At 38.9% G+C, this 60,948-nt stretch overlaps 1 long non-coding RNA gene across 1 annotated transcript; it reads left to right on the forward strand.

Annotated features, from left to right (window-relative positions):
• The first annotated feature begins 23,221 nt into the window (after nucleotides 1-23,221).
• On the forward strand, nucleotides 23,222-60,314 carry LOC137298041 (uncharacterized). Its single transcript, XR_010957711.1, has 3 exons — nucleotides 23,222-23,531; nucleotides 51,254-51,494; nucleotides 58,983-60,314. It is a non-coding gene; the product is annotated as an uncharacterized lncRNA (long non-coding RNA).
• The last annotated feature ends 634 nt before the right edge of the window (nucleotides 60,315-60,948 follow it).

Here is a 60,948-nt window from a genome sequence, read left to right on the forward strand (position 1 = left end):
TGGTCTGTATTCCTAGTGACTTGTCTACATACTTGTTTACGAAGCTATACGGATCACAACTTAAGATCGTTCACCAATTTTATCATTGTCACATAGACTGAGACGTAACTATGTCAAACAGCATTCTCCCCTTGTAACGTCATACATACACTGAGACGTAACTGTATCAAGTAACATTCTCCCCTTGTAACGTCATATACATACATTGAGACGTAACTGTATCAAGTAGCATTCTCTCCTTGTAACGTCACATACATACACTGAGACGTAACTGTATCAAGTAACATTCTTCCCTTGTAACGTCACATACATACACTGAGACGTAACTGTATCAAGTAACATTCTTCCCTTGTAACGTCACATACATACACTGAGACGTAACTGTATCAAGTAACATTCTTCCCTTGTAACGTCATATACATTCACTGAGACGTAACTGTATCAAGTAGCATTCTCCCCTTGTAACGTCACATACATACACTGAGACGTAACTGTATCAAGTAGCATTCTCTCCTTGTAACGTCATATACATACACTGAGACGTAACTATGTCAAACAGCATTCTCCCCTTGTAACGTCATATACATACACGGAGACATAACTGTATCAAATAGCATTCTCCCCTTGTAACGTCAAATACATACATTGAGACATAACTGTATCAAGTAGCATTCTCCCCTTGTAACGTCATATACATACACTGAGACGTAACTGTATCAAGTAACATTCTTCCCTTGTAACGTCATATACATACACTGGGACGTAACTGTATCAAGTAACATTCTCCTCTTGTAACGTCACATACATACACGGAGACGTAACTGTATCAAGTAACATTCTTCCCTTGTAACGTCACATACATACACTGAGACGTAACTGTATCAAGTAACATTCTTCCCTTGTAACGTCACATACATACATTGAGACGTAACTGTATCAAGTAGCATTCTCCCCTTGTAACGTCATATACATACACGGAGACGTAACTGTATCAAGTAGCATTCTCCCCTTGTAACGTCAAATACATACACTGCGACATAACTGTATCAAGTAGCATTCTCCCCTTGTAACGTCATATACATACACTGAGACGTAACTGTATCAAGTAGCATTCTCCCCTGGTAATGTCATATACATACACTGAGACGTACCTATACCAAACAGTGCTCCACTTGAACAGATATATCTAAATCTATAAAGCTTGCTGTGAAAGAAGGCATTCACGTGAAAACCGGATTTTAAGAACGAATTACAAATGCTACCTGAAGGATAGATGTCTCAAAACACTCACCGACCTCTGCAAAATGTGAGCTCCAAACAGTGTACCATTGCATTTTCCATGAGTAGTGTCTATGATCATTTGAGGAGATGGAAGATGATCCATCATTCAAACCCCTGCTAGGTTTAAGTGGGTAAAGGTAACCTCTGAACCCACATACGATTTTTGGATATCACAAAATATAGGCTGTCGTGACAAAAGCGATGGTATCTTTTAGACTGAAAGTTGAAAGAGTAAGTGAGTTTAGTGTTATGCAATTCGTAGCAGTATATTACAGCAGATGTGGGCATCACACATTTTACCAATGTGGAGAATCGACTCAGAATCTTCGGCTTGACGAGTGAAAGTTCAACCACGACGCTACCACACTGCCCCCTCAACGTTTTGACCATGTACCATGAGACCATATGGCATGCATTAGTTGTTTGCTGGAATCATAAGGGAACCAGTCTTGGGGGAGGATGTTTGAACCGACGTTGAACATAACAATTAAAAATGCAAGAAAAATAGACAACTGATTCCAGACAAGTGACATGGTCACGTGATAAAACCACTAGAACATTTGCACAAATGAAACAAGGCGAGTCCCATGTACATTTTGTCACTGACGTGTCAGTCAACTGATGACACTCATCCTGTCGTTACCGTTGCCAACGACGGTGACCTGTGCCACTTCAGAGTCAAATTGTGTCGGTAAGGGGAGTAATTCTGCTTGTGTAAAAACCATCGAAACATTTCGTGTCCTAACTTCACAGCAGACGTCTGAACATGGCCGTTGTGGCAATGCTAAAACGGCGAAATCTGGTAATTGTAAGGGGATGAAACATAATATGTTTCTTGAGTCAAGGAATGAGGAAGTTCCAGTTTGTACTCATTAAGTTTCACATGTAACCATGGCCAGCTGAACTATTTCTCTGGAGTAAAACCTCAAGAGAAAAAGGTCCCAGGTTACAACTCTTTCAGCAATCCATTTTTTGATGAAACAAGCTACTAACGGTGACTGAGTGGTGAAGAATGAAAATAAGTTCCCAGTTATGTCGGTCGATGCTCATTGTGCCAATGACAAGATTACCTTGATGCAGACATCTCATAGCTTGAATATTGCTAAATGAATGAAATAACAAATATAATTTTGCAAAGTCGACGTCGTTTCAAGTCAGGTACGTCATCAAAGAAATAAAGGTGGTGGGGTTGCCTAGTGGCCGCAGCGTTCACCGAAGACACGGGTTCGATACCCCACATGGATGCAATTTGTGAAACCCATTTCTGGTGCCTCCGCCATGATATTGCTAGAATAGTGCGGAAACCATATTCACTAATCAAACATATAGTGATGTTCTCGACACCAGAAATGCCTCATTTGTTGGAAGTACTTATATTCTATCTACGACTACAGAACCTCACTAATCATTGTGAATGATGGATATTATAATCCAATCTGCATGTCGTTCAAAAAGTCATCTGGATGAAATAAAGCGTAACCTGGTATCTCCATCACACTAGTTAAATACGAACACAGTTTAGTGAAGCTGCTAATAGAATAAATGTAAACAATGTTTCAGCAAAAATGACGACATTTCGTTCTGTTTGTGAATGGATGTTACTTTACCAAGTGATTAATGCATTTTCTCTCAAGCAGAGACAACTTGCCTTCCGAACCAAATATGCTTACTCACCTTGTAGACAGCATGTAACAGATGGTATTATCGTAGCGACTGATTTGAAGTACTTTATTCACTCACGAAGAAGGTTTTCCTCAACATTTAAAGGTCAGAGAGCTACTGTGACATGCTCTCAAGACACGTAGAAGGGACTGATGGGAAGCTCAAGAAGCAAGAAGATTCTCTCAAGTCCCTCACACAAGCCATTCCGTCGCTCGATTTGGTCTGGCAGTGACACATCTAAGCAGAACTGAGAAACAAATATGAATGTGAATATAATACATACTGCCCATCATAGACATTTTTCATGCCAGAAATGTTCTGAGCAAGTGCGTTAGTTGCCATTATACCAGTAATATCACGGCATATGTTGTCATTATACCAGTAATATCACGGTGTACATTGTCATTATACCAGTAATATCACGGCATATGTTGCCATTATACCAGTTATATCATGGCATATGTTGTCATTATACTAGTAATATCCCGGCACACCAGCTGAAGGGGGAAGACCCATAGTGCTGGAAGTTTCGTACGTTCACCACTTAGATTCAAGATCATGTGCATGGTGTTGACCAACAACAATAGGATTCTGCCCTTCCCAAGGGACACAATTCAGTAGCACCAGCCGCGGCACCAGCACCCATGACACGTGGAAGTCGCGGTGGCTGAGCGGGTTAGGCGGCTGACTTTGAGTGCTGACTGTGAGGGTGTGGATTCGAATCCCGGATGGGACTCAACTAAAAAAAGTACTATAATTTGTGCTTTTCTAAGAAAGTGTAATGCCAAATGTAACATATGTTTTATTTGACGACTTTCTCCATGGCATTGTGTGATCATAACCAAGAAGGACCCTCTGCATGGGACCATTGAAATTCCAACATCGCCAATGAAATTCTGTCAGACATCGAGAGAGAGAGAGAGAGAGAGAGAGAGAGAGAGAGAGAGAGAGGGAGGTAGAGAGATATATATTCCAGGAATCAATCAAGCGTACACCACATTAGCACGACAAAGTCATTCATAGTTGCTAACTGACATTGTTATTGCATGATTTCTAAACATTTAACGTATTAAAGTTATCATGTATACATTCCGGATTCCATTCATAAACTGTGACAAAAGTAACACAAGTAAACAACACAAATAACAGTGGCAGAAATCTGCCAGACAGCTAATACGGGCGATATTTAACTTTTTTTTATATCATTTTGTCTTGTCTTTTGAAAGGTTCACAATATGCTTAATGTCTAACGACTCACTGATGACATAAATATTATGAATGCTCAACTGTTGCGTGTACCAAACTTCCCTAATTAGTTCATTTTCAACAGGTTAATAATCTCTGCATGTTTGTTCCACAAAGTCAAGGTAAATATCACAGTTCTCAGATTTCTTACGACAGGATAATATGTTTGTCACTAATCAAATCCACTAGTTAAGATAGCCCACAGTGAACACTTGGAAAAGATAACTGTATCACACCACAGTGCCTATTAATGTGATTGATTACAACTCATATAGCACTCTAAGGTCTGAATACTTTCGTCTTGTCCTTTGTTTTCATACACGTGAAGCCCGTGAAGGTGATCAAAAGATACTATTTGTCTCCAGTGTTGTTAGTCTGAGTTCTGTTTGGCCATCTCCAGTGTCATGTTGAGGTCATTACATGGCAGCTGCTATGTTCAGGTCACACTATTTACTTTTGGCGTTGATTGTAATTAGTCAGTAGGAAAACATTACGGGTCTCGCTTTCGATCGCGTCATGTGATACATTTGAATACTCTGTTTTGTAGATGAAGGGTTTGTGTGTGTGTGTGTGCGTGCGTGCGTGCGTCCGTGCGTGCGTGCGTGTGTGTGTGCGTGCGTGCGTGCGTGCGTGTGTGTGTATGAAACACTAGCCGGATTCCATCTGAGTGGGTGTTCCAGAAGCCCACATTCTGACTACCGTTTGACTGAAGAAAATATAACTATTCTTAAGCGCAGTTCAAGCTGCTAATGACAAACAACAAACAGTGGGACAAACAGGTACACGGTGCCATACATTTGATGCTAGTTTCCAGGTATTTTAATGTTTTTGTCTTTCAGACCAAGGTTCAGGGTCTCAGGTGTCTCCAGATTTGTAAATGTTTGGCGACAGATGGTTTCCTCAAGCTAACTTGCAAACAAAGTCCTTCAAAAAATCATCTAATGAAAATACATACCAACTTTTTACCATGCCGTAGTTCATTACGTGTAACTGTTATGACACTAGAGAGGCAATGGATACTTAACCTTCTGTTAATACTTCGCTCTGCAAAACAATTCACGCAGATGGATTTCCATGACCTTAGACTCAAAGGGAACGTGTAATAAATAATGGCTGGACACGGCTTAGCGGATCATGAACGATGGAAAATATGTTTAAACTCGACGTAAAGGGCATGCTGTAATATTTACCTGTATCTTTTGATATGTCCCGGAAGAATGTTGTGCAGAAAATAACGGCCTCATAACAATGCTAACGATCGCCATTTAAAGTAAGTGCCCATAAAGGAACGTTCTGTCCCCTGATATGTGGAGTGACATTTGCATCTAACGCCCAATATAGAAACTCGATTGTAAATTCTTCTTTTAAATATAGGAGTAGCTGATCCTGTTCGACATTTTTTTGTTTTTGCCTTCTGTACATCTAATAAAGTGATACATATAAACATATAACCGGCGATCAAAGGATGATATATGCACTGGCGTGGTTGCACCAAATAATGCTTGAGTTGAGCAGATATTTTCACTAGATCCAAATGTGTAAAGTTGCTTGGCAACAAGAACGCATTCACCTGAAAATTGGAATGTAAGAATTACAAACATACTAAAAAACTAGAAAACTGTGAGATCCAAACATTTCACCATTGCATTCTTCTGGACATTGTCTGAGATCAGAGGAGCAGAAGACGAAGGTTCATCTCTAAAAACCTTGCCAGTTATAAAGATGTGTAATAAGGTGTTTAGTGTCAACAACACCACTGAACGAATTATAAAGGAAATACCTTTAGAAGCACTGCTTACGCTACCACCACCCACCCATCCCCACCCCCACCACATCGATATATATTTTCGTTACAAGGTTGGATATATTTCCTTCACAACCATTAGCAAAAGTACTAATAATTTTATGATCTAAACATCTTTATACAAATTAAATATCCTTAATGTGCTCAACTGTTCGGGGTGGTATATGCGTTGTCGTCCAAGGCATGGTTTATAACTGTGTTAGACTGGTCTCTGAAATATGTTGGGCTCATGACTCACTTTACACAATGATGGTAATCATCGAACCACTGGGAAGATGTGCAAGAATCATGATTGGTACAGTGTCACATTGGCTATTGTCGAATGTTACGATGCGCACCTTTTGAGTAATTTGTGCATATCCTACTTGACGCATTGCCATCCTATGAAAACCACTAATAGTTGCCATGTAAATGTTACAATCAGTCATTTTTTAAAAAGAACACCATTTTAAAGAATTTAATTCTTCTTGCATGGTGAATTTTAGATTTACAAGACGGTTCTTTTCATTTTCAAAAACGAACTCAACATCTTTTACAACTCACAAAAGTGTTTAAAATACATTTATGGTCCAAGGGATATGCACAGGGACTCGAGTTGGGTCTTTCTTGTAATGTGTTATTGATTTACACAACTATTGTTCAGATTATAATATGCTTCTAGTAACATACGTATTTATGGATCAATGGAAGAACTACGCATGTCGCAAACACACACCTGCAACATACAATTTCCTCTTGATTCTGTATAACAGTTTATCTTGATGTGACTGATAAACTGAAAATATTGTGCTTGTCTGGACAGTGTTTACGTTCAACACACCAACAGCTGCTGCCGGACATGGAACCGTGACTTGAGCAATAACAACCCCGCAAAACTTGCTTGTTTTACATGCAGCTCGCCACACGCCCACAACTTCATGGTGAACTTTCAGTTAAAATTATGGCACTGGTTGATTGATTTATTAGCCTTAAATGAGATGTTAATATGTAATGAAAGATTATTAAATGAATTCTGGAAGAATCGGGGCGTATGTGCACGATAACAAAAGGAAGTAATTGTACATCGGGCGCCCACTCACGGCCATTAATCAATCAATACAGTGCTAATCTCTTGCGTGTGTGTAACTGGTCTTGTGTCCCTTCGTTGATTACACAAGTCAGTCACTTAAGCTCATGGTGATCAACACATCCTTGAACAAAAACGCATTTTGTCCATTTCTGACATTCGGGGATATTATTCTTATTGGATATATGAATCTAATTTCTCGTGTAACTGTGTTCTTGCAGGTCTTTTGGATATGCTATACACGGACACGCCTCGTTATTCATGGTAGTGGGCGTCGAGTGCGGATGTTATAAATAAACTTTATAAATTGGAACGAGCGAGCGAGCGAGCGAGCGAGCGAGCGAGCGAACTAACTAACTAACTAACTAACTAACTAACTAACTAACTAACTAACTAACTAACTAACTAACTAACTAACTAACTAACTAACTAACTAACTAACTAACTAACTAAATAAATAAATAAGTAAATAAATAAATTTTGTCAGAATACGTCATTTTGCTTTTTTTGATGCTTTTTTGTCCTCATTTGCCTCGAATAATCTATCTGCTTCATGACATTTTCTGCAGTTCTCACTTGAAATGCCTTAAACACCCCGACATGGATCAGTATGTTTGAAGTATATAAGTAAGTAAAATTTTTATTTACGTGTTACGTAGTATACAGACATGCAAAAAACGACACCTTAAAGTATATAGCACCCGTCCAGTACGGCCTATGAGAAAACACGAGATGTCAGCAAATTAGATCGGATAAGAATGAAGTAATAGCAATTGTAGTATATTTAAAAAGTGGGTGTATCTTAAGTATCTGTATGGGGTACCCGGCAAAACAAAAGAAAAAAACCCCCAAAAAAACCATTTTATACATAGCAGTAAGAACTGCGTCTAGGGGCACAGCTAAACTTTCATAAAGATTGTATTTCTTCTGTGAAGAGATTTCCTAAGGAAGAAATGTCATTCCTATAGAAACTCATGTCGTAGATGGGAATGACATTAACACTCGATTACCAAGTGTATCTCTTTAAATCATGAGCGTGAACGCTAGCAGCTTGTTCCATGATGCCACTTTCATGAAATCTGCCGTTTACAATGTCACAGTACAGCGGGCACTGAAATGATGTTAGCAAGAGTTTAGTGTGTTGGTCAACGGACACTACTTGTTGAACCTAATTACAAGGAAACCTGTTTTGCATTGATTCTTTCGCAAGCGACAGCATATCAAAGGAATATGAAATGACAATTGGCTTAAAATAGAAATAATTCTGCAGTATTTCTTTGGCGGTGTCGTGTTAAACCAACAGGAAAACGTTTGAATATTACACAATATGTTCTCTCATTATAGGCTTGTGAAAAGAGGATTTAGGTAATTAGGCGACATGAGATGTTTGTTATGTGCTTGCCGTACGCTAACGTGGACATAAAGATCCTTTACGCTTGACATCAAGTACATGTGTACTAGTTCATTTGCAAGTCAAAATGTAATTATTATAATCTGTTTGATAATATCTTATACAAACTGAACTACATTGTAGGAAAAAACAATTTCACACCCTCTCCAGTTTCCGGCGTCAAATTGTTATGTACAATCAACATGAAATTAACACGTCGACAAAATTTGACATATTATTCCAATTTTCGAGACGACAGGACACCCCCAGGATGTAAGCATAACTAATACCCTGCTCTTATACCAATCATCGACGTTTTCAGAGCACGTTTAACAGGGCTTTAACGTTATAGTCTGAAGTAGATTAACCCACTATGTACCAGTGTATCAAACATGTTTGATGTTTTCTCTGAAAAGATATGACCGAACCTCCAATAGAATTGTTCCCCTAAGGTTTAATATTTCCCAATATACATGTAATTCTGTGGGATAGGGTTGTAAATTTTCTCTGTGTTTCTCAAAAGATGCTGTGTGTTTTGTGTTACGAAAACTGTCCAAGCTACACTATTCTGCAAGCTGACGATAAGAGATACATTAAAGCACCAAATGTTTTGTATCTGTATACAATTAAACACCCTTGAACAGCGGGCTGTAAATGTTTCGAGTTGTCTACTTTCAACACAACCGGGAAATGATGACAGCACGATGAATACACTGGGATGTCGGAACAAGCGACATATCGACATGAGAGGCTTTGGCTCAAAAGCGTTTGCCACTGTCTCCGACCTTAACTGGCGCGAGTAGAAAATAGTTCAGTATCTGTGAACATGACACGGACAGGGCAGGTTGATAACAAACACCTCATTTGGGGATCCGGACGATTTTCAATGGAGATATGAATCCAGGACACGTTCCAAATGTTTCTAGTGCGGAAGCAATTTACTGGAACAAGAACTGTGCCCTTGTCGTGTTAGTTATCCGATGGGCCACCTGCCATAAAACACCAGTACTAAGGTGATCGTAAGTCATTATAGAGTTGAGGTTAGCCTTAGTAGAGGTTGCTTCGTGAAAAGCTTGAGACAGGAGTTCATGGCCATTGCTCAAGGGCGATTAGGTGATCGAGCAGACATTTGACTAAGAGCTGGCGACGTTTTGGGGTTAAGAAACCACTTGTTGAACAATTTTCGGGCGTATAATTTGTTGTCAAACATAACTGTTGTTTTAGGAAAAAGCCAACCGTTCTTGTACAGCTCCAGTTCGTTCATACATACATACATACATACATACATACATACATACATACATACATACATACATACATACATACATACATACATACATACATTTTATTACAACATAAAACACCTTCAGTTGACAACAGCAAAATCTGATATGTCTCATTTGACATCCTTTCATGTTTCTTAATCAGTCTATCCCAAAACAAATATCGACGGTGAAACCTCATGCTTTTAGTTACCTCATCACTAATTCTACAAATTGAGACATCGATTACATTAAAAAAGACAGCGTGATACTGACATGGACGGGCCTAGATAACAGACAAATTAGAACCCCTCCCCCATTCACTCTATTTACATGTAGTTAATACTGCAGTAGGAGTAACAACACATAGCATAACCTTATAAGAAGTAATTGGTTATTGAACATCTTACATTTTTTGTTTGACGTCAAGACAAGATATATTTGGTAACGTCGCCATTACTTATCATGTCATGTGTTTTTCATTTATTAGCAAATGTGAAACATTTCAATAATTAATGATTGCTTCTAGTGTTCACATAATGTCTTTGAAATTACAAAAACAAGAATGACTGTTATGCTTTGACCAAGATACTTTGTCTTATGAGTTTATAGCCATGTTTGTCTTATGAATCGACAAAAACGTATGAGTTATCATAGATGAATGCGAACACCATAGAATAATAATCTATTTAATGTTGACATTAGGTCAGATTCAAAATGTGAATGTGATGATTTGCGTGAAAATCTGTATCACTTCATTGTTTCCTTTTTAATGAACACAAAACGAAAATATTTTACCTTCTAAAATTACAAGTGTATGATGCATTAAATTTAAATATCATGAAATGGCAGCAAAAAATCATGCACTAAATCATGCAACATATTAACGCTGTTCAGCAGTACGTCTGAAATAGCAGGCGTGTTTCTCCGAAATATGACAGAAGCGAGGAACATAATGCGCATGCGCAGTAAAGGTCCGCTGATGTAAAAGTGTTGAAGTTTCATAGTTTAAATCGTAACCGTTTTTACTGTTTCGGGAGCGAGGTGTTATGTAAAGTACATGTTGCTATTTTGACGATTCATATGGGCTTTTCTGCGTTTTTCTGCACAGTGGGAAAACTTTTTTTGGTAGTCCTCTGTAAGTGACCCAGTGATCAGTTGTGATGTTCAAGACAGATTTGTGGTCTCTTGATAAATCGCAAACGCGTGTGATCACTAATGGGATGCTTATATAAGTGGATTCGCCTTGGAAAATGTCCAATTAATATTTTGAAAACACATTAGTAATGACAGCATGGACAGTAATTTAGTAAAATATACAAATTGGCTATATTTACGATTTGTGAAGGGCATTTAAAGTAATCGTGCTAAACGAATGACTGCGAATGTTGTCACCGAAATGCAGATCTTTTGCAAAAATTAAACTATAAAGTGCTTTATGTGCGTCATGCAGTTTCGTCGTGATGAGGGTTCGAAGTCATTAATGACAAAGATATCCCTTTGGAAACGGTTGATTTTCAAATTCCGTAATACAAACTAAGGGAACATAACGTTCAGCACGCCATCGCCTTTGTCTCCATGGTATTTCACAGCGCCGACACCGTGGAACGCCGTCATCAGAAACCTTTAACTTACTTTAAAGTTTCATCGTATATCGGCATACATCCTGAGCTTTTAATCGCGTGTACCTCTATCAGCAAAGCGACTGAAACAACAGAAAACCAGGATTCGTCAAGAAAGTTGTCATGGTAATTGTATCTATAGATTGTATCCAAATCCGTCAGTTTCAGTTTCGACACCATCAATCTGTATCAATATGGCAATATCATTTTGGCAACACTGATAACGGTTTACCAAGCAATATCTCACTGATTCCAGGATGAACATTGCCGGTGCAGTCCATGATGTTTCTTTGTTTGCAGGTCATGCAATCATGTAAAGAATGACATACGTGGTTTGATTCCATGGGTTTGTGTAATGGACAAATGCTTTACATGACAATAAAAGCAACAAAAGCATGTCCCTGTTCACTAAGAGTCCACTGCACCATTAAATTTGTATCATAAGCACGGTTGTGTTTATCAGTCACTGTCACATAATACTGACACCAGGGATTCCAAAGAAATCGAGAGCAAACCCAACTCCCGACACAACGGCAAGTCTACCTGAGCATGAATGGCATAGGGCATATGGTACATGTCGTAATATGTAACATCTGGTAGCGTTTTCATTACTGTCGCATCAAATCTGGCTTTGTCCTCAAGTGGCAAATGAAACTTCTTGAAAGTTTACAGCTTACGGTGAATGTCGTAACCTTGATCAGAGAGCATTTGAACACGATCCGTTTGACGAGCTGTGAAATCTTCACAGAAACAGCATGATCGATTGTACCTCAAATGCTTTGCAAAGTAGGCACCAGAGACGTTAGACACCAAAGCCATACTTTGGGACTGGAATTTGTTAAGGTTGAATCCTTTCTAACTGTTAGTATTGCAAACATATCCATCATTATAATTACACAGAGAACATAACTGATTCCACTTTAGCAGATGTTAACATTCCTAAAAAGACTTCTGTTAAACCTTGACAATATCTTCTCTGCAACTTCCAGCAGGCTTGCTGCAGTTATGCGCTTTTAAGGATTTTTTATGGCGTCATTCTGATCTGCTCCATTCTCCTTTTTGTATGGATGAAGCTGTACATTTCCTGCAAGAGCAAGTTGCTGCTCTGATATAACTATCCCCTCTCAGGACGTTGATGTATTATGCAATTGAAAGTTGGAATGCCTTTGGGGTATTCATGCTCATATCTTTGTCAGGAAAGACAGAACATCTACGCATTGAAAGAACATACGCGAATCTCTGTAAAAATATCATGATATCAGAAGTCACTGCATGCAATGGATCTTTCTCGAAATTAGTCGTATAATATATTTATATAGGGCAACAAAGTTACATTACATATGGGTCAGCAAAGTTACAACAGGTATTTGAGGGTTTTTTGTATGAAAGAACAATCGTGGGTTAATGATCTTTATAACCCTCAAGATATATTTGCCGAATTTTGATTGTTTAATAACCAAAGCATACGAAACAGTTTAGGCGGATTTGCCTGGATGTATGAACCGTACAACCCGTCAAATCTGTCGGGTGACACAGTACACACGTGGTACGAAGGACCTTTACCTTAGGTGGAAAGTGGCTGCCGTACGGCTGATCGCTTCAAAAGCTTAGGGCTGACGTATACAATTATGAGTGTAAACAGAGTAATAAAATTGTTGCCATAGTTTCTTATTTTTTTGTGTCAATATATGTATTATAAATGTTTCTGTATTTCACTTGCTGTGAAACAATACCTCAAATTTGATAATTTTTTTTGGTCATAAACAAAGCCATCGCGATGTATCTCCCTATATCATGATATCATGATATCATGATATAACGTTTATATAACGTTTTGCGTTTCATTATGTCCATGGTTTAATGTTGTTCTTTGTATTTAAATCAAAAGATCTTAAGGTAGTGTGAGATCATTGTAAATTCTGTATTTCCTGGGGCCTCTTCTCAATATATACGGAAATTGCTAGGGTCTTACAGTCTCGTACATCAGTTCAAAACACCGTGTAACAAATAGTATACCAGCATATTTTAGGCCTGTCACTAAGAATGTATACTCATTTACATGCATCGCAAAGAATATCGATATGGGATATATCTGCCATAACGCTTCCTCAAATTTTAGACTAATTAGAGTTTTGTGTTGATTCACATCCGGGATTCGAACCCATAATCCCAGAGTGGAAGTGCCTGCTTACCAGTACACAACGTCAGCGATGTCATTCCCTCAGGCACCACGACATTCTACATCATATACGTGCACCTGTCTGACAAGAGCATTGCACTTCTTACGTCGCTGTCAACATGGGTCCTCGTTCAGCATCATCGTGGTTAAAAGGTGTTATTAAAAGGACGGTTTATTTTCTGTTGATTGAAAAACGTTATCGCGACAGAGATGAGCGGTGCCAGGAGAGCATAAACACTGGTTCAAAACTCAGATTTGCTTTGATCATGATTCTTAGTTTGCTTTTCCTCATGAGTTGTAAGTTCTGCAACAAATATGTATTTTCCACCACGGTAAGCGATAAAGACTTTACAGAGGAAATAAATAACAATTAACAGAGAACAACATCAGCGTTCAGTTAAGCGCAATGATGTATCGCAGCTTCATTCATCCTATTATCGACTAATGAAAAAACATCAGTTAAACCACTTGCTTTGTTAGCCATTTAATCACCTGTAATTTATTCTTTTGCACATTATGCAAACCCTAACCTAATTTCGATTTGTAAATTTAATATCCCACCTCGCAAATCCCACGACATTGGTGTAAATTAAGCTAAGAGCATGTTACACAAAAACGTGGACATTATGTAATACGGTGCGTGTATGTGATGGCCGATGGTTCTCCAAACAGCCAATTTGGATCTAACTGCTACGCAATTGTGCAGTGTCCATATTATTTGATACACCCTTATGTTTGCAAACATTGTCCTGTACATTAGTGTTACTTTTAACTATCACCGAGGGACGATCTCGAGACTAATGTTCCCCATGTGTATAAATCGAAGATTTCTGTTTGGCATAAGTTGAAATACATCATGACTGATTGGTACCATAACATATTCCCATAGCGTGTTTAACATGGTTGTAGTCTGCATCTCGGGTTCAGGTACCTGACGATTTTAATTGCCATATACAGAAGCAAACAAAGTCGGTCTTGTCATACAAAGTTAATATCATCAACGCCGTATAATCTAATTTTGATGTGATGACCTCACATGTGTTATATGGTTGTGTCTGGTAGATTAAACATAGTTAATGCGTGTCTCAGCTACATACACGTACATGTAATATTGGCCTGTTATACATCACATATACATATAGACAACTCCTTGAAAAAATATGATCGATCCATATCAGATTTCCATACATATAGTCTGCGTTACTGTCGACTCAAGGGTGTCGTTTCACCTGATATCTTCATATCATATATAAGACTTTATCAAATCATATCAATGTGTTACATATATGCAGTGGGTAGATTCAACACGTCAAATTTACGACGGCACTTGCTGTCACATTTAAAAACTTTGAATGTGAAAAGGAAACGCTAATCCATCCGGAGCTTGATGTACGTCTACTGACTTAACAATGTTTATTCATTCCAAGTCTAAATCCATATGTCCCATTATATCAAGAATTTACTCAGTATTGTCTTAAGGAGACTTCTCCACAAAGTACATGTTTCAATACGTAGACATATTATGATGAATAAGTTGTCGGAAATACAAACATGACACATTATATAAATATGACATATTTTTATGACGCTTTCTCGATTCAACAACAACAAAAAACCTTCCATCATGGACATCATCTACGGCGATCATACACGTTGTATTACTCTTGTCGATACAACTCTGTTGTATTTGGATGGCACGTGAGAATTTACTGTAACAGCTCATACGAGGAATTAGAACAAGAATTAACCCACAAATTGATCTGGAATTGGATCTTTAAATTCGAAGCCAATGCGTAAGTAGATGCTCATGCTGTTGTTCATTGGGTCATTTGGTCCAGACCCTACCATATACCTTTGATATCGCTGAGTCCTGCATCAAAGAACAAACCAACCAACCAACCATCCAACCAAATTAAACTGAGACATTTCGTTCTGGTCTTGTTATACATTTGATGAACGGAAATGAAGTAATTGCTTGCCGAGCATTGTACCACAGGAACTTAATACAGCAGTTTCTGTGAATGACTACAGTCATTTCCGACAATTGACCTCCGTATATTGGATCTGTCATATATTGATAAACGGTGACTATTGTTCTCCCCTCACATTTTGTATTACACGTCTGTGGTAAAGGGGGAAATTCGTTTGAAGTCAATAGCCTTACATCTATATCAATTTAGAGGTCAGGATTCCTTTTACCTGAAAGGGAGTGCTTGATCCGTGCTATAGACCTGCCAGTACAAATCGGCGTCCAACGCAATTGACGATGATTGCAATTAGTCCTCGGGCAGTTGCCAGGGGAATTGGGAGATTGCTGCAGACGCGCTACAGACATTATTACGACCGTATTACTATTGCATTAACTCGTCTATGTAAAGAAGTCCAGATCTTAACTGCAGGGCAAAAGAAATATCCACACGTTCGATCGTGAGTGGAAACGAATAATACAAAAAATGGTTATCCGTTGGTAATGTATTTCATTCGGGTATCAAATTTCGAGGGCCATGGGTTTGGAATGCCTCGGCGCCACTTTTCTGCGAATTTAACAGTTTGATAACGTTTATAATGTTTGTGTCAAGCCACATTTAACGTGTACGTTCCTATGGTCCGGCAGTTTATTATAACAAGCAGTTTCTGAATACTTTCTGAAACATGCAGTTGGATGAAGTTTGATGTTTAGGCTTGTAATTTTTGATACAGCGTAGATATTCTTCAGTGCCTTGGTATCACAATTCTTGGAAATACAGCATATGGCATGACATTCTGATGCTGTTTCTAACGAATGCTCCCTTTATGTCGAGCGAACGGCAGTTTCAGAATATGTTGTCTGCATTTCAAAACATGTCAGGTACAATTAAACAAAATTTGTTGATTCCAACAATTGTTGATTTCATACAACTCCTGTTCAATGTTGTTCAAAGTTGTTTGATCAATGTTACAATTTCTAGAGCTGAATTTACGCTTTCCAAACGTTTTATCGGGGACACGATGAGATCATTTGGTGTACAGTATTAGATATAAAAATGAGGTCCGATGCAAGTCTTTATTGTACCACGTGTTTTCTGCATTTTTAGGTCTTTGGGTGCTGGGCAAAATACGCTGAATACCTGAGCCTAGATTTTCGAAGCTCTCTTAGTGCTAAGATAGTCGTAAGTCAGTATTAAATCTGTACCCTGACCTGGTGTTATCATCATGTGACACATCTCTATGTCCGCACATTCGATGCATATCCTAAGCAGTAATGCTTTTGAATATGGACTATAACTGAGTAATAATGCGGGCGTTTTGACAATTTGTCACATAGTATTTGTTTGACGATTTGTTTATTTGCTTCTTATTTCGGAGTATGAACTCAGCAACGGCACTGAACTTTGAGTTAAATATATTTAAACAACTCGAGTCCTTCTGCAATCACATTTAGCAGATGTGAAAATTACCGCTTTTGGCCTTATTCTGCGATCAGATGACTTTGTGTCATTAATTAAAGACCCGTAGGAAGGACTCTTGGTTACACTTTTGGCAGTTCGCAGAGTATTTCCGACATAGCAATTATATGTTATGTTTGTGCTATAAATGATAATAACCATTCACTGATGCCCTTTCGCGGCTTCAGATTGGAGACACGCGTGTCCATTTGCATACAAGAAACGGCCATGGAAGTTCGTGTGTGGCTTCTTGATGTCACATGATTGTTATTCTGCACGACCTCATGATACATTGTAGCGTTGGTGACCTTGCACGTTTCAGGGAGCATTTACCACAATCGTGTTATTAACTTTCAAAATATATGTAATATCTACAGCATTGAGTACTCGTACGTTATCTGTTCATGTGGTTTACTTGCCTGGCCGTTGAGTGTGTGTGTGTGTGTGTGTGTGTGTGTGTGTGTGTGTGTGTGTGTGTGTGTTTGTACACATATTCTGAAATCATACAATCCAAATTTATTATCAACCTGTGCGAAGCAGCTGTAATATTCCTGATGCGGAGTAAAGCGTTGTTCGTGTATTCATTATCGCCATAATAAGACATTTGCTTCTATTTACAGGAACATTCCAGAACTGCTCCTTTTCACACGAAATGTCCAACTGTGAGTGTTGGACTCAAATGACGTTATACCTGTAAACGTTTTTTAACCTAACGAACGAGCACATAAAATAGCTTGTGTCACAGTAAGCTGTGCGATTGCAGATTTATAATTTTGTCTGTCGCCTAATAGAGATGTAGTTGTCAGTCAAAACAAGTACTTAATTTTGATTGTCGTTATCTTCACCAGACGAATGAGAATTGAAAACCAGTAATGAATCTGCTACTACAACCCGGTATTTTGTAAGATGGAACTATTACGCATAACTTCTAGGCATGACAAATTAGATGATGAACTCAACATCACATTAAAGATCACTCCTATCACATGAAAACAGTAAAAAGCTTTCAATCTGACGCGTACTAGCTTTAAAACAGGACAACAACTTGAAATCACTCTAAACCAGATTGGGGTATTATTTTGACAGATATGGAAAAATGGAATGTATTTGTAATCGACTATGCCTACGGTGCCATAAAGAGCGACATTGCGTGTGCATGACGTTACTATGGTAACTGTCGGGAAACCCATGGCGCTCCGTTGCGTTGAAGAGGCAGGGCGCGGCAGATTTCAGAATTGTTCCCACTCAAGAATAATGCTGTTTTGTTAATATAGGAACCTGAACAACTTCGAGATGATCTTGATAGTTATTTTATTCTGAGACCATGCTATTTTGAAATGGGTTTTGTTGATGTGTACATACTTATATGACATGTATCTCTTTGGAGATTGTTGGTAACTATGGTGTTTCATTCAATCATTTCGTCTTCTTTTCTCGTTACAGCTCTTGAACATATATGCCTTGCTGTGATCTTGTTTGGTGTTTGGTGAAATGAGAATAAATGGCAACTTTACACGTTTTTACATGAAAGAAAATGTTTTAATTGAAGGCACCAAGCCATTAGGGATGTTCATACTCGTATCCGTGTCAAATGAAAACAAAACCCCCAGCTCTTGTAATGGCATAGTAAACGCTATGCGTAATGCGGTAATGTAAAATTTCTTCAGTATTTGTGAACAGATAGCAAATGTCTGATTGCAACAAACACATTTGGGATTTTACATGAGCGCTGACTGGTTCGGCATGGACTTGAAAGCAGGTACATGATAATATGGAACAGTTTGCGTTTGAACTACAGGGACCAGCGTTACTTAGGCGGATGATATACGTTTCAAGCCTCTTTGGACTAATTCCATCGACTTCGTCATAAATCACCGGTTGTGTTGCCCAAGGACTGTCTGAAAAGGAGGACGAGACCGTTTCCATTTCTACCAGCGGCACTGTAGGTAGCGCAGCTGTTAATTGTCTCTAATTCATGACTTTGACTTCTTCAGGATATTTACAAAATTTGCCCACGTCAACTATCTGAACAATTAAGGGCAGGGCATGCTTACCCTTTCGCCAGCACCTGGTGTGTAATCTGTCCACATAACATACATGGCAGTTGTGCACTTTAAGGTGAATGTAATTGGATTTGTGACTGGCTGTGACGGTATGCATAACTGTATGGAGATGTGATATATATTCCTTGCATAGATTTAATGGAATTTGTGGGTAGAACTATTCCCATGTGGTTATGCTTGTGAACGTTGACTGAAATGGATCAGTAACTCAGGCACTGTGTCAAGATAACCAGACAACTTAAGTTGTTGTGCATACATCACTGTCTCCATGTTCCTCACTGTCTGAAGGAATGTCCGTGATAACATTCTTTATCGATGTCTGATACGTTCAACTTACCATTAACTCACACCCCAAACGTACGGTAGTCTTACAAACGTGGTTTATACACTCAAAGCGGAGCCAAAATGAAGCATCTTGATATTTTGCTGAATATATAGGTAACCCGTCATTGTAAGGAAAATTACAGAAGTAGATATACCTTACCATTTTCAATGAATATCATTCCTGGGCCTAGTGAGCGAGTGAGTGAGTTTAATTTTACGCCGCACTCAGCAATGTTCCAGCTATGTGGCGGCGGTCTGTATATAATCGAGTCTGCACCAAACAATCCATGGATCAACAGCATCGCGATCGATCTTCGCACTTGGGAACCGATGTCATGTGCCAACCAAGTCAGTGAGCCTGACCACCCGATCCCGTTAGTCGCCTTTTACGACAAGCATAGTCGCCTTTTATGGCAAGCCTGGGTTGCTGAAGGCCTATTCTACCCCGGACCTCCACGGGTTTTCACGGGCCTAGATTTTCGAACCTCTCGTAGCGCTACGATATTCGTAAGTGACATACATTAACATTAACGTGCGGCTATCTTAGTGCTAAGAGAACATCGAAAATCTAGGCCCTGATTGTTACATATCATTCTGTTCTCAGGTGTGTTATTCATTTAAGATATACGACATTAATTTAGTTAGCTAAAGGCCACATGCAACCAAAAGTCAAACATAATTAAAACACAATTATCACTTATTCATGACATATAATATACATTGCTGCTTGTGCAAAAACAAATATTATACAATCGCGATTCAAAAGTGCAGTATTTTGTACTTGGGCTTACTTCCCTCGAAACGAAGCCCTCGGGAGACCGAACCCAGTCATAGCGGTTGGGTGTTCACTCAGGTGTAACGACGGCTTCTGATTGGCTGATTCATTTGCTGATACGCTGATACGTTGTGTGCTCAGAAAGGTGATCTGTTTCTTGGACATTTTAGAAGTATGACTAGTCACAAGAAAGTAAGATTATGGATAACAACTTCTTTTATTGTACTTGACGCGTTGTGTCAGTATGGATTCATATACCGTTGTCAAATCCTATACACTAGAAGAACTTGTTATCCATAAAGAATGTGTATAGAGATGTTGGGTTTTGTAAATACATGTTCTCTGAATTTGCGTTCGATCCAATCAAAAATCATCTCAGTAGTGATGCGTGGCTGGAAACTCTCATTCGTTCAAGTACAAAGCAGGACTTGAAACTGACAAGAGTCACCAGTTTCCGTCAGGTCCAGTCATCCCAGAAAAATGGATGTGTAGTTTGTTTGCAATCCACAGACATAAACACATGTCATCTGTACAAGTATCACACCTGCCTAGTTGCATAATCTGGCAGGGACAGGATTCGGGTCCACGAGTCATAAATCAATTTATTTTGTTTTTGGCGTATAGCCTGATAGGTGTTAGGTTCAAATTGCATGTGGTCAATGAATGAAGCTGTGTACTGCATATTGTCTTTAGCAGACATATAGGTGTCCATAAGCCAAACACTGAGCTTTCTCTGTGACAGAGGCTGCTTTTCACAATTAGCATGTTTGTTTTATGTAACGAGTAGATTATTTACTTGTTTCTGTACACAACCAAGATTAGACTACAGGTTTCACGTTCCGCGAACCTATTCACTGCGCATGCGTAATGGGCGCAGCGCAGCACAGCTGTTGAAACCACTTTTTTCACCCAGCGCTAGGCGAAATTTAGTGAACTTAGTTTGGTGTCTCTTTGTGTGTTGTTTCGTGTTCGTCATGTGACATCCCGTTGCTATCAATCACATATCCGGCTGTGTTTGTCATCTTGGTTTGTTTATTGTATAATTACACTGTCTGACCTATGATTTCGTTGACATGTCATCGTTTTTGCTCTATACCAGAGCTCAGATATTGATTATGTAACACTTTGGAGTCATCTCTGATATTTTGATATTTGTAACAAATGTCCCTTGATTTGTATCATTTGTCACTGGTTTAGTATGTGTTTATTGTCCTTTGGCATAGCAACGTCTCGTTCGATTCCCCAGAGATGAAAGATCATCGATAAAATGTTACAACCTATACAACGTTATGGAAAAACGAAGCAAACGTCGAAGGAGCTCTAACCTAGTAGTTTCTGCCATTAACTCATCCCACTATGCAAGTCCAGGTTAGAATCGGCCTGTACCCTGGTGTGCCTTGATCTTCAGCAAATGTTGCGTGTCCACTGTGAAAATCCTAGTGAACTGGTCATATGAAACCCTTTATACAGGGACTGGGTATTCAGGCTTCAATACGTAGTTGACCTATGTCATGCTATCCCTATTGAAAAGATGCTCATGATGTCAATCACTGTTTTGTATGAGTGCCGTCATGTAGTTCTTACAAACAAACAACATTAGGCACTGCTTATTAGTAATGCTTGTTGTTTGACGATACGTACATTGATACGTTTGACGATTGTTCATTAATACAGAGAGAGGGTCCAATTAACACATGTACCAGTGAATAGTCAATTTAACTTTACTTGACTCTACCCACTGGTGATGACATACGCTGACTTACAGCGACAGCTGGTTACTGATTGGTGCGATTCATAAACACACGGTCATGATGCAGTTCGGAATGTTAAATCGATTGAAATGGAACGTACTTTGTGGCTGTGTTTATCACCAATATCAGCTGCAAGAATGCCTTGACACATACACGCTGCAATTATCTCAATGGATCTTTATGTGTGGTGCAGTACCAGCGGAACTTTTACTTCTTACAATGCCACACAGTTTCCCAATAACTATGTCAGTTTGCCATTACTTTAAATAAATGCTGCAAAACGTGAATACTGCTTCATCTGTCTACTAAGGCTTCTTAGTGGCTAGAGGCTTGTAGCTCTTGGTCTTGATCGCACTGATATAGCTAAATAATGGAAGTCCGTAAACAATCGAGTCTGAACCAGACAGTCCAGGGATCAACGCCATGAGCATCGATCTGGCCAACTGTGGTTACGGTGACATGGGTCAACCATGTCTTACCAATCGATATCGTTAATCTCTCCATACGACAAGCATTTGTTACTGAAAATCAGTTCTAACCTGGATCTTCACGGGAAAAATGAGACGTGGTCACTTTCGTAGTCGGTGTATGAAAATTGTGTACTATGTCTTCGTTGATACTGACATGAACAAGATCTTGAGATCATTTGGAACTTGCTTGTGAGCGATATTGATCAAACATCTCTGAAGCTTTCTGCTCATGGTAACAAACGTTTGGTCAGTATTCTTTGCTAATTAATTCGATTAGGAATATAAAAGTTATTTTAATTGCATATTTCACAAATAGTTGACTTACAAGTATACTGTTTTGTATCGAAAAACACTAGCAACAATATTACTGAAGATAATGGACGGGCAAAAGGGGTGGAGGGGTAGCCTATTGGTTAAAACGTCCGCTCGTCACTCTAGGTACAATGTTTGAAACCATTTCTGATGTACCCCGTCCCGATTTAGCTATGATATTTAAAAAAGCGGCGTAAAACAATGCTCACTCATTGACAAGATCAGGAAAAAAATACTCCATTCTTGATGACATTGTATAGTTAGTCTTTTCACCTGCGTATACCTATTACTGGGAAAATGTACCCTATTTGAGAAAGACGAGTTCAATATGGATTAAACATCATCCAGTAGACCAAAAACAAAGATCACGCTAGTACTCTTCACTTTCGGTGTATTACTAACAATGAGGAAACCCAATACATTATCCGATATGAATTGGACCATCTGTCAAACACACACACACACACTACTCATTAAGTGAGTCCCTCATACTTCGACCAACCCATTTGCAATGAGAGATGTCAGCTATCGCGCCCTTATTGACAGATCGTAAAGAAAACAGTGTCTAAAACATAAACCATTCCTCATGTGACTCTCCCACTGACCTCTGGTGGGTGCCCTGCTCGGGTATTGGTTTACCCGACTGAGAGTCAACTGTCACGTGACTGCTGGCTTTCGTCAAATCAATTCCTAAGACCGGAGATACCAGGGAGTGTTGCGGAGTTTATCACAAGAGTGTGGGCTTACTCTAGGTGGGTGTGGGAGAGCGAGAGAGAAGCACAATCAGCAACAAGCGAGAGAGACTGGCTATAAATTATTAAGTCGATCGTGGCAACAGCACAACTCATAGCAGGAGCGACAGTCCTACTCTTAACAGGAAGGAGCTCTACACGCGTAAAGGTAGGAGTACCAAACTTCTTTGGCTGATTTTTTTCTCCTAAAAGCCAAACAGATTAAAACTTGGTACATCTTCGCTTCACCATTACCTAATTTTTTTCAGTCAAGCGAAACAGCGTTGCTCAGGTGAAAAAAACTATGCCGTCGTGTTTTCAATTCTAATTTTGCAGTAGTAGACTCAATGGCGCATGCTGCTTTTAAAATTATATTTACTTGATGTTTTTTTGCGTTATCGTAACGCTATGATTAAAATAATGTTACGACAAATCACATAGACGTGTTCTCAGGGCGTTTGGAATAACAGCTACTTGCACTTAGCACAGAGAGACGCTAAAGTATCTATGTATGCGAGTTATGGATTCCAATGAGGTGCACTTAATTTTTTCAAAACGTCGTTTCCTGTATCTGTCTCAAAATCGCCTCTTCGAGTGCAGTTTCGTAATTATTTTGAATAATTGTCGGCGTGCAAACATTGAAATTTTGTCTGAAGATTACAAAAATTACATTTTACTCCAGGTGCTTGAATATTGTCAAACATTTTCTGCACATTCGTTTCGTCTCAGTGGAGTGATAGTTTGGGTACACTTGTACTGAGTAGACATGTTTTCTTTAAAGTAATTATATATAAAAGGGAAGAACAAAAGGGCCCTTTATTACGAAAACCACATAATGTCAATACAATTCCTTTCCGCTGATCCTTCTATCATTTTTGTTCATGTGTATTCAATTGTAATGATGTAGATGTATAAAAATGGTATCATTGGATGTAAACTTGCTCTTCAAATAGGCAGGAATACAAGATAAGAACCGTTCTATTTTTCATTTCTCCAGGCACTTAATGTGTTAGCCATGTGTTATTTGGAAAGTGAAAGTGAAATAGTTTCGTTTAGTATTTGGTTGTGGGCGTGTTGGTCTACCGTGAAATGTCAGCGTCTATAAAGACGTCACCGAAAGGTTACAGTTCCGTCAGGTAGGACAGGCACATGACACGAGCGTTCTTAGGAATCATGCAGCTGCCAGAAGTATCATGATACCTGTATAATGTAGCCTTGCACTCTTACAATGTGTTAGGAATGTTGGAGTAACTTGTGACCGTTCTCATTGAACTTTAATACAATGGTACGTTTTTTTAATGCCTGGCGTCAGAGAATTTCCAATAATGTATTAATATAAACGTTTCATTGACATTATGTCGAACTATCAGTTTTAAAAATATGATTACAACGTTTTCATAACGTAAATGATAACCCCCTTTACTTCCTCTTGATTGATGTCAGATATCCATTCTAAACGTCAATGCGCGATAACGGTAATGAATCTCAAATATCTGTCAGAACAGATTCCATAATTCGTAAAGGGGAGCACATTTGTCAGAGTTTTATCGGAGATGAGTGATGACACGTGTTAAGAGTAAGGATCTTTTGCTCAGACGGGACTTATGTTAGGTAACTCCATGAGAAATGGTATGCCGTGTCCAGTGACTCATTCTGAATGTCCACCACAATATATTTGTAACGACACCTGGTACCAATTATCATGAAGCTGAGCTGTTAACAACTTGTCTTTCCAGTGTTGATTTCATAACCTGAAGCTGTAGCATGTAGCTCGAATAAAGGGACATTTCAGTATCAAAGTATTGAAACGATCGTTCTTACAAACACTTTCGTACGGAGACAGTCACCATTAATATTTCTATACAAGACATGGGGTAAGGTTTTATAGTTACCACAAATGCAACGCTTCCATTTTCCATTAGCATGTACGTGAGCTAAGACAAATTGGGAACAGGTGTCCGATTCGAGAACTCGTGTAACTATTACCTTTCTTTAACCATGACTATTGATTCATAATGCTGAAGATGTTCACACAGATATGCTTCAAATTCACTTCGGACAATATATTCAGACACCAAGGCACCACTTCAATACCAGTGTATTCAAATATGCATGTACGTTGGAACGTGGCAAAAATAATACATCGTATGAACAGCAAAGGCACCCGAAAGACAAAACAAATCAATGTTTCATATGAAATGTACAAAGATATTTTGGATCTGAAAGCTAAGGTGCAGGTAGAACAGAAACAACAGCAGCATTGGCTGACAGCTAGAGCTGTTTTATCCGATTATTGCTGGCACTATGGGAATTGGGATGTTGGAGGTAAATTTTGTGCAATGGGGATTTGGCTATTTAGTGTCTGCTTTGCACAGTGGAGTTGGGATATTCGAAGGATGTTTTGTGCAGTGGCAATTGTGGTGTTCCATGTATTGCTCAATTGGAGTTGGGATAGTCGATGTATCTTTTGTTGAATTGAGATTTGGAAATTCAGTGTATGTTTTGCACAGTGGGGTTGGGATATTTGAGGTATGTTTTTGCCAATGGGAATTAGGATGTTCAGTGTATGTTTTGTGCAGTGGGTATTGGGATATTCGATGCATGTTTTGTGCAATGGAGGTTTGAAAAGTTAGTGTATGTTTTGTTCAGTGGGGACTGGGATATTCTATAGGCAGCTTGGGACTGTTGAAGTACTCCCCAATTGTCTAAACACGTTTCTTTTGTACATTATGTGTGGTAGTTGGTCTGTTGGAATAGGCTGGGTTTGTTTGGCTCCGATTCTGTTATTTACAGAACGACGCCATATAGAAAGGAACATTGTTCCAGCGTCCAACAATAAACATACTCCCTGATAGTTCTATACTAACAAAGTGTTTATGAGAGATAGAGCAAGAACACAATTAGAAGTACAATAATGACCTGAATATATAGTGTCCAATTTTCAGTAATCATTCTTGTAGTTCATAATAGGCAGCTATTCTAAGCTGTCATTAGATTTCCAATAAGTCCCCTGAAGTATGTATGTATTAGTACTGACATTTTCCAACATATCCAACAGTAGCCATAAAAGGGAACGAACGAAAATACAAAGGCATCTAAATAAAACATTCATATGATGTCATTGTTTCAAAAATACTCTTGTTGTACTGCCTTTATCTCACATCATTGCTTAGTACAGCCCACTCTCGTTAAAGTCTTTATTGTTTCTAATGAATTGCGAATAATCCCGTGGGAGCTTATACCGGTGTGCCAGCCTTTGAAATACATCAAAGCAATCTCATTTACTCAAATGATGTTTCATCAACAACACGTTTCATTGTAGAAACACCGTGGACGTTGCATTTTGGGCGCATCAGTGACATGGTGCGTGAATTCCATATTTCGAGTATATTGACCATCACTTCCTTGTTTTGAATTATACCATACATTCCCGTGTTTGTTGACCATCAATTCCTTATTTTGAGTTATACAACATATTCTCGAGTTGTTTGAGGCGAACAGTTGCCTTGCCTACGCGTGTGGTAATGGCCAAGTCCGCGAGCTTGACCACCCGATCCCGTTAGTCGCTTCTTACGAAAAGCAGAGTGAAGGCCAGTATGCTCACATGGACCTGCACGGGTAAGACATAATTAAGTCTAATACTGTACCATCAGATAATGAAAATTGTGTTTGGCGATGATAGTGTTATTGGAACATATTTATTACGATAGGCTTTATAACTGACATATTTCGAGTGCAGGCGAGTGCATTAGTAGTTTCATAAATCAGTAAGCTATTTCTAATTTACACGTGACCACGAACACGATCTCATGGGCGGAACCAGAGGAGGGTGCAGGCGGTTCGGCATACTTACCCCCTCATTTTTCCTTTGCCTTGTGAACACGACTTATGACCACATTGAATGAAGACGGGACCACAGGGTTCGAACCCCTTGAAACCTCGCACCCCACCCCACGGTCCCTTTCAAAATTCCTGGATCCGTTCATGGATCTAATCAATCTGCTGATGTCCAGGAGAAACAGAGTTTTCATTTCCTCATATCGACATCAGGTAGACACCTTTGTTCACGGTACTTGCTGAGATGTTGAATTGACTCGGCCTTCGATTATGTACTGTACGTGTCTGTATAACATCCGGAGTTGATTACGATCATTAGACAGTTCACCGCTCACTCAGTCTCGCAGTACCTCAAGCAGTACCTCACTCACTCACGACGTACCGCACTCAGTACCTCACGAAGTAATTTGGTCTGTTAGTCACTCACTCACTCTCTAAGTCAGTCTCTCAATCGGTCACACAGTCACTCAATTAGAGAAGCAATACTTCATGTAGAGCCTCACTCAGTAACTCAGTCACTCAAACACGCAGTCACCCACTCATTATAGGACTACACTTCGTGCAATGTAGCAGAAACATGTGCAACGCTCTCCTACTACCAGCACAACTACTACAACTACTGCCATAACCACTACTATCAATACTACCACTACCACTAACACTAACACTAACACTAACACTAACACTAACACTAACACTACCACTAACACTACCACTACTGCGGCTGAAGAGAGCGGCCAGTGATAGCTGCTCAACATAAATATCAGTAAGACTGTTCCTTTAAGAGAGAGTATCGAATCGATCCTAGACCGAGCCTATCTGATCTTGAAATCTCACGAGAACATGTTTCCAGTCATGGAACCATTTTAAGTCTCTTTAAACAACATGGGTTAGTCCAAATGCAATCGTATCTGTCATCACTGAATTCCCTGGGAGCTCCTGATGAATACAACCCTGTCTGTCGATTGATAAGGGCTTCTTGTCATTTATGCTGATAATACAAGAAATTCCACCGAAAATAATAAAAGCATTTTGGTGTGTATGTTACATATATATAGTCAAGACAGTCAGTAGACTTAGTTATAGCAATATTCCAGCAAAAGTAGTGCAGTATTCTGTCAAAAGAACAGAAACGTGTGCAATTACAGTACGAACGGACGAATGCATATAATTCCACTTCTTTACCAAACACTCATAATACATCAGTCAGAGTACAAACGCCGACCATCAGAATATGTAATTCTTTTCGTGTCTTGGATTTCAAACATATCAAATCTTTATCAAAATAGAAAACAATACTAAAATGGTATTTAATGTTCCTCCTGGGATTCCAATGTAAAATCTTCGGTTACACTCCTCAAATACCATTCCTGTATTACCATAAAGAATATTCTATCCCTCTCTTGGCATCAGACTTCTTGCATTCGTTTGTAAGCGTGTCTTGTTGCATCCAAAGTCAACTTATACCACCACTCGCATGTGATACCCACATGACACATACTTCACAAATGACCTTTTTTACAATAATAAGGAACATGAAAGAACACGACATTTGATTGGTCATTGATTGTCCAAATGATAACCCGGTTTTCAAACTAATGTTTGGGGGCACAACGTACCAAATGTCATAACAATACACCCATCCTGAATCTTATGGGGTGTGTAAAACATAAAGTACTACTTACCCTAGTCAAAAGAGTACCTGCCAATAGCTTGTGAAATACATATGAGGATCCTGGACACAGTGTTATGGTTTGTTACACATGAGTCCTTTCCCATGTCCTGTAAAGTTCATTTAGGACCTCCGCTGGTGCTTCTGATGAATAACGGTCAGGTAGAGGAGATCTCGTCTTGTCGAAGGAAAAGGCAGCGGGACAGGGGATTGATCTCATTGACGCATCCAACAGTAAGGGGCAAAATGAAAGAGTGGTCGGCACGGTTTTAATTAAGTGTGTGAGAGACATGTTCATGAAACACTCCTGACATAGAGAGAACACTGTGAAACCGACATAAGACCGGACAAGTACGCGCGGACATGTCCTTTGGCTTGTCATCAAGTCAGCATTTCTCTAACGTCAGTGTTCACGCTGACATACACGTGTGAGAACATCTCATCAGTAACAAAAACACATGTTAAGTAGGATTAAGGTAAAATACACTTTAATTGTACTGTACATAACGCTTATAAATCGGCCCCTGCTATCTGTCGCGATGCAAGTTAATAATAGCCTGACACATGATCTAAGTGTGATGCCGTTAGGAAGTTTACTTTCCGCAGACAGCATAAGTTCGACACGATGTCATATGTTTTTTAAATTAAGAATAAATAGAATATGCAATTGGCAAAACAGAAACTTTTTGTCATCGATTATGTTTTTCATCTAACTTACCATCTGAAGCTCCACACGCTACACGATTACGTCCGAGACAACCTGACAAATGGTAACCTGCGTTCCGCCTTCCATGTATTATCGGTACACGTATATGTTATGATGATTCACTTTCATTACTATTGACTGTTGATTTATTGATACACGTATCTGAAATGTATTTGCTTTCACGCAATTTTCACGTTTTGCTTGTTTGATCCAGTTAACAGGACGTCTCGCTATCCGGACGATTTTCGAGTGAAGCCAAAACGTCCGGATAAACGGGGTTCGACTGTATTCATTTTCACCCCATTTCCCCACGCTACGTGTGAAGGAAGACTTTATTGATATAAAATATTGTAATTGTTCCATGTTTATGTAGATAATGGACACGAGTGCTAGATGTGCTGTGGATATTTTTCAAGTTTCGGGTGATTGTCTTTGGCATTAGGCTTAGATGCAGCTCCTAGATAGGAACGTCTATACACATCGAAGAACTGGTCTTCAGTTTTTGGTTTAGGCGGCAAGTTATGAGATTGGGTTAGATTCACTGAGTTGGTTGTTGAAAGATATCATATACCATTTGTTTATGATGTAGGTCATTAAAGACTCCCTGACATAGCTGTATATTGCTGACTGCAAATAGCACAGACCCGAAAGACCCAAACTGCTAATACCAAACTCCAAATCCTAAATAACCCATGAAGACCTGTCTTGAGCAACCTATGCTAGTGACAGGCGACATCGGGATCTGGTGGTCAGGCTCACTGACTTGGATGACCCATGTCACTGTGTCTCATTTTCGTAGCTCGATGTTCATGCTGTTGATCACTGGTTTGACTGGTCCAGACTGGATATTTACAGACTGCCACCACAGATACGAAATAGTTTTTCGTTAAACTACTAAGCAATCAACCAACGCACAAAAACTCCAATTAGAATGAAATTAAAATGAAAAAAAAAACAACAACCCGTCAACCACACAAAAGACGAAAGAGTCCCACTGTACATTTTCAGATTTGGAAATGCGTCATGAACTATCTTAGCTGAAACGACGTGAAGGATATGTGGTTTGAGAACACCGTCAGCCTATACCACTTGTAACCTGGCGGAAAGTAATAGTTTGGAATTTGCTATGGATTGAGAATATTGGCATGCAATACTTCCAGCATATACCTTAAATTAAGTGGACAAGCATCCACTCCTCCATGGTAAGTGTGGGCATTAACTCCCATCGCGTGTAATTCTGAGAATAGTTCCCAGATTACATCCCCTTACAGAGCACTTAAGGAGAGAATATTTGCGATTGCAGTAGTGCTTTGTTCCTTCTATGGCTTGTTTATACGTGATATGGTGTATCTTAATAGCAAACGAATTACGTGCGCTGAAAGGAGATGGTAAAACCAAGGAATAACATACATGACTCGACAACCTGTGCACGCTATATGTGAAACGAATACATGCACTTGTATCGGGAGTGTCAAAGCGTGTTTTTACTGACTCCTGCGCATTACATTCCATTAGCAGCGGTTAAAACTTCTCGGCTGCCTGAAACACTGACTCCGTGATCGAATCAGTCAAACAAGACCCCAAAACAGATTTAAAAACAAATAATCACCAAAAAAGCAGCAACCCCCCGCCCTAAAAAATAACAAAGCACACAAAAAAAAACTCCGAAAAAAACCAAACAATCAAAACAACAACAAAAAATAGCCAAAACAATAAAACAAAACCAAAACCTAAACACAAAAAACCACAAAACAAAATAAAAAAAACATAAAACCAAAAAGACAAACCAAAACCCGAAAACAACAACCCGAAAGACAAAAAAAAAAAAAAAACACATAGAGAGTGCACATATAAATATGTTCCGTATGTTTGTACATTGTATGTTGATCCACGCTGCACCACTCAGCAACATTCTAGCATATGGAGACGGTCTGTAAATATTCGAGCCTGGACCAGACCATCCAGCGATCAACGGCTTGGACATCGAGCTGCCCAGTGGGATGCGATGACTAGAGCCAGCCGAGTCGGCGAGCCCGGCCACCTCGTTTGCCACCTCTTACGATCGCGACAGGCATGGGTTGCTGGAGGCCAAGTCTAACCTGGGTTTTCACGGTTTTATTCTATTACGATTGTGCTCGAATATACTGTGCATCGGACCATGCAGTTACTATTTAGATAACACAACCTATTTTTGCTATAGATATGTGGTGAAGAACATAACCGCCATCAAATGGATATCTTTCAAAATAAACGAATACATAATTTCTCTAATAACGTTAGAGTGAGTGAGCTTAGTTTTATGCCGCTTTTAAACAAATTCCAGCAATATCACGACGGAGGACAACAGACATGGGTTTCACACATTGCACCCATGTGTGGAATCGAACCCGGGTCTTCGGAGTAAGGAGCAAGCACCTTAACTACTAGGCTACCCCACCGTCCGAAAAACGTTAGACATAACTCTTGGATAATATTTTCCATTGCATATCTATAATTCGGTTATTCAAACATTTCTGTCCTCCACATATACAATATCGTCATATATCATCTCCTGTATAAGGGGTGGTGGTGTGGCCTGCTGGAGACGCGGGTTCCATCCCCATAATGTGTAAACCCATCGCTGGAGTTCCCGCCGTGATACTGCTGGAATACTGCTTAGAGAGGCGTAAAACCATACTCACTAACTCTCCTGCACAAACCACTTGATGGCAGCAGTAGCAGATTTATCACCTCGAAGAAAGAAATGGAACCACCCGTTAAATCCCCTATGTTTAGAATGTCGGGTAATCGACGTGACTTTTCACGCTCTAACCACTCTACGCCACATTCACTGTACGGTCAGGACTGCATGATGAGAATACGATCTGACGGGACTGGGGATGCAGTGTGTATGATTGAAATGTCAATTATACAAATATTGAACAAATCACACTGAGCGGTTGTTAAAAGCCCATTAAAGTTCATACCAGCTTTCCCGCTCAGTCGAGGCTTGTCAAACAATATGTAGCGATTATATCCGGTGTGTTCATCTCGGAAACCCTATCCCACGTGCGTGTTATATTGTGCCATAATGTGTTTGTATTCTTAATGATGTGATGACATTTCACATAAGTTGATAAAAACATGAGATTTATCGTAAATTGCTGTGGCATGTGATTCAAGCAATGTACACAGTAAAGATTGCTGCAAAAATCTTTGTAATTGCCTTTGTTCGTGTGACAAGCATGTGACTTGGTATCCATAGAAGAAAAGTTCAGTTGGTACCTACGGATTAAGCGGTGACATAACTATTATGATACGCAAAAGGGTAAACGTGACTGCAAAATATATTAATCTGACCTGTTTGTCTGAAATCGATGTGATAAACTGTTTGGTTCCTCCATCCACATAGGTTGAAATTTTGTGGAAATGCTTCAAAGCTTTTCGTGACTGTACAATCGGGCATGCTGTTTCTAAGTTGATTTTAAAGACAATCCAGGAAGATTCCATACAGTCTTACTCTAGACGTTGTTGAAACAAGGTCACAAGATTCAAGTATCATCATTTCCCAAAGTTTGATGGTGGGCGTGTGGAGAACCTTTCTAAATTTGTCCAAGCAAATTCCGTACAATCGTTTTTGGTTCAGCACTACACTCAATACACGCAATATCCCAGGTATATGACGGCAGTCTGAAAACGAACGGGTCTAGACCAGGCAATCCAGTGATCAACACCATGAGCACTGATCTACGCAATATGGATACGATAACATGTGTTTATCAAGTCAAATCAGCCTGACCACCCGATCTCTTTAGCCGCCTCTTACGACAAGTGTGATATATTGAAGATCAAGTCGAACTCGGATCTTCACGGCTCTCCGTATTTGGCTTGAGGCATATGTTTCTGAATTATTTTCCATGTAGACAATTAACGTACGCCATTATGAGTGGCGCCAGTGAGGCAATATATTTGCATGGTCACTTATTAGCGGAAAGCAAAGACAGTGCCTCGTTACATTATAAAGTTATTCCCGCACACGTGCTGATAGTACGGTCGGAATAATAGAATCAACAAATGTCCCATTGGTGTGGACAGGGATTGTCGCTTATGTTATTTTGTACGCCATCAAAAATAATGGTCCAGGTTCTCAATGAAGCTGATACTGATATACCAGAACTCTTCGAATTTGCCGATTTTAATATGTACAAAACGACAGTTGGCCGACAAATATTTTAAGGTATTGAAAATGTAAAATATCAGTTCACGTTTAAATGTGGATTGTTCAGATTCGATTGTTTATAAGCAATATCGTACAGCTGTAACACTAAAACAAGTACGAGTGTACATACTCATGATATAGTACCTCGACCTGCTTAATGCATTATGTTTATTAACGGTGTGTAAAGGGTTTAGTCGTCTGTGACCCGTGAAGGTCCTGGGGTAGAATAGGCCTTCAGCAACCAATGCTTGCCATAAAAGGCCACTCAGCTTGTCGTAAGAGGCGACTAACGGGATCGGGTGGTCAGGTTCGCTGACTTGGTTGACACATGTCATCGGTTCCCAAATGCGCATATCGATGCTCATGTTGTTGATCACTGGGTTGTCTTGGTCCAGACTCGATTATTTACAGACCATATAGCTGGAATATTGCTGAGTGCGGCGTAAAACTAAACTCACTCACTCACTCACTTTAGTCGTCTCTGTTTGCCATCATAGCATATGTAAAGTCAGTCTTTGGATATGTGTTTAAAAGGAACGTGCACACTTCAGAGGATGGATACCGTGGTTTGTGCGCATATCGTAGGCGACGGGATGTGGCAGTAGGCACGGATATTTATGTTGCGCAGTTATTGCCTTTTTCTTGCTTCTAATCATACTTCATGATATTTGGGCCACACAAGCATTTATCCTGAGGTAAACCTGGGCAAGAATTATTTCCCCTGAAGACATTTAATTTGGAGATGATGCTGATACCCTCTTGCAACACATTTTCATATATTTTGAGCATTAACCTAATGTGAATTTACTGTATAAAAATTCATGTTATAAAAAATCTTTTACCGATGAATCAGTTTTTTAATGTGTTATTACATACGGTAATTGATGTGTGGAATCCTACATACTGCCTTGACATATTGATTTTCCTGCTCTATTCTATATCAGTACTGAAATATCTTTATACAAAAACATATATTGAATAACGAGAGTAAACAATTTACTTTTGAGAGAACGTTTATTGATATATCACTTTTTACAGACGCTGCCACGAGAGGGCGCCACGTGCAAAACAAGTGACATTGTGTCTTCTTGTTTTTGTTTCATTATTACATTCGAGACACATTTTCCTACAAAATGATACCAAATTTAGCAATTTCTCGACATTTTGATATTTTGTATCCACCCTTCTTAATTGCTTTCTGACGCAGAGAACATGGTTCGGTCACTGTTCCAAGTCATACTTAAGTTTTCTGACCCGAGATGTAAGTGTATGGACGTTTGAGAATTAAATATATTCTTAAAATATCCTTTCCCCGTCAAAATAGCAAATGGTGGCTATCTTGGTAACAACTGATTGAAGTCCACCATAGCTGTGTACTGTCACTGGATTGTCTGGTCCAGACTCTATTACTTTACACATCGCCGCCATAAAGCTGGAACCTTGCCTACTGTTATGAACAGTATGTGATAAAGGGCAATTTTCTTTTAGATTCCTCATTTTCCAGACTAATAGACGCTTAGGTGTCATTTGCAATAATGTAACTGAATCCACATGTGATCTGAGCACTGGTGAATAGCAATATGTGACACTTCCTGGTACAAAATTCTGATGTCTCGTTACTGGTGATGTCGATCAGATGTTGCGACTGTGAGGGACTTCAAGGACATGAAGGACATTTAAACATATTGGAACAAACGTAATTATTTCTCGAACAATACTTTTACCAAATGTGACCGTTGGGTCAAGTAGCTTGTGATTCTTTTGTACAAAAAATTCATCTGTTAAGGTTGCATTTACATTGAAAACACGTTTCATTGTTCATAAAATTATATTTAAAAGAACGACAGATTGCCTTTCCAAAATATTGAACTAAGCTAAACTATGTGTTGACCTAGTTGTGTTGAACTCACGTTGATGTTGACACTTTCATCAAGTACGTATGTCGGCTGTGAAGAGCAGTCCTGGAGGACAACCGATGACGCATGATCCCTACCATATCAGAGCTATACTAACGTAAATACTGAGGTATCGTGTCGACGCATATGACCTATGCATTAATAGCATGTTTACATTTAACTTACAACCATTTATTTCTGATAACGCCATTCCGGGTCTGTTGACACGACACTTCCAAATCGCAACATAACATGGCGAATAGCGAAAAAGCATCATTCGATGTTATCTGTTGAAATAACAAACAGTGGGAAGGGTAAGTAAACATGAAACTATCGTGAGCGTTGAAAAGGCACTGCATAGCATCAAGATGTAACTGGTGTGTCATGATAGACTTCAGCTTAAAATTTCACTTACTGAATGGTATACAGAATGCTGTTACAAAAGTCGAAACATACGCATAGATTGAACCCGGAGCAAGTGACAAAGAGAATATTCTTTTACACCGATTATTTGACAACTCTATGTTGACGGCATTTGTCGATTTCAGTCTTGTACAGGTAGACCTTTGATAGATTACTGACTTTTATCATCCACTGATTGAATTGAATTCCAGGCGAAACATGGGGAAATTGCGCTCATTCGACTCATTCGACAAACGCGTGGTGCCAGACACAAATGTTCATGAAAATCAGGATGTGATAAAGTTAATTATGGACTTGAAAGATAGAAGAGTTCTCCATAATCTCAAAGACCATCCTGTCATTTCATATGAATGTGTACAAAATATTAAAAAAAAATATCTAGCAAGTTGTGATGACACAGAGTGAAAAACAAACAACCAACATATTGGAAAATTCAAAATAGCAAGGAAATGCATTGGGCAGCATTTTTGTAACTCATGCGTCAAATCTGTTAATGTCCTCCGAATATTAATGTCTACCATAAACCGTTTTCTAAGAATAAGAATAAGTCATTTAATGTTGTAATACTGATCAAATACTTTCAAGCAAGAAGTGTATGACGTCATAATAACAAACGTCACAATATGTACCAGAACTGTCAACAGAACATGTAACATTTTTGCAATATGAAACAGAACAGAGGTTATTCATTTACTTTAACACACCAAACCCATCCCATCTTACATAATGGTATCGAACTGCACCGTGTACATAACGTAACGTTGTTTGGGTTGGACGTCAAACGTGGTCTCAACACTGGAAACAAATGATCACAAAAGACGTACATTTGAAATAAGTCGTATTATACCCACATGTGTGATTTAACCTGTAACTATCACACCCCCACGCCTTGCACTCAATATTGACAGTGGGAGTCCTTGGTAATGTAACCTAATTTGTAGTGGGACTCGTGTTTAACAGCACGTCATCAGAACGCTTTGGACAAATATGCCCATATTTGGCCTTATGTTGATCTAAAAGAAGATTGTGATGTCGGTGCGTGAAATTTCATAACGTTTGACACCAGTGGCCTGTAAAGGTGAACGACTGGCCTGTCCGATCTCATCGGATGATATTTGTCTGCGACAGCGTTACCAGGTTAGTCTTTTTGCCAATCCTCCTCAACAGTTTTTAACTTAATGCAGATATGAGTCCAGTAATACAATTTGTCTTCATTAATATTGCCAGCATTCGTAACAGCTATGGGGCAGCATTGCGGTAGAAGCGGTCGCTCGTCACGCCGGCGGCACGGGTTCGATTCTCCACACGGGTACATTGTGTGAGACCCACTTCTTGTGTCGCCCGAAACTCACTCGCTCACTTGCTATGAGCACAGCTGGGACACCACATGCACTCTAATGAAACACATGTTACAGGATCAAGCCAGAAACTATACAACATATGAATATGGAAATACGAATGAGGGGATTACGAAAACGCCATAATTAATTGAAAAACAAACAAATCCACCATTTTTATCATGACGTTAACGTCACGCTGGAAATACGGCCTTCCTTCAGTTACAGTCCTTTAACGCTGTATAACTATATTATGGACCAGATTATTGAACGATAAAAATTGTATAATTCAAGTAGTGAGTAGGTAAAGGTCAATTTTGTAAGCTTTACATGAGTCGAAGCAGGAGGTTTGTACAAGCCTTCCCTTGAGATTAACGCTGCGATCTCGATTCTCAGTCAATCTCTTAATCTTCGTAGCAGTTGTTTGGAACCAGGAACCACCCATCAAAACCAAATTAATCTAGCCTTAAATCCAAATAATTCTCTAATGGATGACAAATGACTCCCACATTCATGTTGCCTATTATTTGGATTTGACCAGCTTTCTGGCAAGCCTGCACGGCCCACCAGCGACGGCCTGGCTGCTATTTTAGCGTTCAATGCTCCGCCACATGCAATCCTCAGTGATTAAGTGTGGCATTCTGGATTAGACGTTGATTTCTCCTGTTTTGTATTCAATTCACTAGAACAGGTTGTAAAATGGCGACACACGACTTCCTCAGACGGTCGGTTTTATGGCCATAATTGGTAATAAATTGGCATTTCTCTGGCTTTTATTCTTTCATAAAGCTACAATCACCAGGACGATCGGAAAAGTGATATTATTATCTGTCTGAAAGAAAACTAATAACTTTGTAATCTGATTAAATATTGGAATATCATATTATTAACATACAAAAGAATGAGTGATTAAGCGTGCCCCAGAAATACAAATATCCTAAAATTATTTCCATAATTTGTATTTAAAAGCAAATTGGTTGACCGTATTTCTCTTTGTCATGCAATGATTACATGATAAACACTGAGCGCTGTGACATAAAAATGCGTCAGATTGCTCACAAAATAATTATGCATTTGATTTTGATAAATTTGAATGATGAATCCCTTTTCGTGAGAATCTAATATAAACACAACTTCTAAAAACCCTTCAAGGAACATTCATTCTGAAAACGAAAATTGGTATTGCTTAACATAAGCGCCAATACCACCATTAATGAAACCTTATGTACATAAGATTGGTAGGTTATGGAAACCTCTCTTTATAATGTAACAACGGACAGAATTTACAAAAGAAAAATCTACACTGAACATTCTGCTAAAATTTTGTATCCAAATCTGAATGACAGTTCATGAGCTGAGGTTTCCGTGTTTGACTATGACTTAAATGATACTGAACGTTCCAGTGCGGAACACAAGTGTGTCAAATATATACACATGAAATATTCAATACGGGTTCTTTGAAATTATGCACTTATCTACAAGAATCATGACGAGGAAAGGGAACTGAATATCGACTCTTTAATAGTATTCTATGCAAGGCGCCGAATCGGAAAGCGATCATATGTTAAACAATCACAGCATCATCTTCGCACTGTGGTAGGAGAGCGTTGGACATTCGGTCGTCAAGGGAGTTGCAGCCAGAAAAGAATGTTTCTTTGGTTGTATATTTCATCATCGTATCTTCAATCTTTTCTTCAAAATTTGTGGTGGTGTGATTTGTGTCCATAGCAGCAATCAGCAGCATCTCGAGTATTGATCATATCTAATACCCAAATCCTGGATTTAGCCAAGCAAACATGCCTGAAAGCATGTGCAACGATCTAGGACAATGGGGCAGGATGGAAATCAATCAAATGACAATGTCCTCGACACCCTATCCCCCGTATGATACATTTAATAAGGAATGATAAGATGATTTATCTGTGCATACTCCCACCAAGGCTCTCCCAAAACAACGCTACTACAGAACTGTTCAAAGGGACGTTAAGCCAAGTTCACAGATTCTATCCATTATGCTGACTCTTTCGGACGCTCTTGTTATGAACATGGATTAATATCCCTACATTGTCCAGTGTTGTACTATTACGAAGCCTCAACCCGTGTCCTTGAACATCATTAATAAGAACGTGACACTTGGAATATGACTGCGTTAATCTCCATACATCCATCCACAAATGGGAAATACAGTTATCGTATGTCAGGGCACATCATCATCCCAAACGAGCTCTTATTCTGAAGATTAACGGTATCTCATAAAGGACACCATTTCTTCTCCAGTATCAAGTGCGACCAAGCCTACAATAATATGGCAGTTCCATGGGGCTGAATTTCCGTTGTTGTTTATCATTATATGAAACATTTGCATACATTTATTATGAGCAAATGTCCAGCTGAGTCGGCAATATTTCCATTATCCGGTCACTCTTGGCATCAAGGTGTACCATGGAATAGTACTTGAATCCTAATGAAATTCTGTCTCAGGGCGAGTTGATAAATGTGTTTGGATCAGAAAGGGAAGGAAGGAAGGAGTAAATGACGAATGGGGTAAAATCTGTCTATGACTCTATGAAGACAGGCAAAAATACTTGTAAATGTCAATGGATCTGTATTATTCGGCCTGAATGAAAAGAAACATCAAACATACCTCGTACAAATCAATTTTTACAGCAACGAACTTCGACAAGGCTGCTCCCTGAATGCTTTGGATAGCAGGCTTCAAAGTTTCTGCCTGCAAACCCATTCGCTTACTGCCTTAGGTAGAGACAATCATATACTTTATGCAATCACTGTATAAAGGTCACATGCCCATAATAGGAAAACGATTAGTTGAAATAAGAGCACATAAAAGGGACAGGTTAATGTTTTCACAATTGCCACTTAAGTGTCAGTAACAATGAAATGCAAATCATTATAGTAACCGCATTCACTCACTGACAAATATACCAATGTAGGGGATATTCCAGTTTACGCGTAGTGCCAATGCATGTGAGAAATGTATATCGATACAGCATCCCTTATCTAAAGAGGCGACTATTGGGATCAGGCTCGCCGCCTTAGTTGACGCATGTCGTTGTATCTTCAGTGGAAGTCAGGGTGGCTGAATGGGTTAGACGGGTCTCTTTGTGTGCTGGCTATTACACACCTACCTCTGAGGGTGTGGGTTAGAATAATACTAGAATCGTTACTTTTTTTAGAAGGTGTAAGTCCACATATAACATGTGTTGTATCCCAATTGGATGTTAGATCGAAGCAAATGGATTGTCGAGTCCAGGTTATATTGTCTACTGTCAGAGGTAAAAGAACTGGGTTAAACAACACACAAACCTAAGCGATTGGGATGACAGCAGTTCTTGTGTCTAGATGTAAGACAATGTCATCAACGCGTATGCCCTAGTGGCCAAGCACAATATTAGCATTGAGATGATGTGACTATATTATCATAGTTAAAATAGGAAGGTAATTATGCAGCCCATATCTGTGCCTGAAGGGCATGAAACATGTGGACATGCAATATCAAAGGAGCTAGTTAACATAGGAAAATAATAATAAATGTTCTAAAGTTCTAGTTCTAAAGTAATACGAAAAGTGACTAAAATGTATGCAGCATCCTAATTGAAATGCATCAGCGATGTACATTTTATAAGATATACATCCCCCTCTTCTCGTTATATCCATGGTCCACATTCTGTGCTTCGTTGAGGCTGTTGACAAGGCAACTGGTTTTGATTACAGAAAATGCGTAACGAAATATTCTAAATAATTTAAACACAGTGCATGTGAGACATGCTTTAAATTCGACATTAGAAAGACTGGGTTTAACGTCTACCTCGGCAGACATTTTCTCCGTTGTGAGCCATTATTATCTCCAGAAATAAAACATCCGCTGCACTACTTTCATTGACCACTTGCCACGTATTTGAATTAGGTCTTATCAGACACCGACTGGTACACCTGCTCATTGAACTTGAGACCTGCTGAACTTTAAAAAAACTCTTCGTAGAGAATTTTCTGGATAGAGTACTACTTCCTTGATTGCATTTTCTGAAACCGTGCCCTCGACCTTTAGTCATCACAACTTTCCTGGAGGTACTCTGAATACTGGAATTTGCCAATTATTTCTATCAACAGTCAGTGAACGACCTTGTGGAATGTAGATTTTCTCTAACCTAATCCAATAATCTAAAAAGGAAAAATGAATCTGAACCATTTTAATACTGACTAAATGTATATCTACATGTATTCATCGACAAAACAGTATGAAGATCTCGACCGGTTTGCCCAGTTAAATAGTTATGAGAAAAAACAGAACCTAATTGAAAATGATAACAAATATCCTTTCTGAAGAGGCACGGGACCGTCTTGTCTTTAAATGATGTTAGAAACCATATTTCAACACTATAGTTGAGTAGTATGAGTCATAGTATAACGTTGGCTAAAAAGGGTACACTTAAAACTGGAAATGACGAAAACAATAATAACATTATCAAAACTTTCTGATCAGCGAATATTCAAGCTGGAAAAACTGGGATGCAAGCCTCACTTACAATACCACATCCGTTTAATATATACATTAATGTCACCGAAACATGTTTCCGTTGCCCGACAGTTTATGATGACATAATTGTACAATGTTGTGTTGGGTCCAACGCATCCTTTGGACACATGGGCCTCAAGCCATCATTAACCTGATATCTAACCCATTCCATCCTTGATGCATATCCGACGTCAGGCAGTATGCCACTTAATAACTCCGTCCTATCTTGTTCCAACATCAGGAATTGTAATACAGTACCAATTACTCAAGATAGCGTGTCAAACGCGCCCGATTAAGAAGGTACCTTTCAGTAATAGCACTCTGTCGACCTTTTCCGTTGCAGGATCGAAGTGATCACTGGTCAGCTTGGCGAATGCAAAAGACACTAGACACAAATGACCAACATCTCATTTGGGTCCATTCGTCATTTACACAATACATCTGGTAGTAATTCAGTAGTAATTGGGGATTTCACACAAAACAACATCGCAACCAGTCACTGGGGATTAGGTTCGTGCATCATCATGGTCAATCTACATCCATTCTTTTCTGTTACTGATGTATGAGATTTAGCATTGAAATTAGCTGGAATGGGCACGATTGATCGTAAATTTTATTTTGTACTTGAACCTAGTAACTCTAGTCCCTGTAATGCAATTTTAGCTGATGGGACAATAGAGTTATTTCGAAATAGACATTCATTCAGCTGCATTTAAATCTTATCATTAAAACTTTCTTTAACTGGAATTATAGACGTTCGGGTACAATGCTGCTGACGAAAAGAATCCGAATTTAACAAAATAAAAGAAGTTGTTGTCCATAACTGTTTTAATATCATTGTCATTATTGAGAGACTAATTAAATGTGATAATCGGGAACTGCTTGTTGTGAACCTATGTCTGTCACTAACTTTGTGATAACGAGTATTAGCCTTCTGAGTGTGCAATTAGTAGGGCCGTAAAGGATGTGCTTTTAAAGTTCAGTTGTAGCAACATCGCAATTACGATACACGACCAGGCGGATGTCTGGCTCGCAATACCATCCGAGTTCAAGACGTTCAAAGCCTGTTATACTGCTTTAGATCGGCCATCTAGATTTCGAAACTCATTTTCAGTTGAAACTCTTTTGTCTGAAATCTCTTTAGTTACTATGAAGTCTTGTACTGGAAATTGTGTTTCACATTTCCTTTGTTAGGATGGACCTTGAAAGGGTGAAGTGTATGAATAATAGGTAATCAGTGCGCGTTGTCAAAAGAACTTGTATGCTGAATTGTCTAAAATTAGATATGTTGATCAGTATGTTGATGTAGAAGCATGCCCGAAAAACAGTAGTTCTTATTTCCCCTCATCCACTGGTCACAGAAGGACCTCTAAACTGAAAATGAACAGTTATCTGTCCGTAGAACACAGATACACCACTTAAAGATATGCGATCAGCAGTAGTCAGTGCACTACTGCAGAAATTTACACTCATTTCATACGTTTCAAGTATGTCATTCTGTGTTTTAAACAAGTACGTCTTTGACCTAATCTTACACTTTTGGGAAGTATTGAAATACCGCATACATGGGTGTGTGTACAAACCAGCCCCGGCGCTGCGGGTGTTGTACGTCCATGTTACGTTTGGTTGGTTGGTTGGTTGGTTGTTTAACGCCGCACTGAGTAATATTCCAGACATATAGCGGCGATCTGTAAATGATCCAATCGGGACAAGACAATCCAGTGATCAGCAGCATAAGCACCGATCTACACAACTGGGATACAATTACATGTGTCAACCAGATAAGCGACTTTGACCGCCCGATCCCGCTTGTCACCTCTTACGACAAGCATGGACTACTGACGAACAGTTTGAACAAGCTGTAGGATCGTCACGGGTCTCTGTGATAAGGAACAACGTGAAATTATTTTGTATTAAGTCACCATTCGTCACTTCTAAATTAACACGGATCGTCTTAAAGTGAGGTCATGATTCTGGCTTGCGCCCAGGTCCTGTAGACATACAAGTATCGTATGTGTAAGACGTTGTCTATGTGTCAGAACCGTCTTCCTTCATTAGTATAACTTGTACGTCATGTGCTCCTGGAAAGATATATTAGGATGACCCAGACTGATGATATTGCTTTCACGTACAACTAAATTCATATTCACTCACTAAATAGAAACATACATCCTTGGTTAACCAAGACAAAAATCGTAATTATTAGATTTTGATCTTGCTGGAAACAATGTACATGTTTAAGAGGTCTGGTGAATATGAACAAGAGGATGAAACACATATTGTACAGCCATTCATCAATACATGCATGCATACATACATACATACATACATACATACATACATACATACATACATACATACATACATACATACATACATACATACATACATACATACATACATACATACATACATACATACATGAACTTTATGTTACTGATTTTAAACGCGGCGACGTCAAACCTCACTTCATTTCATCTCATATAATTCAATCATCGGAATCTTCTATCAATCCTTTCAGCCAATACCAGGTTACATAGGGTACAGCGAAATTTGAGCATTATAGGAATTAGAATGAGATACGCTAAAGACGCCTTTGCACTTCATATCATTCTGAATAATAGAATAATCAGACAATTATTGGTAGGAAAACATGCACGTCATAAGTTAATGTTACTATAGCGTTTTGTGCTTTGTAATTGAATTGTGATTACTTGTTTTAAAGAAGATACCTCTGATACTTTGAAATGTATGAACATTCATTAGTTTTCTAAGGCACAGAGAGAATACATTATATATAAGGTTTCACCTATAAATTATATTATAGCATCTGATAAGTGCATCAAATACAATAACAAAATGTACTGCTATGCTCTGAGTTGTCAATCAAAGCCAAATATAGTTTCTGAAATAAATGAGCAGGCTGTGATATTTGTCCTTTATCAAATGATGAATCGTGAAAAGCGGTTATATGGCCCTACAATCCTGTATGTAGCGCGCAGGGAACGAATCAGTGGGTGGAAAAGATAGTCAACGACAAACAGATTGGCGCGGCATCTCATCACCAGCACGCAAAGTCAGCAGCACATCCCTCACCCACGTGGTTTCCACAAAAGACTGTGGGTTCGAAGCCCGGATACCCCCACACCCCCCTCCACCCTGCACACGCACACACAAAAGGTGGTTATGATGCTTCTAACACCGTTATCAAGCAACTGATAAGTGAACGGAAAAGCGATGGTAAACGAGGCATGTAATAGCCGTAATCATAGTTGATTGCTGATTTGAGTGTTTGATAACGGTGTTGAAAGCTACACCGAAACGTCGATGCTATTATGTTAACGAATTTGTATATCCACAGAACTCTCCTTGTTGTTTACACAAAAATTAATCTTGTTATTGTTTGGCGACGTGATTTTTCCCCCTCTAAATCTTCCGAGGTAGCTGTGGACGTGTTCTCTCTCTTGTGTTATGTTAAAGTACAACACTGATGACAAGAATTACGGTTACATTCAATTTTGACGAAAAGTTCTCACCGAAATCATTTGCTGCGAACCACTTTCCCCACATAATATTCCGGTTTCGATCTTTCCGGTTCTCAGGTCGTACTTCTACAGTTTTTTTTGTTAAAATCTTACAAAAAGATAAGTTGGCCATAAACGCTCATCTGAACTGTATACGCTCACATACAAATGAACGTTCAAACCATTGTCTCACAGAATTTGCAGACTGGTTAGCTATCGGTGAGTAATAACGCTGAATTCCTTAAAACATCGGTTATGACATTGATTAGGAAGAACGAGATATGCAGTTGGGCATCTTGATTGCAACAGGAGCAATGGTTTGATGTAGCGTTGTCAAACAAATGATGGACAAGGTAAGGTTGAGAGGCATATGTAGACATAGATGAATGTGTTTTTAGTTGACTGGGTTTGAACTTGACAGCTTAAATTTGTTGAAAATATCATAAACCGTCTTAGTAATGTATATATGTTCCAAGCAAAATTTAGTAGAACATGGTTCCTGAATATGTTAGAAAGTAGGTTAAAGGATATTTTCATGAATGGCGGAATGCCATAGAAATAAGGGACAATACTAAGAATAGATTCAGACCCTACCATCACTTGATGCCTTTCTCTTACTGCTCAAATATATTTTTTACCCACAATTAAAATTCAAAACATCTAATCACTGGTTACCAATTGAGACGGGACTTTGGAATAACACTCCAAGAGAAAATAGAACTTGTACATGTTGCAACTCGCCAGCAACTGCGGACGAGTTCCATTATGTATTCCTGCTTTTCATGAATCTAGAAGACAATGCATACCAACCAAAGTGCTTTTACACACAATGATTGTATCTTATCGAATCTTGCTTACTACTTCAGATTTTGCTGTTATAAAAAGCTAGCAAAGTTTTAAATGTTACCTCTTTATACTAGGTAGATAATAGACTCGTATACCAACAACCGATCTTCTATAATATATCATTATATTCCGCTGCTGTCATTTTGAATGTAATAACTGATATGTATTATGTACTCTTATACCATCGTTGGTGATCGATTGAGAATACAAGTGAAGTGAAGTGAAGTGTCGAGAAACTAGTTACTACACGATGGGTAAGATCTGAATTCAAAACGCCAGCAGGTGAAGTCTGTGGTATGAAGTAGGATAACGGAAGGGAATCGTTGACGCGACAGTAAGCTGAAGGTATGTAACAGCCATGATCATAGCTGATTGATGATTCGAGTCCTTTTATGTAGATTGCTTCTTGGGCTTGTCTGATGTTGAAGTGTTTGAGGTGTGTTGCCATGGGTTGACTGCGTCCCGCTTGATCCTGCAGTCAGGATTAACGGATATGGCCCAAATGCTTCTAAAAGAAGTTTTGCATGTTGATGTGAAAGTACTTGGAACTACAGCTTGGATGGTTACAGACAATAAAGAGTAAAACATTATGTATATGGATGTACAACAAAGAGAGTTGTTAAAGGAACGGTTCATTCACGTATGCATAGCCAATCTCCTCCTTACTGTTTCATCAACATTTTTATAACTCTTCTACACTTGTATATATATACACGCGTAGATTCAGAAACTGTGATTATAGAATATGTAAATACCAGGGAGAGAACAATCTAAGGTGGAAGACGTTGAATCCCGAATCGATTTAAAAACTAACCCTGAATGTTTTGTTAAAGGCACGTATTTCTCAAGCGTTTTACTTTGCTTATAAGCATCATGATCTACGTACACATGATCTGCATGGCTGAGTTTCCTGTTTCTTGATCACTCGATCGAGATCGCTTACATTCTGCAGTCGCATACCAAACAATACTTCCATTTTACGCAAACACTCGGCGGCTGTTGCATGTTACACTGGGCGCAATCACACATTTAAAGTAATCCATTCAAATAAAATTCACAGCTGTTTTCTCACTTACACCATGCAAAGTTTGTGTTCGGGGAAAGTCACGACTATGTTCTCTTTTGCACGTACGTTATACATTATTAATCAATAATGTTTAAATGCGATAAAAGCTGGAAAGAGACCACACTCTTCCATAACGGAGCTTAAATAGACGGTAAGCAATCTCAGCGAAGAGTGCAGAAATGTAAGTTGCAGCACATCAGACATGACATCAAGGCGTTACTTGTCCTTTCGAATGCAGGGCTGTTATTGGGGAGTTGATGGTTATCTATCTTGCTGATGAGAGTTAAGGATTGACGAAGTCTTGTGTCGGTCTCCTGTTTTGTTCCGATTTGGAAATGCCACCGTTGATGAATTTGTTTCCAACGAAAGAGTGCGTATCAACCAATTAAATAACATCTGTCACTTTGTTTTGATGGAAGTGACCCTGCTCGAAATTGACGTACACGTCAGTGATTGTTTAGATCGTTAGAAGAAACTGATTGTTGCATAATGGACTGTGATATATGGGACAATTAGATGAACGCGAACATCTTCATGCATCGTGCTCGGCAAGTCGCGATACATTGACAAAAGCTAATCGACCAAGAACAGGATTCTCCTTATTCATCGTATTTCGTGAGTCTGTAAACATAAAACAAATCATTTTCAAACATGGCACTCTCCAACATCAAGTCTGAACAGCTATACCAGTTGGATTTAGTCAGTTTTCATACATGATGTATACAGCTTCTTTAAACACATGAAAATTCATTAAGTGCAGCCCCGCATCGTACCTTGTCACCAACGAGGCTAGACCAAGTGCAGACAATACAAAACGGAAATCAAGATCTAGTAAAGGCCGTTAAATCCGATTAAGGTAGTCAGAATCCGTACACCATCTGCAAATAGTCATTTCCCCGACAGGGGGCGCTGTGGCGTCTTGTTTTATGGCCGCTCCAGTCTGGAGCTGGGATTTAGAAGTCCGGGAGGAAGGCACACAGTTACCATTTCGTAAAGACCTGTGCGTATGTTCTGTTTGGGACAGGGAGAAGCAAGACAGCTATTGAGATTGAATTGGATGAGTGGAAGAAACGCGTCAACGATTTGGAATTAATTGTATTTCAATCGAATTTTTTATTATGATAAAGACATGCGATAAAAGTGCCAGCAATTTGAGAGAAAATGTATTTTCCATATAATTTAATTGGAACTTTTTATATGATTCCATAACGATGGACTCTGCTTTTAGCAGATATTTCTTATACCCTTGCAAAGGATTTTGCAGTCTATTTCAGGAATTCTTTTTCCAAAATATGTGCCGTATGGGATTCGAATTTGGTCGACATAACATAAATAAAAAGGAAAATGGAATAAATGTTTTACTTTATTATTCCTTCCACTCTTCCAGAAGGCACCATTAACGGCACGGTTGACTCAACCAAAGTTGAGTATTTTGGACGCTTCTGATATGATTATCGAATCGCTTGAGAGCGATAAACTTCAGTTAAATTGTTCATTGCCAAAATGTGCAAAGGAAGCTTATTACAAATATGATCTGATATTATTTTGATGTGATCATTGCGGGGAACACTTCAGCTAAATCAGGCAGTCATGGTATATTTAAATTGTGTTTCATAAATGCGTCGTAATTCACATTCAGTACTACACTTGCTGATGTTTCAACTGAATAACGGTGAACCGATCACATGTGTACGTGGTATTTATGTCAGCGCTTGTGTTGTATATGTATGTATGTATGTATGTATGTATGTATGTATGTATGTATGTATGTATGTATGTATGTATGTATGTATGTATGTATGTATGCATGGATGGATGATGGATGTAAATGTGTGTATATGTGCATGCGTGCGTGTTAAGGGGTCGTTGTATGATTGCTTCACTTTAACTACACTCAAAACTGAAATCGTGCAGTACGTCAGTTATCATAAAAGATGGATATTTTGTTAGCATGTCGCCTATTAACGTCATAGGTCTCAGAGTCCTATAAATCCTTTTTCAAATGTTAATTATGCATACATGCTGCTAACAGACCGTTCAACACACAGTCAAGCTTAGCATGGTTTCATGCCGTAAACATAAATATTTTTATTCCGTTTACGGTTAAACGAACACACCTGAATAAACAGTATGGAAGATTAATAGCTTCGAATGGGATGCCGGTGCAGTCGTTGACATTACCAACAAAATCAGAATGCCATGTGTGTCATTTGTTGATGGAGGAGTAATGAACGGATGATGAAGAAGAAATGTTCAGTCCTTCGTTTTAATCTCCTTTTAGTGTGTTGACTCGGTTGATATTTACTGGAAAATGTAACCACGTGGATAGAATCCCAAGATGTGATGACTTGAAAAAAGCGCGTTTCGTTAAACATCGGACTTTTGTCATCCAATCGATCACAAACTTCGTCCGTGGGTGTAAACCCTGCCTGATTAATGACGCCATTTGCGCTTCCGCCCGCTAGGTAGCTCTTAGGAGATGGAGATTGATGTAGTTGGGTATGGTACGGTTATTCAGGTACTTACGCTAATCTAGCAGGTCAACTTTTACGTGATTAGTTACGAATTTAAAAACATATACATTACATTTAGGCGTGTAGATTCCTATCGGGCGCTTCCACATAATTGTTTCTTCCTATCTGAAACTGACTGCAGTAGTCACATCTCATATGATGAGTTGTCTGTCACTGCTGAAAAAGACAAGGTCAAATCAAAAGTTACAATTTCGTACTTAACTAAATGAATAGCATCAGTTTTTATTGTAACATCTAAAACGTAATGGCTAGAAATGAAGGGAAACATGTATATTCTTATAATACTTATTGAATAGTTTTCATTAATATTATCATGACCCTAGTACGATTCTGTTCCAATGGTTTCTGATCCTTAGGTACATGCGTGTCCTACGTCATTAAATAGCTGTTCCAGCGTCCACTCCGCTGAAAATAGTTGCAACTACTTTGTCTTAGACCCATTTATTTGAAGAAGCTCGATGAGATTTGCAGGATTTTAATGCCTCGTGTCTTTAAGAACTTGATTGCGGTTGACATAGCTTCCATCACACGCACTGAACCATTAATGTATTTGTCTGTTTACACTCGTAATACCTCTGGATGATCTTCGTTTACGGTTGTAGGCTATTGGCTGGATATCAGTAGGAAAACATCCTTCTTTAACCACTATATTGAACACCCGATGTCACCACTGATTCATTGATCCATTCATTTAGGTTTGAGGAGTTTGCTCTTGCATCCAGTGAAAACTGTTATAAAACCTTACGAGTGCCAGTCCACAACCTGTTTAAGAAAGATTCATCCTGCCAGAATAAACGTTTAAAAATATTTTGAAAATCACGAAATAATTACACGAATCAAGTTAATAATCCTGCTTATTCAGTTTAATCTCCTGAAACATGCAAAAGAGCAATTCGTGTCGTTAGGATAGTTTTGGAATTGCTTTATACATGTATGTATGTAGGAAATTGTTTACATGGGCAGAGATTCCCTTCGTGTACATATATATATATATATATATATATAATTATGTTATATATAATTATGTGTACATATTGATTTGTGCATATATATGTAATTATGGAACTGGTCTCAGTTTATGCAAGTGATAAGTGAGAAAATAGAATCGTTTGTCATGTCACACATATAAGCAAATGTGGTCACGCACGCACCCACACTTATGCAGAATTTAGTGCTAAAAGTTTGCATTTGTATGTAGCTTTCTTTAGACAGAAATCATTGATTCAGTGTCACACATCACTTACTGTGAATGTTAATTACTGCACGCGTTTTTCCTCTATGCCACGTATATACTGACGCAATGTTTATTTTTGTTTCAGAAAGAATGTCAAGGACAATACTGCTCTTCCTGTCATGCGTAGTGCTTTGCTGTGTGTTCACATCCGTTTCGGCGAGATATTTGGATTGCACAAAGGAATGTTACTATAACCGTTACAATACGTTATGTGACTGTCCGTATCCTAAGATGCCTTTACGGTGGGGAAAGAGAGGGGTTCGCGTTCCGTTCAGATGGGGAAAAAGATCTTTTGATAACTACCAACCAGGATCATATGGCGAAAGGTAATGAGTGCTATTTCCATACATCAGTTCCAGGTAAAAGTAGATTCCAGTCTTTGCAGAAGTTGACTTTAGTGGATCGGTTTGTGAGACACTAACCTGCCTGACTGTGAATCTGTTCTCATGTTTTACAAGCCAGGCTGCCTTGACAATGTAATGCTGTTGACTGTTGATGATGTTGACTTTCCATGACTTTCATTGAAGCTCTGGGATGCGCGCTTATAACGTTAAAGCTGTGAAAAGTTGAATAAGGCATTATATGGCCAGATCTGTACACTCATTCAGACCAGTTGCATCTTCCTATTCTGTAGATATTGAGACCTTATCCATGAGTAGCACAGAGATACGTAACTTCGTAAAAAGTATGAAAAGACTATAACCCGAACGCTAACACCAATACAGAAGCGAGTAGATCCTACCAAGTGCTTAAATAGAAAGAAAAATTGTAGAAAGTGAGCAAGTGGGTTTTGATTTACGTCGCTTTTAGCAATATTCCAGCAATATCACCACGTGGGACGCCAGGAATAGAGTTCAAATATTGTAAAAATGTGGGAAATCGAACCCGGGCCTTCGGTGTGACGCGCAAAAGATTTAACCACTTAGCTACCCCGTCGCTCACATATGTGCAAAGAAAATCATGTTGGGGAAACACCAGACATGGTCCTCACACATTGTGCCAAGGTGGGAAATCGAACCCGACTCTTCGGCGTGACGAGCGAGCGAATGAGCCACTAGGTTACACACTGCCCAAGAAACAATTGAAGCTTTGACGATTAAAGCCCTTAATACTATTGAAATCATAAATAGATCTGTCATCCAATAAGCCGTTTACGTCCAATAAGCCGTTTCGACACTAGCACTCCATGCATGCCCTTCAAATGTCACAGAACGCAATTAGGTACCAATTATATGTTAACAAGCTATAAAAAGTTGAACATAGAGGCAAGTCACCCAATCATGTCAAAACTTAGTTTATTTGTAGCGCATAAAAATCCAAATAGATGACATGAACCTATAAGTGCATTTATCTCATAAGGTAGATCCTTGATGTTTGCAATATTACATGTTTCCGATTCCAACTTTGGCTTTGATATATCACTGTTATTGGATAAATAATTTCTATAATGGTAATGTACACTAGGTTCATTTGAAGCATTAAACGTCTGATTAAGATAAAATATTTTCTCTACTGAGAAAAATAACATCATCTGTCAAATTATCTTCTACTAATTGGCAATTTGTATATGAACCGCTTCTATAATATGATAGGACAACTTTCTTTATGAGTCACTGAAATGCAGAAATTGCTGATAACCTTTGATTGGATTCTAAGAAATGAATTATGACGAAGGAGAAAGGAGTAAAGATGGTGTGGGCAGAGAAAAGCGGCTAAATGATGAGGAAGAAAGTGTATGTGTGCGTGTGTTTTTCTACTTGTGTGTGTGTGTGAATGTGAAACGAATATCTGATTAGCGTGATCGAAGTGATAGAAGATATTCCTACTTTCTACTGAAATGGTGAGAAAGGAATGAGATGATTTGTATACCCCCTCTCTCTTTATCTGTGTTGTTTCTCCTCAAACGCTTGATTAGTATATTAGAGACATTAATGTAAACGCTGCTACTGAAATATGGAGAAAGGAACTTAGCGAAAAGGTGTGTGTAGAGAGTGTGTTTGTGTGAACGTGTAACGAATGCTTGACTAGTATAACTGGAGGCATTCCCGTTCACTATTAATATTGATAATCGTATTGAGTATCAGATTACATTTGTTGGTTGTATCACGTGCAAATTCCTGTAAGCGAGGAGAAGGGTTGAGGAGAAGGGGTTAGAAATGTCAAAAGTCATTAGATAGCTGTAACACATGTGAACCGATCTAAGCGGAACATTTTTGTGCTGATACTGGGGGCAGAATACTCATTGTGAAGACATTGCCATGCGATGGAAACTTTCCGAACTAGCACCCAAGACCTCCAGATACACTGTCAACTTCTTTGGAACCTTTGTCTCGGTTATGGTCAGCATCTCATTTGAAATTCCGATTAAATGGGGAAGTATTAGCAAGCGCTTCACCGCCACACATCATTCATAATCCGATGTATCATCAATAACACCACAATCTTTAGAAAGTGGCTCACACCATGATCAATTGAATACTTCATTCTAAATGTTGTGACATAGAATACTTATAGCTTTACCTTAAAATAGTTAGGACAATTTGTCGATATGAAGGAATAATTGTCATCCGGGGTTTACTGACACATCAACATGTGGAAGACTTCATATAAAGTACAGGGATTAGGACGCTTCGCCAAGATGAAAGCAATACTTGTACACACTGCTCTTAATTGTAATCAGATTTCTATACACATGCTTCGTATATCGGCATTCATTACACAATAATCAAACATTCATTTTGTTTCCAAAGTGTTACCCACATAAACAAGCAGAAATATTACAAGGGCTGCGCTCAATTAGATTCCTCTTTTAGATATATGCATGACGAATCAGTGACAAAATACAAGCGACAAGACAGACAAGCGCAATGACTTTACAAAAGTCCCTGCTGAGCATTATTGAATTGGGCTCTGTCTTTGGTGTCTGCATTTGACAACTTTAATCAGCAGTGGAACATGCTCTTTTTTGTTATTTAAAAAACGGCCCTTTGTTCAACGAGTTCGACACGGCAAGACAAATGTATCATGGTGAGTTAACAAACGGCCGTCCATGAGAACAGCGCACATGACAATGTTACAGACGAACACCAATGAGAATTGTTGACGTCAAAATAAATTTTGACTCTATCTTCATGTTTCGGCTCATTTCTGGAAGTACGAAAACGTACGGACCAGATAGTCTCGTGACTGAAAGCAGGAAGAACAGCACCCGCCATCGGCACTGTATAACAGTCTTTCATCCACCTCACAGGTCCTAATGTTGATGACGCGATACATTACATCGCATCCTGCAATGACTGTCATGAACATAATTTTACCCACAAAAGGGGATTGACTGGAACTTATTTAATTAATATGATTGTCATTGTGGATACATGAGGATGTGGTACATATTCCCCTTCTTCCCTCTGTCACATAAATTTGACGCTGGGAAGACGTACGTAAATGAATAAAATTAATGCAAATGTAAAACTGATTTTTGCAACTTACAGTAAGCTAAGTGTGAAGTATGCATAACGTCGCTTTGATCAGCAGAACAGCCATAGCATGGGGTGTTGGCGTCATGTGGGTGGACGATTCCATGCAGATGGCAGACACCTACCACTTTGGAGAAATCGCACAACAATTGTATAGTGCAAAGACGACGTTCGTGAGATACTACCTTGCACAGTCAATTACGGTGCCTAAGTGGCGGGTCCACATTTCCGTTCCCCGTTCTCCATTTTGAGTAATTGCAAATTTGTCCATCACGGCAGACGGTTCGTTTCTCTGATGTGACTTACATGGGAGATTTAACGGACCGACGAGACCCATGTTATTCGTGTGATCATTTAGCAATTCCTTCTCTTTTCATTGTTAGTTAATCAGTCTTTTTACCGGAGGATCCGCGCTAAGTGTAACAAGTGTGGGGCAGAACCAAGCATTAAAGAATCTGTATCCATTTCAGCTACATAAGTCAGCATTCATTCCAGTTACATAGTGACTGAGTGAGTTTAGTTTTACGCCGCACTCAGCAATCTTCTAGCTATGTGGTGGCGGCCTGTAAATAATCCAGGTTGGACCAGACAATCCAGTGATCAACATCATGGTCATCGATCTGCTTAATTGGAAACCGATGAAATGTGTCAACCAAGTCAGCAAGCCTGACCACCCGATCCTGGTAGTCGCCTCTTACGACAAGCATAATCTCATTTTATGGCAAGCATGGGTTGCACAGGCATATTCTACCACGGACCCTCACGGGTCTTTCGCTACAGACTAAATGGGATTTAAGTCGTGTGTAACTGTTTGTGCTTATTTTGCATTGATTGTGTATTGCACAGGTGGGCGTGTGCTACTTGTGCCCAATTCAGTAATATGGATTTTACATGAAATCCATGATGCGTTTTCAAAAACAGACCCACTATACTGACTCCGGCCATCATCAGATCAGAGATCAGAGATCTGGTGGTCAATAATAAGATGTCGCTAACGACAGGTCCACAAAAGCCCAGAATTTTGCTTGATGGTTGGCATCGTAGATTCGTCGTAATTATGATCAGTTGTCACTGTTACATTACTTGTCAGATGAAAGCTAATGAGGTCGACGCATTCACTAAGTCGCACAACATTCATACCAGGAAAAGGGAATTATACACTTGGAAACGGGATTTCAACAAAATGTTAGAACAAAATGTTCAGGTCTCAACGTTACTAAAGAAGGAGAGTCGCCGCAAATCAAGATACCATGTCTTGATAATGTCTAACCATCCTATCCTGGATATATTCTTTTTCCTGACAGTTTGTAACAGATTTAGTGCTTTTGTTTACACAAATACGTATTAAAATAGTACACATGTCCTGTTAAGACATTTGTTGGTATAGTCAAGAGGATAATTATCAATACGAATCAATACAATGGGACGATGTTGTCCGACGGAACGTTAAACCCTGCATTAGCGTCATGTCGCCTAAGCCAAAATGTCATGAATGTCATGAGATATGCTACACATGAGACATTGATTTCGACCAATAAGTTCTTACAATAACCAGCCCGTGACAATAATTCCCAATAAGATAAAGTGAGTCAATATCATGATTCATGGATGTTTGCGCACGACCCCATTATTCTGTGTTTTATCAGGTTCAACTTTAAAAGCCCTAATTCATCTGCCTCGATTTTTATGTTAAGGTAAGAGGTCTCAGTTAATCACGAATGAAACTATTTGTAAATCGAAATTGTTGTGACATTAATAAATCTCCTACGGTCATGCACGTTCCATATGTTGCAAGTTCACATGAAATAATCGTTGTCATATCAAAGTGAAAGATGAAACGTTACATCATCATAATATTTCAGTCTCATATCTATTGATCAACACGGTTTCCTGGAAATGATTTTGAACTGGTTTTGTCTAGCTCACATTCCCTTCCTGATTGTGGCATTGTGCTTTGTGTTTATTACCATGTGCCAATGACTAAAGTTAGAAACCGCAGACAAATGAATTTTGAATTGGATTAAGTGCTTGTGTTCATTTTGAGTTGCTGTACACTGTTCACGGTAATCAGTGGGTATATTCTGCGCTTCATCACCGACCTGTTATAATATTTGACATGGATGTCACAGGTAATGTGTAAAATGACGAGCAGATCACCAAGATGATTGTTTCACTTTAAAAGGGAAATGTGGAATATCTTTTCAATATTGTCATGTATTCTACTCTTCAAAATAGTTTCTTGTTATCCTGCCACATGATATATATTGACACTGGTTAGCTTATGCGAATTGTAAGCAGACGGTTAAACCTTGTGGTACTTGAGCTTTCTTTAGTTTAAAATGTATGGCAGTTCAGACCTCGCAGTTAGATCACAATGGGATACAGACCCGCCACTATCAAGTTGTCTAAATGTTCTAATACAGCTACTTTGCAATATCTGTACACAATGACATCATACGAATTTTTTCTACAAGACGCATTCATCTGATAGATTAAACATCAACTTTAAGTATAATATTTCTATCAGACATTTTATAAGTATGATACGCAGCGAAAACGGTATAGACAGCAGGATAAGTTTTATATATAAAAACAAAAAAATGCTAGTGACAAATCAAAAGGATACAATGAATATTGTGTTTTAATTACTATCGGTGATGAGGGTTAGGGTGATAAAATTTCCATTCGGACACAAGAAGATTAGACAGAATTACTATTCAGCAACACGTGTTTGTTTGCTTGACACATGTTATCTCATCCCAGTTGCGTGGATCGATGCTCATGCTGTTGATCACTGGATTGACAGGTCCATGCTGGACAACTTGCAGACCGCCACCACTGCTGAGTGCATAGTAAAACTAAACTCATTCACTCACGATCTCATGAAACACTATCACACAGTGACGAAGCTTGGTAGTCGTGACCAGGTGAAGGCCATTGTGGTTGTTGGTTATTCGTGTTCCAGATCGTCACTCCACTCAAACATTTGCGCTCAAACCATGCCAAGTCATATGATAGCCAGACTAACATTATAGACTTCGCATTTAGTTTTCTCAGTAACTGCCGTCTCTGGAACTAAGCTTCAATCTAAGAAAGACTCAGAAACAGAACAATTTTTTTTGTTTTTCTTGTCGTGATCTGAACAATAATCATGAGTGTCTGTGCTACTCACATTTTCAGTATGACATGACCATGTGTTAGCCAAGAAAAACAAATATCCTCCACTTACCCACGGCGTTCAGAACAATTGTTTTCTTCTTATTCCTTTGATCCATAAGAACTTGCAGAATGATAATCTTCATGGACGCGCATTTCTATGTACCTTACAAGTACATCTTATCTTTCATTTCGATGTCTTTGTTGAAGAAACCAAACACTAATCGAGGTGACGTCATTGCTGGTTCGGTTACTCATCATTAGACTCTAATTATCTGATCCTATTGATGCTATTTTAACTTTTAGGACAAGCAAATTTTGAGAATTTAACTTTTAGGACACTTTTGAGAATGTTCGTTGGAACAGACATCATGCTGACAACAAAAATACACAAAAGTATCTCATATGATATACTATCGAACGCGGGATGGTGAGATAGCATATGTATGAAAGCGTTCTCTTGTCACGACGAAGTCGCGGGTTCGATTCCCTGCACGGGTGCAATGTGTGAAGGCCATTTCTGGTGTCATATGCCGTGGTATTACTGGAAACTTGCAAAACTACTTAAAACTTCACTCAGTCATTAAAGCCGTTGTGTCGAGTGTCGAGCTTACGGTTGTGTCAAAGTTTCAAATAGCTGCTGACAACCAGAACAACTCACTGGGGTACAATCATCTCAGTCATCTTGCTATTACACGTGTCCCATAAAGTTCCGGGTTAGAATAGGTGTTCAGCAACCATTACCTGACATGAAAGGAACCTATCGGAAGTCTGCAAAATTGGTTGACTTTTGACACCGTATCCCGATCTTTTAGATCGATGCTCACCATTTTAGTCATTCAAGGTATTCCTGGTAAAAACATTAAGAACAATGTCTCCAATCACAAACAAGATGCCAGTATATCACGACTCTGGTAAATGCTCACAATACGCGTGATTGCATTTTTACTGTAGGGAATTGCTCATTCTCTGCGGAACAAGTGTTTGTGCACACATGGAGACACGTTGCAATGATGCGCTTTGTTTCACAGGGCGAATTGGTTCCTTCCACATGGTTGAAACTTACTCTGGTCAAGCCGAATACCCAAAGCTTAATTACCCATATGGGTACAAACAGAGCCACTAACAGAAAAGAATTCAGTTGAAGATATATTGAAGATGTGTTTTCCTTTGCTGTTTCAGCTGGTACGACTCGGCACCAATGGACCTCTCAGCGTATTTTGAAGACATCGCATGAGATCATTGAAAACCTTCGATGCTCGTGTGCAAACAGCGAGGCGAGAGTGACATAAATATTTATTTTGTAATAAACCTCCCAAACCATGGACAACTGCATGACGATACTCGACACGGCGACGAGGAGAGGAAGAGCAACATAAGAGGCGGGGAAATGGCGTGCGTTCTGTTTCGTGGACTAGATATATATAATACCAAATTTACATGACATTTAACCGAAATCACTGTAACCATTTCAACTAAAAAGGCATGTGTGCATTGATCTTCAACTGACCGCTAAAACAACATGATGAACGTATCTATAACTTAACAAGTGTGCATTTTACTGTTCGTTGTTTAACCAGATTTAATTTTCCTGTGAAATGTTTTACCAAAATGTCACATTAAATTATTGTTTGTGTCTCCGAAACTTCAGTCAGAAGGATTATATTATTCATTGAACTGAATGAAGGAAGTTGTGATATTTTTTATTCTGACGTGTTGTTTTTCTGAAATATGATCATCTTCCAGTACACAAATGTTCGACTGAAGACCTGGAACATTCCTACAAAATGTGAACACAATATTACACACATTACAATATGACAGTCACTTTCTTAACTTAATAGCTAACACTTACAATATCGGTTTACCAATGTCAGAAGAAAGTCAGTTTGAAGATTTTATAGAAACAGTTTTTATCTTGCTAAATGTATCTACAGTATGCATGTATTGTGTAATTTTGAACATTTGAATTTGCACATTTGTTCGTTTGTTATATCTGATACATGGTGCTAAGCAAATATACAAATACTTTTAAACACTGAGATGTACAAATGCTTTAATAGGTGTCTTCTTCGTATCGAGTGAACTTCAAATGCTGTCTTTGATGAGATTTTTATGACGTACTACCATCTGTACATCAACATCACATGGTTAGGCCGTATTTCGGATCGCCGACATCAGAACCGCAAGGCGATAGGCTTTGAGGCAGTTGGTCTCTCTAATAACGATGTGTACACGTTTTCAATAATTGTGTTGTCTTGAAAGGATTTCGATTAGGAGTGAGAAATAATTGTTCTTGGGGATAAAATCTCACATATTCATCATGACACAAGGGTATAGATTAGGTGTTATCTGTGGCTTACTCCGATATATCAGAAAAACACAAATATAAATTATCATCTGTGTTAACTTTACATGATTGATAATATGTGTTGTCCCTCAATGTTGATGACACTAAATTCACAGCGTGGAGTATGTTCTATTTTGAAAATTATATGGTGGTTGAGGAGGATATTCGTGTGTGTTTGTTGTTTATAAACAAGGCGTCGCTCGCTCTATCGCAATATGGTACAGTTGGCACTGTGTTGTACATCATTTTGTAGGTAAACATTATGTTTTATCTGTTCTTTTCTAACATCTTTCCCACCGGGAATTCTGGGAATTCCAGGTCATGGGCCTGTAGCAACGTACGTCTGAAAGATGTGATAAACAGATCACTAGGCCCTGCTTGGTGAATGATTCCATGGATCGATGCACTGAATCATCAATCAATGCATTGTCAGGTTCAGATTCCTATAACAGAGTTTCATCGCATGGTTGTACAATTGCTGAGTTCAGCTGATTCCATGATATCGATGTACTGAATCATCAATCACTGCATTGTCTGGTTCAGATTCCAATAACAGAGATTCATTGCATGGTTGTACAATTGCTGAGTTCGGTATGTACGCAGCGACTGTGATTGTAGGATTCAGTAGTGAGTTTGCAAGACCACCATCCTCCATTTCAGTAATAGTTCAACCAACTTTCAAATACGCTTCAATGTATATACCTCGCACCAGCAACGTTAATCTATAAATTCGTTGCTGTTTTTTAGAGCATTGGATACCGATCGTAATCATACCAAAGCGACGAAACCCATACCATA

Source organism: Haliotis asinina, chromosome 10 (genome assembly GCF_037392515.1).
Source record: "Haliotis asinina isolate JCU_RB_2024 chromosome 10, JCU_Hal_asi_v2, whole genome shotgun sequence".
Taxonomy (NCBI): Eukaryota; Metazoa; Mollusca; class Gastropoda; order Lepetellida; family Haliotidae; genus Haliotis; species Haliotis asinina.